We start from the raw sequence: 63,113 nt of genomic DNA on the forward strand, positions 1-63,113 counted from the left end.
TTTTACTTGTATACTGGACAGCTGGCTGTCTGATACAGTAGAGGCTTAAGTTAAACCTAAAATAAAAAGCCAAAGATTTCTTCACATTCTATAAATGCTTTATTAGTCATGAGATCAGATTTTTATGTCCAGTCTTTTAAACCAGAATCCCTTGTAGGGTTTATAAATCCTCCAAAATGTGAGTCTTCACTTAATATTTGTCCACATATATGAACTCTTACTCCTTCGGTGTAATAATGATGGATGAGGCTTTAAATGTGAAATAATTAACGTGACTGATGGTTTAAGCTAAAAAATAACATCAAAACAAAGAATGGCAAAGCTGCCATTATCTTCTTAATGTAAAAAGGCCTTGGGTGGCTTTGCTGTGAGAAAACACAACAATTCTTTCTAACCTAGAAGCACTTGTGAGAAAATGTGAGGTGATGTTAGTTAAACATCTGCGACACTCCTCCTCCCCTTATGTAATAAAATACAAATGAAGTCAACAAGGGTAAGGCCACTTTATCTATGCAGCCCATTTTATTACTGAGAAACTGCTTTACATTTAAACGAAAAATAAAAGAAGAAAGAGACATAGAAAATAAATCAAATAAACACCAGGCATATGAAACCCAGAGAAAGGAAATATATGAAAACAACATATTTATCACACACACTTTAACATTCTTCACAGGCCTGAGGACACAGTGAGGTGATACTTAGAGTTTTTGTAGATAGCAGCTCGTCAGGTGAAGCAATCCAGAGCTCACCAGTAACTAAAAGCACCTTTAACAGCAACAGTAAAGGCCTCCTCTAACATCTCTAATGCACTCAGCTATACTGCTAAGCTCCAGGCCGTCGGAAAGCAAACATGCGGTGAAAGGATGGGTGGTTTACCGACGTTAGAGTGCATCATTTTGAGGTATTAATTATTTCATTACATTACTTTTCAATAACCCAAACAGTCCTCTTTCACTATGAGGCTGCTAAAGTCATCCTTCTTGCTTGCTGGTGTAATTCTGTTTGACTACGCATCAATATATTATATTTTAATGGATCTAAAGCCTTTCAGAACCCCTCAGCTCTCCACAGCTGTTATCATAAAAGGCCCTATTAAAGCCACATTAGCACCTCTGTGAGCCTGCAATGCTCATTACACACCTGAAAAGAAATATTAGTTGGATAAATATCAAGAGATAATTTATCACGAGTTGCTTTTTGAAAAGGTTAGGGTTTGCTCATACAGGAAGTGGTGTAACTCTGCTCTGTAGGAGTGTTGAGGGAAATGGGGGTTTAAGTGAAAACAGCACAGAGAAGACAATGATATAAACTGGTGATGATTAACACTGATATTACAGCAATAGTTTGATTTATGTGTGTTCAGCATGTCATCATAAGCTAATAATACATTGATACTTTGTATGGTGTCAGTGTGCTCTGTGGTTGTTGCTACATGTGATGTTGAAATTGGCTGTAATCATTCCTAAGCTGCTGAGCGTCACAACTTTATTGACACAAGCGTCGACTTGTTTCTGAATCAGTTTACTACTGACAAAGTTAAACTTAAAATGAATAATTCTATATCAGTGGGATTGGGTCTAACCTCTGCAGACAACGCATCTCCATGTATCACAACCCATTACTTTGAACCTATTTCAAGGAATTGCATTCAGGTTCACTTTAACCACTAAACTTAAAATGTTTTGTGTTAAACTTGGATTTGAAACTTGAAAGTCGCCTGCTATTAATACTCTGACAAAGGTGCCTCAAAAATCAAACGTCTTGAACCTGAGCGTACAGATAAGGACATGTCAGACATGTAGCAACAGGTTCATAATGTATAATAATAGCCCATGATAACCTATTTTAGCTAAACATAACGCAAAAACACGCTATTGCTATTTATTTTGCTACTTCATGCTACTTCATGGTACCCGTACAAACAACGTGCCATTATGAAAGCTGAGTCTGGATCTCACTCTACAACCAAAACTCATAGAACCAGCATCCGAAGAAGAGAAAAAATTCAACTTCACTTAGCCATAAGCATAAGTGATGTCTTACCTTTGCTGTTTTGTGTTCAAAGTTGTGTTCAAGGGCATATCAACACTGCTGATAAGTTTTACATGTTACCTGAGAACATTTCAAATGGCACAGAAGAATGTCCTGATTATGTCCATTTTTACAAATATTACAACCAACACTGCTTGTATTTTGTACATGTTATGTTTCCCACAGGATTTGTAAAGGTTTGGACACATACCATGGACCAGTTTGATACAATCAAACAGTCTAGCAATTAATTGATTTGTTGGCAATATATTGAAATGCTATACAAAACTACAGCTTGAAAAAAGTTTGATGTTTTGTGGTAATGTTCAGTTTAAATATAAGTAATGGAACAGGATGCCTCTGTTTATTTGAACATTTTTGCTGTTTTTTTTAATTTATACAAAACCCTTTAAACTGCGGTGCTATACAAATAAATCTGAATTGAACTATTTCCCACCACTATGACTTGTATCACTGACAGACCCACTTTTTTTTGGATAGTTTTACTTCACTGTTACTCATCCTTTGTGTTGGCCCAGACTCTTTGACAGGAAATGGACAAATGTGTCTGGTTTGATTTCAGCAACATATTTAGACTGTGGTGGTGGTTAATTGCATCCTCAACAGTCTCGTCCTCCCAGTTTCAGGTGAGAGGAGGAACCCTGAGCAGCATTATAAAAGTCAGTGTCTGTCCTGTGTGCAGCAGTGTATCTGTCTACCTGAACATCACACACATTCAACAGGTGGGCTTTACTCCTTTTTACATCACATTCGAATTTGAAAATATCAATCTTGTCAACATTCTGAGATTGTTACAGATTTAGTCTGAAGCCTATTTGATCACTATGTGGCTGTTATTCTATAATAATCATGTATTTACCTCAAATCTAAATGGTGTTTCTTTACTTAAATAACTTTATGAAATCTGGGTATTTAATCATTTTCCCTCAGATTTTATTGTTGAATATATTCATAAAAAACAAAACTTTACAGAGCAAACTTTAACAGCACTTCTGATGTTAAATGTTAGTGAAACTAAGGGCGACACAACCACTGAACACTGCGGGTGAAGCAGCAGGGATACCTGGGAAAGCTCCACGATGGAGTCCCTGATGAAGCCAGCGGCTCTCCTCCTCGCCCTTTGGTGCTGCTGCAGTAAGTAACCGCTCACTAAGCTCCATATTTATGGAAGTTCATTTCTTTTTATGGATTCCGTTGTTTTAGAATGTAAAGTTAGCGCCTTTTTAATGTGGAAATTGTGCAAATGTCCTGACAAGTCACGGCTCGCCCACTGTACTGCTCAGGGGGCGAAATATGGTAAGTATTATACATTTATATAATTATATTTATTATGTGTACTTCAGGTGCTCAACGCGTTGACTACATAGTTCCACGTCGAGGCAGCTCGAACGGAGCAACGCGGGTTATGATTGAAGGAAGCGGTAAGAGACTGTATCAGACCACAGGATATGTTAATAATAACGTTTAATCCAAAGTGATGATGCTGAGAGCTTGCTACAAACCTCATCCATCTTTAAGATCAAGTGTGAACATGTTTTTTAAGTCGGCTATGAGTCTATAAACAGATGATATGATATGACACATAAAACAAATATATATGTTGCTTAAAAATGGTTAAAAACTCATCAAAGAATTGTGTATGTTACCATATTATGACGCTTGAGGAGATGCGCAGATGAGGTACCTGTAGTTGTGGGTTATTTGTGTCGGAACTGTGACAAAATAGTCAACACCTAATCTAAAATTTCCTGTTTTCATTATGATGTATGTTTTCTTTTAGTACGACAGTAGGATTAGGATCCCACCTGCTTGTTGACTTCTTTATCCACATTTTTTTTTTTTTTTTTTTTTTACATTAACCTGTATTCAGGTTTTGCCCAGGAGAAACAGTTCCAGCTGAATCCAAAGGACAACGATTTTGGTAACCGGGTGATCCTGGTGTCAGGCACCCTGTCGGTGCCCTGCGATGTGGAGAGAGACTCCACGCACAGCAGCCGGATCACGTGTGTCACCAGGTAGCGTCCAGGCCAAATGGGACTCTTAAGTGAATATATACCTCATGCATGTATATCTATCTAAAAAACCACTCATCCGTCCATCACAGAGCCATGCCGCGTGGTCAGTACTCGGTCCGTGTGAGCGTGGACGGTGTCCCCATTCCCGATAACAGTCTGTGCAGAGGCAACCCCAACGCAGCCCATTGCAGCATCTATGTGAGTTTGCAGCCGATGCAAACGTTCAAGTTGATTGACCTTGCAGTGACGTTTTTTTTTGGATCCTAACAGTCTTTTTGTTCAATTCTAACTTTTCCATCAGTCTGTCCCGTATCGCACGCCTTCTATCTACACTCTGAGTCCAGCCAGCGGGCCCCCAGGTACACAGTTCTTTACTTCTACAGTATAAGGCTGAGTCCATCCAACCGAGTCTGTATTAAAACCCACTTCCAAAACCCTTGCAGGCAGCTTGGTGACAGTACGAGGACGGATCTTCACCGATGTGTACGGGAGCAACACCGACAAGAGCTCCAACGGCCTTAACGTCAGGTTTCTGAGGTGTGAAAATAAAAGAATGCAGTACTTCCAAAATGTTCACTTTACTGAAAAGCATTTTCTCCCCCAAGCACTCATGTTTTAAAACGAGGGCCCTTTTTAGGACAGCTTTATGGTGATATCCTGTTAATAATGTGTAAAAGAATGCAGATCGACCCACCAGTAGATGCTAAAGACTCCAGTTTCACATTTAAGAGTTCAAATGTTCTCAGCCAAAACTCACTTGTTTTACGAAGATGTAAGACTGAGAGTTACAAAATAATTTTATCTGCCTGCTTGTTAAATACCAGTTTCATTTAAACACTAAGATATTTACTGTATATTTAATGTAAACTAAATACCCGTCTTGTGATCAATCAGGGACTAAGATATTGTTTGTTGCAGGGCCTACATGGGAGGAATGCCATGTGAGCTGCTTAAACCGGAGTCAGATGAACTGTAAGTATTTTGTCCGCCTATGGATGTAGACTGCATTTAGAAAAAAGCACTCATCTTTAGACAACAAACGTATAGATTCAAGTTAAGGTGTGTCTCACCGCCAAGAAGTCTTTTGTGTGACCAAGTTATGTTGAATATAAATGATCGAAGACATTATGTCATTACAGTATTAAAAGTTTTCTCTGAATGTTTTCTGAAGATATGACCTTCGACTGGACTCGGAGTCTTCTACCTGGGGATACATGAGCTGTAAAATGACGGGGACATACGTTGGTAAGCTGGTTTTCTTCTCCATTAATATTTATTTAAAGGGAGACACTACAGGTGAATAGGGTAAAACATTTTTATAATATATATCGCCACAAAACTTCCCCAGTTGGTTATTTACAGTGACAGAATTTCTTTGTCTGATATGTAATGTTTAAATAAGCAAATTATTAAATATGTGCTAATTTGCATACATTTGCAGGTTCAAAATTCTTGTTCCATTTTGTGGACATATTAGAGTCGACGGTTTTCTTTAGAGGGAATTTTGGAAATCACATTTCTTCACTCCATAAATTAGAAAACATGTAAACGAGACATTATCTAATGTTAACTTTTGGTAAATTTAGGAGAAATCAATAGACGCAAATAGACAAAGTAGTAAAATAAACACATGAATGTCAAAATCTCTAAATTGACCAATGTTTGAATGGTATCTCGCCTTAAAAATAAAAAAGGTCAATTTTGAGTGTGTATTAACTGTCCTTTAATAATTATGTTTTATTTCCAACAGGGCATCACAACTTGTCTTACATTCTTGATGATGAATTTGGAAGGTAAAGCATTGTTACAGAATGTCTTTTCTTTTGAAAGATTTGCATATTATGGTTTCAGAAAAAAATAAAATAATTCAACCTTTGAAGGAATACATGCATAGATATCGAGTTATAAACGACCCCTTAACAGAAATGATTGCGATGAATTGTTTCACTCAACACCAATGTTATTGCACGAACGACTGTAAGACTATTGATTAATTTCTTTCAAATCTTTAGGAGTTTACCAGACAAGAAGCTGTTCAGGGTTTCAGCTTCGGGCAAGCTCTCCATGTTTCAGACCTTTGCAGGTACGATACACAGAAAGATGTTCACAATAAAGTACTTCCTGTGTCGTGTTTATTCTTAGTACAGTGAAGTGTGTTTCATATCTCCTGTTCAGAGGTGACTGGAGTCTCGCCATCGGCGGGCAGTGTCATGGGCGGAACCCTGTTGACCATCCACGGCCGATTCTTCGACCAAACCGACCGGCCAGCGCGGGTTCTTGTTGGAGGTAATCAGCTGTGATCAGTTTCTGATGGCATGGTGACTTGTCTGATATCATTGTCACGCAGTTCAAAGTGTTGCACGGATGCATCTCCCCAAAACAAAACCCTACTCGTTGGTGAGGCCTCAAGTCGTGCGATGGTGATAATCCTTTTCATAGCAAACAAACTGTGCATGCTTTGAGACGCGGCAAACAAAAGAAAACAGCAGCGTTGTCACGCAGTAAAGAAAGGAATACACCTGAAAGCTCAGAGACACAACGGAGCGTGACAAACAAGTCTTTCACAACAATTTAATGTGTCATCGAACGTCTTACTGCTGAATCACAGCTCTTTGGCACAATCATCATCTAAATCACTTCTTCTTTCTTCCACATTTTCACACCATGTTGAACTTTGACAAATTCAAGGTTGCTAGAAATTAGTCTATTGTTATCATGTACATCATCAGGTTTTCAGACTACAATCAGATTAATTTATTACTGGTGAAACATGTGTTACTGTTACCAAACAGAGAAACAAAGTTTAACTCTGGTGTTTCCGCACAAAAAATAGAACTATAACTAGAATAAACATGATGAGCATCTTCAATAGTGGGTTTTTTTTTGCCTCTTAAAGCAAAGTCTACTTGTTGCATTCAAGTCAACTGGTCAACTGTCAACTGGTTGTGACCAAAGAGAGTTTTTTTCTTCTCCCCCTCAGACCGGGGCGATACAAATGATAAAGAAATTCAGTAGGAAAAGGGAATGATTAGTTTATGTGGCAAAAGAAAAATAGAGATCCTGGTTTACGTTCTGTCAATCATCTTCCAACCCCGTTTGGAAACCACCATTTGCAAAAAAAATTACGTTACACTAGAACAGTGGAAAACAAAGTCACTTGGAACTACAAAGTATATTATGAAACAAACATATAAAGTGAAATAAAATGTATTTATTTATTTAAAGTAATAAGTGAGGTTACTGGATCAATGCAACCAAGGTACATAAATGAGGTGATGGGATGGGATGTGATAGATAATAAGAACATTTTCACTCTGTGGTTAACTGTTCTGTTTTTTTTTTTCTTCAGGCCTGCCTTGTGAAATCCAGACTGTGTCCGACAACAGAATCACGTGCAGGTCGGCCAAGCACGAGATGGACGTCAACATGACGGTCCAACCAGGTGAGGACACGCCTCCTCTTCCTCTGTTTGTCTTTAGATGTGATGCTATCCAACGCTCGTCCCCACCGTTGTGCTGTCATTATTTGAACAAAGCATTAACACCAGTTGACATCTTGATCACTGGAGAAATCTGAAACATTCTGTCCTGCTTGACAACAAAAAGACAGCAATCTAGTCGTCACCATCTCTTGTCACAGTTGATCAAGAATCGAGGACTTTGATGTGCAGTGTGCTATGAACAGATATCCTGTTATGTGACTAGAGCACATATCTTTGATCATACATTATACGTAAAACGTTCCTTAGAGCTGATGTGAACAGCTGATACCTTCTGCTTTTCGATTTCTAAAACAAGACGTCATCTGAGCTGCTTGATATCAAACAGTGAAAGCTTATATTTATTGCTTTTTTATATCTTTAAAGAATAAAATGAGTTTCATAACAGCGCTGTTACTCAAAAAAAATATTTAAAGTATGCAGCTTGCAAAAGAGCGCTCAAATAAGCTTACCTTAACGTTGGATTCCGCAAAGAATTGAAAAGAAGCCAAAAAGGTACCTCATTCATTGCGTGGTCATTTCTACTGTCTGATGGTTACACAGTTTGACACGTCTGTTGAATAAGATATGCAACTAAGGGTAAATTTCACCTGCAAACGTCCTTCTGATTACTTCTTCGATTCATGGTTTAACTTCTTTGTCTTTAACATGTCAGAAAAAAAAAGAATGCCCACTACAAGAACCCCTTAAAAAAATTCTGAAAATGGATGATCCAACTATTCCCGTTTTCATTTTCTGTTGGTTGGCTCATTGATTAATCGGCTAAGCTGCTGAGCTCTTTGATGTACCAACATTTATTTCCTATTTCTTCAAATGCACCTCTTCCTAAATCCAGGTGGAAGAGGCTTGAAGATGGAGGTGTGGAACGACACAAGACCCAGATACCTGACTGACATTCGGAGCTACAATGAGAACACCACTGGATACTGGACGGAGTGGGTCGACTCCATGCCCCACGTCTTTGCGTTGGAACTCAATTATTTCAGCTCACGAACCAGAGGCTTCTTTGTCCCCCCTGTCAGCGCCAACTACACGATGTACCTGCACTGTGATGACCGGTGTGAGCTCTACCTCAGCAACTCCAGCCGCCCAGAAGACAAGGTGAAGCACACCTACTGTGTTATCATCAAAAGTATTGCTATTATTGTATTATTTTGTGATAAAAATCCTCAAATCTCTCCTTTTAACGTTAGGTTAAAGTTGCGTACCAGACAAGGTATGTCTCGGATTTCACGAAAATGGAATCGCAAAAGTCTGAAACAATGGCTCTAAAGAAAGGAAAATAGTAAGAACATGATTCTAATGGCTCTTATTACCTTTATAAACTACTAATCATTAATCCATAGCAGACTGTATTACATCATTTAAAAATACTTTTCCCCATAGCTACTACATGGAAATTCTGCATCAAGAATATGCCGGTGTTGCGAGTGTCAACATTGGCTTGTTCCAAGAGGAGAGTACCTTTACAGAAGACCAGACGGACGATGCAGTCAATGAGGTTCAGAATATCGTGGCTGAATACGACGTGTTCGACGAGCAACAGGTACGTAGGTGCTAACCCGTTGCTAATCTGTAGCTTCTGTTAAACACAACACATCCCAGATTATCTTTTCAGCTTCCCTTTAAAGGAATGGTTGGACATTTCTTTTGCTGCGTTAGATGAGCAAATCTCTCCTTTATATATTGATTAAACAAACAATATAAATAATGTGTTAAGTTTTTGAGCTTGTGGTAGACTTCTGTAGGTGGACTTCTTACCTTTGAACAGCTAGCTGTCTCAAGTCCTAATGCTAATGCAGTATTTATCCAAAATATCGTTGAACTATTCATTTTAACAGTAAAATAAAATATAAATCAACAGTTTCTTACAACTTCTCAGTTTCCTTTTGTTGTTATTAAGTAATAAACTGAAATAAACTGTATGTCCTTAAAAAACACCGTTAAACATTTCTGTTAACAGCAGCTAAGACAATTAAGCATGAACTGGTTTTTGTCAGTCCTCTTATAGGTAAGGTCTTTTTCTTTCGGGTTGTTTCTAGCTTTCCAATTATTTTGGAGGCAGAGATACCAATGTCTGTAGTCACAGAAGTACAGCCAGCTAGCATTACTGCTAACACTGTTTTCCTCGTCGCCTTCATGTTTAACTCACATCTTCTCTTCCGGACCTGTTTCTTTGTTAGTACCTTACATCCGTTCTCTCTTACTGTTACCCAGGTCGTGACCTTTGACTCCTGGCCCAGCAATGTCGCTGCAGTCAAAGAGGTCCAGAAGGTAACCGTCAGCAGTGGCTGTGCCAGCCATCTCTGTGGGAGCACCTTCTTCAGCCTGGGCTACGGAGACGCAAAGACAGGTAATGTGTTGTTCAAATTGATTTGTTTAAGGAGTGATAATTTGTTGCACGTTAAGAACATCAATTATCCCGACTGCAGCGTTATTACAAAACACAATGTGGCGAAAGGTGTGACCCGCCCTACTCTGCCTCTGATTAGCTTACCCTGACATTCTTACCAACCCTGAACAATCATACTCCTCATGCCAAAACCTCACCAACCCAACCAGTGATGGCTACGAGTACTAGCCAATCAGAGGTAGAGTAGGGCTGGTCATGCCATCGCATTCCACATGGCTGCATACATGTTTAGCATTAGTAGCCACAAAAGTAAACCCTCAACCTGTTGCTCCAATCTTATAAATCCACAGTACAGTATGTACCAGCCAATATGTTTGTTCACAAGCTTCGTTATTTTCTTATTTTTAGGACCGATTCCAGTCACGGCCTCAGCTGGTGTGGTGGAGGCATCCTTGAACAGTCTTTGGACCATCAAACCCGACACAGTCCAGGTCACCAAACAGGACGACGGCCAAGGATCCAACTACGTGGTCACATTCGATTCTGACAGAGGTATGATATGAGGAGACAGACAAGTAGTTAGTGGTTGTAACTCACTTCAAATTAATTTGTGTGGCCAACCTTAATACTATAAACTACTTTTGTGACTTTAGGGGATTTCAATCCTCTACACTGGGAAGTTTTTGGCTCCGACACTAACGTTACCGTTGCTGAGGTTACAAAGGGGATAAGCAACATGGAGACCTTCACTCTCCTCTGGGGGGGAATCCCCACAAAGCCCATCGCCTTCAATGCAACTGAGTCTGAGGTCTGTTGTGTGTCTCTCCGTCTCTTTCTCTTTGTGCTTGGATACAGCACCTACAAGCCTTTTGTCAATTTGTCAAAATAGATTCTCTTTTTGGACTGAAGTTGTTGCCTGTACTTTGTAGAAGTAATAATAACGTCCGGCTTGTGTGACCATGAACAGGTGCAGTCAGCTCTGGAGGACACGATGAAAGCCGAGTGTCCCGCCGAGGTCCTGACCTCCGAAGGGACTGATGTGAAGTACTTCAACGACTTTGAAGGTGACAACTCTCAGGTCAGTGGGGACACATTTTTAAAGTGAGAGAGAAAACAAACAATTTGGAGAAATGTGGCAAGCATTTGGATGTTGAGTTCACGCATTGACATTCCCCCAAAAATACTTTTTTTCCACCTATTTTTCGCGCTCCTTTTGCTTCTTTGAATTGGCTCAGGGAAGTTATATCTTTGGAGAGCATCTTATTTGGAGGTTTCTGTTTTCTTGCACCCACCAGTTCAACAGTGCTGTGGAAGGGACTCCCATGAAAAGCATAGCTTTCTGCGGCCTGTGGTCACTGAAGAACGCAGAGGTCCTCTTCAAGGACACTTACACCAAAGAGTCTGGTGGCAGCTACGGATCGGTCTCATTGGACAAGTATCCCACGGTAAAACAAACAGCTGAATCATTTATTGTTCAGATGGTTATAATTCATACTGTAAATGAATGATGGATGCAATCAAGAAAGTGGTTGAGAAATGTACTAAAGGTTATTGATCTCTAATATTTTTTTCCTATTCTACTCCTTGCAGCTTTGCTTTGCCTACAGGGGGATGTTGAAGGATGAGGTCGGAATGAAGTTCAGTTACCGCGACAGCCAAGGCAAAACCCAGACAGAGACCGCAAAGATCAGCACTCTCTTCAATAAGGGCAACCAGTCAGTTAACACAACTTTTAATTTCTCAGCTATGTGCAAACTTCTCAGCAAAGTCGCAGCTTCTAAACGTGCTCATCTCTTGACAGATGGAGCTACAAATGCATGGACCTGCAGAGCTCCCTGCAGACCGACTTCATCGGAAGCAGATACAATCTGCAGGAGTTTTACCTCTACAAAGACGGGGGAGATTTCTATGTGGACGCCATTCACATTGGGAAGCATCCTACCACTACTAATGAAAACGGTATGCAGCCTGATCATAGTTTTGATTTTGTTTTAGTTTTTATGTCAAAGCCAACTGTTGTTTAGAAGTGCAATCAGACTTTATACCGTAACGTTTTTTCCAAACGATTCAACATGTTGGGCGGTGTGAATACCTTTTTTTTTGCATTCAATTTATTCCTCTGCGTGGTTTTCTTACAGCCGTTCCCCACAGAAGGAGGCCTCGGCCCTTTGAGAGCTCTGGCCGTTCCTTCGAGGTGATCGATGTCGCCAAAGACATGTCGACCGCTTCACAGATCAGCTACGAGATCAAAGCCACACCAGTCGAATGTGCCTTTGGTTTCCCGCTGCTAGGAGTTGGCTTCCTGCAGGTAACAGATATGTTGAATTTATGTATCAATGCCATGTTAAAGACCCATTCTTCACCTGCGTATTCCATCTTTGGGCAGCAGTGTAGACTGCAGGAAAACACAGCACTGCTGTCCATATTTAGAGCCAGGAAACTTAAATTTGGGCAAAGGTTTGGAGCTTAGGGTGAAGCTAAAGTGAGGTAAGAAAGGGACAGCCACCTGACCGTTTGCCAGACACTCCCCAAAACATAAACCTCCTCAAGATTTTTCCCAAGCAGGACAATTTGTTTTTTCAAAATTGTCATCAAATTGTATCAAACACACATGTCAAACACACGTATGAAAAGAAGTGTTTTTGTTGCTGTTGAGATCCCAACATCTCAACGTTATGTGTTGAGATACTAGAGAAGATGTTGATTACCCATCTACTTCAGTGCAGTTGGAGTAACTGTAAAAGAAGGGCTTGGGTTATAGAAATCTGCTGCGATGCAAATATGCTGAACTCTGAGCCGATGTGCTGTCAAAACAGACAAAAAGGGGTTTGATTCGCTTCTCTGAAACAGCAAACACAAGGAAAACCAGGTCTCCAGCAGTGTGACTCATGAAAACAGCCATGTGATATAGCTTAAAGTACAGAGAGGCGCCACAGTGATCCTGTATTTGTCTCACGCCTCAGAATGCCGTGCAGTCATCATCAACAGATTAACTGTCAACTGTGTAAAAACACTGGAACAGAAAAGTGTGACTACAGGGCTGTAATGTCTGTTGTAACATTTGTTTCAATTATATCTGACGTTAAGCCGACGTTAAAACCTCATTTGGCAGCTTGCGTAACGATTTCAAAAACCTTTTTTGCCACTGGGGTAACATTTGGTCAGGTTTATTATTATCATAGTATAAGTAGTATATAGCAGGGCACAAAGCTACATACTGTACCACAGTACTTAGCTTGCTTGCTATGCCTGTCCTTAGATATACAAATACACAAAACTCAAGAAAAATACATGCAAAGCTCAAAACACCAACAATTACAATAGAAAAAAGATCCCTTTCATAAGTCATTATGAGTTCCAGATGTTGATCCCCGAACAGAGAAAGACAAATTACATCAAGGGTGTAATATTTGGACAAAAGTACCTGTTCCTGTCCAGACATACAGCATTTGATGTCAGAAGCAGCTTGTGCATTAGAAAAACAGTCTTTTTAATCCTCTTTTTCCCCTCACCACTTCCATAGATGTCCAACAGCAGCGAGGATGCAGCCGAGTTCAGGGATGGAGCAGCCTCCGTCAGCATCGCTCGCCCTCACAGAGCCAGCCCTCCTCTGAACGGCACCTTCGACGTGGAGATCTACGGAGGCCGAGCTGAAGGTATGAAAGAGCATGGAAGTAAAGTACAAGTACCTCAACATTGTACCCAAGTACAGTACTTGAGTAAAGGTACTTTGTTACATCCCACCACGGTCTGCTTCTATGACATATGTGATAGCTGCTTTACCAGGCTGGTGCTTGTTCTCAGGTCTGTCTGTGGACATCGGCGAGGAGGACCTGAAGTACGCTCTGCAGGGAATCGTGGGGATGGGCGAGGTCGGGGTCAGGAGGCAGGGAAGCTGCAGACACCCCAAGTGGAGGGTCGAGTGGCTCACCAGACCCGGAGACCAGCCTCTGATCCAGGTCACACTCTTGTTTGGTCATTATTTTTGGTAGATTTTGGTAGTCTTTTTTTAAAATCTTTGGACATTTATTGAAATGAAAGTTGTACGATGTTATTACTTTAATATCAGTGCATTACCCTAAAACAAGTTATCTTCATTACTCGAGATTGTATTTAAGGAGGTAGTAGCTGTGGCAGTCGTAGTAGTAATATAACACAAATATTTATGAGATATGTGTGTTGAATATATTTTCTTGACTACCAAACTTTTTTTTAATTAATTTTCATAATACGAGCCAAACATGATTCATTTTTCCACTGATACAATTTCTAAATGCTCTGATGTTGACGATGTTTATTAGCTGATGCATGGCTCTGTTTAATTTTTAAGTCTTTAATTCATTCATATCTAAGTACATGAATTTTGTCCAGTTGCTTAATGTTTTTTAAATGACTGTCCACTGTATAGGCCGGCAGCCTTTTGATCTCTGTTGTCACATCAATTTTACTTCTGTAGTCTGTTTTTATGATCTCTAAATAAAACTTAACAGCAGTAGTACTGTAGTAATGGTACTAGCAGTAATACAGTTACTATGGCGTTGGGGGTAGTTTTATCAGCAGTATTGACTTGTGCCGAATGTCTTCTGTTCCGGTATCAAAAGAATATCAATAGAAGAAAGCAGCAACTCGGTCTGAAAGGTGATTTTTTTTCTCAATGCAGGTTGTCCGCTCATCGGTCGTCGGCCAAAATGCGGTTGTTTGGGCGCAAGAGAAGAAGAAGGGAGGACTGTTGACACGAAGCCTGACAGGAGATTACTTCCGTGTCTGGGAACCCAAACCACAGGTACAACTATAATTCCAAAAGCCTCCGGTACATCTGGTTTCAGGTTTCATCATCTGTCTGTCAAATAAGTGTTTTGGCCACTGCTGGTTAAGTGTGTTTGCTAAACATAAATCCTGCAGAGCGAGTTCTGGTTCTGTTGTTAGCCTTGCACTATGCAGCTGCATCTGTATATTTGGTGCCTCCAGGCAGGATTAAATCATTTGATTGCATGCTACTGAATAATTTATTTGTACTGAAGTGAATGGCAGCTACGGACACTATTCTTCTATTGTATGGCTGTAGCAGTAATTTAACCTAAAAGTGCAAGGGCGTAGGTTTGCATGTGGTCGGTAGGGACATGTCCTAGGACAGAATGTCCCTCCCAATATCTGGGAAGGACGGAATTGTTCCTACCAATATTGGAGCGAACCCGTTCGCATTATCTTTGGAGTGAAGTCAAATTAGATAAGATACGATGTGCTCTCCAACAGGCTAAGTCTCCAAGACGACCTAGCATGCTAGCATTTTATTAGCTTGAATGGAGGGGGCTCTCTGAAGGCTCCCATCACTTGCAAATATCGTACTAACTGGCTGACACTCAGAAGTGAGAGCTGATCAGTGTGCTATTTTGAATTGTCACCGGGCGCCTGAGTTTTGAGGTTTCTGTAACATAAATAAATACTTTTCAACACAAACTGGTGCTTAAACATACAGCAGAATGCAGGAAATGAAAATGTTCTGGGGGAAACAAAACCTCATGACTCTTGTGTTAGTGGTTATCCAAACCTAGTGCGTCTTTCTTAGGCCGTGAAATTAAATTCCTAAACTCAACATTTTGTGCTTTTTGCTGTTGGCAGGTGGAGGTTTACATCAACGGCATTCCCTCAAAGTGTTCTGGCGACTGCGGGTATGACTGGTCTGAGGACAAGACTCCAGTCGTGACTGGAATCAGCCCATCTCAAGGTGTCCCTTTTGAAATATTAATGACTCATTCAACATGAAGCATTATTGCTTATGATTCATTTTTAAGGCTTAATAAAGTGGCGTTCTTCTATATCAAAACATATAGTGTAAATGTTGAGAGGCAATCAAAATGAAAGATTACAAAAAGACTATTGGTGTAGTCTTTGGTATTAATTATTTAATGTGTAAAATGTTCAATACCAGTTTATAATTACTCAGTCAGGACAAAAATCCTGTCAAGTTTTAGTAAATTGTTAGCTTTTGTTGTAAATGTTGCATCTATAATGACATTTTTCTGACTTTCTCAGGATCTAATGGTCTGGGAACTCTTCTGACAGTCACTGGGACTGGCTTCAGTAGTGAAAACGCCTCCATCCTTGTGGGAAAGACCCGGTGCCTTGTTGAACAGATCACCGGTGAGTGAAAGACGACTTTGTCCTGTTGTTGAAATGATTCTGCTGTGTATTATCTAGTGGTAAGAGTTTAACCACATTTTGACAATGGTATTTCAGCTACCACTCAGGTGTGCAGACTGGGCAGCGCCAGTGCAGGTACTTACCCCGTGTTGGTCAGCTTCCCCTCTCTGGGTGACTCACGCTGGGCAGGAGGCCACGTCTTCCACTTCACCTACCAGCTCATTGTTTCCTCCTTCTCCCCGCTCTCTGGAAGCGTGGCAGGTAAGACTTTACTCAAACAAACCTGTACAAAGTGTTATTATTCAGCAGAATCACTTTCTTTAAAATACAATGGTGTATGACCATTATCTTCTTTTATTTCTTTTTTCTCAGGAGGCACTCTGTTGACAGTGACAGGCTTCGGCTTCAGCCAGAACACCACAGTTACTGTCGGCGGCGACGAGTGTGCCGTGGTTCATGCCAGTGACACTGAGCTGAAATGCAGAACGCCAGCAGTAAGTGTGCAGACTACAAATGATGTTCATTAGGGATAGACGTTGTCCTGCATCAACTCAAAGAGCTGCAGCCAACTAAGCACTGACTATATATATATATATATGTCAGTGAAGTTGCTAAAACATCAGTCTGCAAAAAACCTTATTCATTATACTTGTAAATTAACTTAGAGATCACGCAAATTTCCCAGTTCCAAAAACGATTTACTCATTATTGTTGGACAGCAGTCACTGTGGCCAAAAGTGGTAACGACCGCAAAATGATACCCAATAAAACAAAGTGTTAAAGGGTCTAAATTCAATAATTAGTGCATTAATATAGCATCAAACAGCTATTTACTTCCAGAAAAGTATCGCTACCGGAGAAGAGAATTAGTGTCGCCCTCCCTCTTTGCCGGGCTAAGGCACATACGGCCGTATGTGCCTTTGAGTGCTTGGTGTGTATCCCGCGGGCTAGCTAATGGCCGCCGTTCTGCACTACAGTCATACGGCGGTTACTACCGATAATACCGTCCCACCGACGACATCGTCGCCAAAGCGTAGCGTCCACCCTCCGGTTCCCCCCTCAGTTAAACACCGTTTACTCTGTCAGCACTGCTGTTAGCACCGTTAGCTTTTAGCCGCCGCATTGATATATCTAACTATATATATAGATAGATAAATCTAACTATATATATATACATACATATATATATATATATATATACATTCATATATATGTGTATATATATGTATATATATGTGTATATATGTATATCCACACACAAAGTCAAAAAGCAGACTCTGATTTCCTTTAAGTTAGATAACATTAGCTAATATTAGATATTTTTGCGCTACCAGTCATACCAGACCAAGCACTGTGAGGCTGTAGCAACAAAACTCAGTTTTATTGATCATGAATTCAATTTTTCATTTGAAAGTGAGTCTTTTTTTAAAATGTATTATTATTTGGTTATAATAGTTTGCATAGAGCCTGATGTCTTAATAAGGCGCTTTTTTGACTTATTTCTTGACAAATAAATGGTTATGTTACTTATTTCAGGGCTCTGCAGGATCACAGTCCATCACCGTCATGGTGGGAAACATGAGTCAGATCGCCAGCAGCTCCTTCACCTACGATAACAACCTCACAGCCCAGATCTCCGGCCTGAGTCCACGCAGCACCACTGTGATTGGTGAGTTTGAGAGGCCGTTATGAACCGTATTCATGCATTTGATTACCATTCAGTGAGGTATGATTATTATAAAGAGTTACTGAGATAGGTAAAACCCAGACGAGAGATTTAATGGGGAGGATTTGCTTTGTCTTGAAAGGTCAATAGTAATACTAGCTTTCGTCTAGTGAAAACTAGACATGTAGTCTGCTTTCTCTTTGTTAAAGAAAAGAAAAAGATTCTATGTTTGTTGAATTGGGTTTCAATGCCACGCCTCATTTATCTTGTTTTTCTCTCGCCAAACAAAGGAGTTATCTATAGGCTCTGTACATTTGCCTTTAGTGAATTATAGCTATGAAAACAATATGTTTTGTATTCGTTTTAATTGCATAATGTTCCCAAACATTATGCTGTGCTATGCAACCAGATGATATATAATTTTACTAATAGTCAACATAAGAGCTTCCTATTGTTGAGGAACAAACATTAGGAACTATGAGTCAGATTATATTTGTGTCTGAAGGGAATAGTAACAGCACGATATCAGAGTTGGCATGCAACACCCCCGCCTTGTCTCGCAACCTTTTGTCATCACCCTCACCTCATTAGTTCTGTTCTTGTGTTGTGTAATGTTGACTTGCAGGTTTTCTCTGTTTTTACCCTTTGTACTCACTAAACCATGAGAATCTGAGCATGAGAGACGAGCACATTTATAATAAATACAAAAACATCCACGTAACCAGAATACTGGCTAAGGTGTTGGACAATCAGTGGTACTGACTTAACCAGGTGACAAGTGCTAATTATCTTGGCACTTGAGTGACAGAAGCTCCTCCTTGGAAAAGATCTGTTGACATTTTCTTTTCTTTTGTGCAGGACGTGAGGTTCTCACCATCCAGGGCTCAAACCTGGGAGGCCCAGACAACGACAGCGTCGTGTTCGTGGGTGGGGAGGTGTGTGCGACGGTGCAGTGGGCGGCGACAAGCATCACCTGTCATCTCCCTGTGCTGCCGCCCGGCACGCACAAGGTGGATGTACAACTGGGGAACAATGGCAACCCCAAGACAAGGTAGATCAAACGTGAAAGCAACAGTTCATCCGTTACGTACCGACTGAAAGAATGCCGCTCATATCGGCAGAATTCTTCCGAGAGCTTATTTCACACATTGCTTAAGGGTACACAGCAGATCTGAAGATAAGGATTGTTATCAAATGTAAATGTCGCAGTTTTTTTTTTCATGTGGGGAAATTTTATTAAAGGGGAACTGCGCCCATTTTCAAAATTCATACATGTTATTCCTATTGTCCAAGAAATGTATATATATGTGAATGTGAACAACTCTCTCCCAAATCCAAAAACTAGAATGCTAAAACTCTAACTTGTGATGTCATTGCCTATAAAGTGTGGATCTGGTCCATAGACAATGAATTGTGAAAGAGGTTCTAGATGACACTGACATTTCCCATGTTCTAATTATGTAGGTACATTTTCTTTATTACAACTGAGAACGCTACAATAGAATAAAACAAAAAGTAAACAAACATTCTGTAGGTTCACGAAATCAGTCTCACATTCATTGAGCGCTTTCAACCATGCATCACATGCACAATATGTGTACTATCGTTCAGCATACTTTATTGTAATTATTAAGATACTTCCTGAGAGTGCCGGTTCAAGATGCCTAACCATAGCAACCCGTTCCAGCTCATGCGATCTAACGATTTGTGAGAATCATTAAGCCTGAACTTCATGTTACGCCTAGCAAAGGGAATACTTATATCTTAACTTAAATTAAAGTGTTATTGGAGTAACAGAGTTGTACACTGTCATGTTGACGTATTGTATGTAGGATATTAATGCTGGCGTGGTGTCAGGTGTTTGCATACTGGTGATATATATAATGATACAAAGTTAAGATGCATGTGTGCTTAGTTGTAGATTAGAGATCGTCTGCTATGTTGTGATGTGTGACATGTGAAAACTCCTCCCTTCCAGCAAATCATCAGACAAATGCAAAATGTCCAAGAGTGCTGAAAGATTTGATGTCACATACATTACAGTATGAACTCTGTACCGCAGTGCATTGTAGGATATTAATGCTGGCACAGTGTCAAGTGTTTGCATACTGCAACATTTCACCAGAAACAGTAGGCAATATATGAACCATAGTTTTGTCATGGGAATTCTATCAAAACAATAGAAGAAAACACAAACTAAACCGCAGGCATAGATTTCTTTGTAGAGTATTGAGATTATTATTGATTAATAATAATAGGAGACAGATCACCTTCACAGTTTCATACTGAGGTTTTGGACATACTAACACACTGTTTAAACGTGCTAAATAGCATGTTAGTATGAAATTTTGGACGCAACCATTGCCTATGGAGCAGCTCCAACTTTGTACTTGATGACATTTCAGAGGTAGATGTAGGGATCGCTACGTTATCCATTGGTTAGTTGTCTGCCACGTTGGAAGCTTCGAGTTTTCACCTAATCTTGGTTTTTGATTGGCGCCATCTTGGTTTCCTGGAACCAGAAATGACAGGGTGGCGCTAAGTACAACTGAAAGGCTGAACAAGACATTTTTAGGCGACCAAAATGTAACAATTAACTTTCATGACCTAAAAACACATTGTGACAGAGTTAAAGTTTTAACCCTGTTAAGGTCTATTTCACTCTAAAAGGACCATCATTTACTAAATTAACATCATGCTGTATTGAAGAAGACTTGAAACTAGAGATTGAGACCATAAACTCATGTTTACAATGTTTACTGAGGGAATAAATCAAGAGAGAAGTAGAGTCATTTTCTCATAGACTTCAATACAACCAGAGGAGTCGCCCCCTGATGGACATTAGAGAGAATGCAAGTTTAAGACACTTTGGCATTGGCTTCACTCTTCAGACCCAGAGGTAGTCACATTAGAGAGAGTAGTTCATGAACTCTCTTACATTGTGGAAAAAACATGGAATTCTTAATTTAGGATGTGTTTCCCTTTAAAAACACAATAAATGATATGGCATTACACAGTATGTTTGATTAAAGGGAATGGTTTAGGCTGACCACATCTGACTGTCTTTAAAAATGTACACATAGTTAAAGGCCAATGATACAACTATGGCAGATAACTCCTACTTATCCCACTTATATTTTCACATTACAACTAATGACACACTTCAAAACAGATCATACTACGCAATCAATTTTGCTCACAAGTCAGAAGGCGTGGTCCATTTTGGGACTGAATTGAACTCCTTTCTGCTTCTTTTTTTTTTGTTTCATAGCAACGGTGTAAACGCCACCATTGAATACATCCTGGAAATCTACAGCATCTCCCCACAGCAAGGCTCCTTGATGGGAGGAACCATGCTGACTGTGTCTGGGTCTGGTTTCAGCAACAATGCCTCTGACAACCAAGTCTCCGTCGGTAAGCAAAATGAGACCCAGCTATTTCAAACAGACTTGTTACCACAGCAATAATCCCCACCAGCAACCATTCAAGATTGTCAGTGTTTAACGATTAGATTTCATCAGTGGAACTGGATATGAAATTAATGGTTGAGGGGGGAACTGGCTGGCAGTGGTGCAGCCATGTGCGGATATGGAAAAGCAGTGCCAGAATGCGACCTCTTCAGGTTTCGTAAGCGTTCTCACACGTTTTCTCTTGGTTTGTGGTCGGACAGGAGGACTTGAGTGTGAAGTGAAGGCCGCCTCAGAGAACGAACTGCATTGTGTGTTGCAGTCGGAGGACAAGACCCACATTGTCACCAACCAGGGATCCCACCGCAGTAGGTTAACGTCTTCAATCCTTTCTGTAGCTGTCAAATTTAATCTGAGTTGGCTCAAACAGAATACAACAGAGGATCACGTTTCCCAAAGCTGTCGAAGAATCAAAAGCTGTCGCCTGCAGATGAAATGTGACTGCACTTAGAGACTGTTTCAAAACCAGTTCCAACTCTATTTTTCCATAATCAGCCACATTTAGAATAGGACACGCAAGATATTTTAAAAACATGTTGCTTGACCTCAGACAATGAAATCTTTGATGTGTGTTATTCTGTCTGTCAGACTTTACATTTGTTTGCGTGTTGCAGCTTATGGACTGGGGTATGCATGGAATCCGGCCTCACTGACGGTGTTCGTGGGAGACACAGTAATGTGGCGCTGGGAGGCACCGGCCTTCCAGAGGCACACTTACGGGGTTTCTAGTGTTTCCAGCCCCAGTAACACCACCTACAATGGGGGACCACTCTACAGTGGAGACACCAAGACATCCAAAGGTAGAATACGGAGTCACCTGTCCTGTTTTCCACTGTTATATATCATTAATATGCCATGGAAGCTTTATTTTGTTATGCGACTTTGCAAGAGGGGAGCTCAAAAAGAACATTATGACTCTAAACAGTGATACAGTGCTTAGTTGTAGATTTTAAGCATGAATGTAAAGAAAAATAGAAACCGTAATGATAGCTGTAATTGCTGCTCATATTTCTTGCAGTACATTATGGTCCGTGTTCATCCTTTTCTTAGTGGAAACAAGAGAAAGGACATTGATGACGATCAGTTCGAGATCACTTCCATCAATTCTGCTGCATTTGCACTTAATTAAACATAAACCTGATGTCAGTTGAATAAAAACCTTTAGTTGTCTGAGATGTTGTGAAATGTGAGGAATGTAATGTGTCACACCTTTCAACAAGCGTGAGAGCCAAATGCACACCATGTCCAAGGATGCTTAATGATTCGATGTCACATACAGTAGAGTCCGTCTAAACTCTCTCGCCCCTCCCTCAGGGGTTTTCGCCTACCGCTTCACGGCGCCCGGCGTTTATTACTACAGCAGCGGCTACATAGACGACGCCATGTCCAGGAGCCTGCAGGGAGCCGTGAAAGTGGAGGCTCGGGCGGAGAGGAGCAGCGGGGTCTCCGTCAGCGTGGGAGGCATGGAGGCCAGACACGTGATGGGAGGTAAACGTATAGATGTGGATGAGACGCTCTCAGACGAGTCACGAACAGATTAAAAGTACCCAGTAAAATAATTTGGACATATAAACCCTGTGAAATCTAAGTACAGGTGTAATTGGTATTATTTGACATATTTAAGAGGAATTAAATCAAGTCAGATCATATCTTTTGATATTTAAAGACAGGAAACTCAACATCCAGCCAAATGAAGACAATTCAACTGATTAAACTTTTCTCCCTCTTCAGGTTCTCGTCGCGTCTCCAGAGCAACCTCAGAGTGCGTCGCCTCCCCACAGTGCCCGCAGAACAATGTGACCTCAGGCGGCCTTTCCTTCAGCACCTCCGCCTGCTCCACCCCCACAGTCAACTCCATATCTCCCAACCAGGGATCGTACCACCAGGTCATCCACATTGAGGGCACAGCCTTCAGTGACACCGCCTGTGCTAATGAGGTTAACATGGTTTCACAGCCTCATCTATTCAAATGGGTTTAAATCTAAAATGGATTGAAATGTTAAATCATCTTTGTGCTGCTGTACAGCCTTAAGTTCTGTCTCCTGTGACTGTCCATCTGACACTGGCGTCTCTGTGTCCTGTAGGTGACGGTGGGAGATCAGCCGTGCCAGGTGATCAACAGCTCCCACTCTGAGATCAACTGCCAGCTCAGCGGCGACAGCCAACTTCCTATCGGCGTCGCTCTCCCTGTCGCCGTCAGAGTCAATAACCTGGGCAGCGCCATTATCACCGTGCCCAACGAGCTCGGCCGCCGCTTTGTGGTTCTGCCAGTGGTCGACTCGGTCTCGCCTCCCGTCGGCAGCCCCACCGGACACACGAGACTCCTCGTCCGTGGATCTGGCTTCTCTGGAGAAGAGGTTACTGTAGCCGGTGAGCCGTGCTCCGTCGTGTCGGTCAATTACACTCACATCACCTGCGACACCGCTCCCTCTCAGCCGCAGGACGGTGATGTCGTCTTCCACGTGGGAAGGATCCAAAGCTCCTGTCATTCAGACTGCTCCTTCAAGTACTCCTCCTCCGTCACTCCCGCCGTCTCCAGTATTTCGCCCGACAGCATCAGCGACCCGACCACCGTCACCGTCTCCGGTTCAGGGTTTGGCAGCAGTGTGGATGACGTGGCGGTCTTTGCCGCCACTTTGGAGCTGGAGGTCAGCGCCGTGACTGATGGCAACATTACGCTGATGGTAAACGCCCTGCCTGCGGGCGAACACCCAGTCAGAGTGATTGTGAGAAGTAAAGGCCTTGCATCCGGCTCCGTCACGCTGAGCAGCCGTGCCCAAGCCACCCTTAGCCCTGACGTGGGCAGCCTGGCTGGAGGGACCCCTCTTGTCTTCATCGGAAACGGCTTCGCTCTGGGGAACACCAGCGTGACGGTCGGGGGCTCGGCGTGCGAGATTCAGGAGGCGACGCCGGGTCTGCTCCGTTGCCTGACCCCTCCTCACGGCGAGGGGCTGGTGTCTGCTGAAGTCCAGGTTTTCTCGGTGCAGTATCCTCCGATCAACTTCACGTACTCTGCAGCCCACACTCCAGTCATCAGCTCCATCAGCCCCAGCTCTGGTAACTAAAGTCTTCTGCATCCTGTAGCCACAGTAACGACTGATCAGAAGGAGAGTTTGTTTACTTATTTGTGATGGCATTTGTTCGCTTCCTTAATCACCCTTTGTGCAAAAAAGAGGATTCTTTTTTTCCAGATGGATGATGGCATGTTTCAAGTTGAAGGTTTAGAGAACTTTTAGAGCTTTCTTTAATCCTACAATTTCAGTAAAAATAATGACGCCATCATAATTAAATTAACAGTGGATCTGGCCACAAAAAGCATGCATATGTCTGTACGATGTCTACGTGTCAGCGCATTATGTTCATGTTACGTCTGTGTAACCTTCCCGTGGGTTTGTTTCCCACAGGGCCGAGCGGCGCGTCAGTCACGCTGACAGGCTCAGGATTTGGCAACGACTCCCAGCGGGTCTCCGTCACCATAAACCAAGTCCCCTGTGTCGTGTCCAACGTCTCCGACAGGCAGGTTCAGTGCACTGCAGGAGACAACCCGGGGGGGGCATACCCAGTCGCGCTGCACCACCAGGTCAAAGGTCACGCCCAGTCCGAGGTCATGTTCACACACGAGCTGACTCTGACCAGCGTGCAGCCCAACGAGGGTAAGCGGTCTAATAACAATCCATTTCTTGCTTGCGTGCTTGTGTGTACATTTGAATATTTTGTCCTTGTTTTCTTTTCTTCCTTGCAATTCAAGTTTGATATTAATAAATTCTTCCTCCCTCAAATGTGATCCAGGAAGTTATGGTGGGGGCGCTCTGCTGTCGGTGCAGGGTTCTGGGTTCGACCCGCACAACTCCACTGTGACGATCTGCGGAGAGGAGTGTGAAGTTCACCAAGAGATGTCCACATCGTCCCGTCTGTACTGCCAATCTCCGTCCATCAACGGTAAGTGCATTAACAATTAAGGGATGTACAAAGTATTTATTATTTATTAATTCATTGTTATACTGCCACTATAACGGGAAGCGCAGTGACCAATTTCACCTTGATTTCTGAAACCAAACTTTATACCGCTCCTATACACCCCAAAATGTATTTATTTATTTATATTACTTAGTAGTTTGCTTCTTTTCAGGAACAGCTTTCCAATCTTTCTAGTAAAGGTAAAGGGGTTAAATGGTTTTCATGTTTTCTTCTTTTGGAAAGAATGTGTCCCTGACGGTTCATGATATTTTTAGCTCTCGTCTCATTAAGCTGGACTTTAAATGGTGTAAGAGGAATGTTGACAGCCCTTCATTACAGGAGACAATCTTAAGCATGTCATGTAAAAGGAATTACTTGTCAAGGAGGATAAGACATCTTAAGGCAGCTTGTTATCTCTGAGCACGCATCTCAATTCTTCCTGTCCCTTTTGTTGCCGTCTGACTGCTACTTGTCACTGTCCCGTCTGCTCTCAGACACTCAGCCCGAGGTGAGATGCGTGGTCGCCGTCATCAACCAGCTGGACGGCGTCAACATATCTGACGGCTACTCCTACAAATCTCAGCTGACTCCGGTGATCGCTGAGGTCTCTCCGCGCAGAGGAGGCACCGCCGGAGGCACCAGGCTCACAATCAGCGGCTCTGGTTTCAGGTGTGGTGAAAGAACAGAACACAAAAGGAGAGACACACCCCTGGATACTGACCACTGGTTAACAATCAGGAGCTCCACTCACGTTACACTTTAGTCTCAGGGGACGTCTTTTCAGACCTTTACTTGCTTTTAGCCCGAAGTGATTTTAGAACCAGAACGTCACACAATAGAAATACTTTTAATATCATTATTTTGCTGAGTATGTTTTGCACACAAACGATTTTAGTATTTCCACAAATATTCATCATCAATAGTGCCAATAGTTTGACTTCCATGTACAGTTCTATGTGCACATACAGCCCATTTACAGCAAATTATAATTAACAGCAAAAAATATACATTTAAGATTATATCATATACTTTTAAAGATTGAGACACCAAAGAAACACAAATACAAATATTCCCTTGTATTCTATTTAGTTATATTATATGATATGATTGCAATAATATAATTAACTATTATAACATAAGTGTGTACTAGGGTATATTATTTAAAAATGTATTATGGTCTATAAACTATATATATTGTAGTATGATATGGTATGTTAAAGTCAGGTATATTATATTATAGTATATCAGTATCACAGCCGGTTCACCGTGTACTAGGGTATATTATTTAAAAATGTATTATGGTCTATAAACTATATATATTGTAGTATGATATGGTATGTTAAAGTCAGGTATATTATATTATAGTATATCATATAGTATACTATATTGTTATCTAGCATGCTATCGTATTATATTATCCTTTATAAAATAATATAAATTTTAGTTTTGGTAAATTATAGTACATAGGGTTTTCTTGTTAAAGTAAAGTATTTTATTATATATTTTATACATATATTATATATGTATGTCATAATGCAATTAATCCTATCAATTCATAAATTCATTGTTTGATCTATTGACCGCTCCTTTTCTCACCCCCAGCACCGACATTACTGAAGTCAACGTGACCATTGCGGGCTCCGTGTGTGATGTTCAGTCCACCAACAGCACACACGTCATCTGTGTGACCAACTCTCAGCCACAGTCTCAGGAAACCAAAGTCCGACTCAGCATCGGAGAGCGAGGCATCGCCAAGATGGTGAGAGAGAACGGTCATTTCCCCCCCGACGCAGGGGCCTTTCTGATGATGAAACTCATGTCTCTATAACACACTTTTGTTATTTTCCTCTTTCTTCAGGATAACGCAGACTTCTTCTACGTTGACGTGTGGTCGTCCAGGTTCACGTGGGGCGGTCTGTCTCCACCCGAGAAGGGCTCGTTTGCCGTCATCACTAAAGGACAGACCATCCTGCTGGACACAAGCACCCCTGTGCTGAAAATGCTCCTCATTCAAGGTACATAAAGGACTTTATCCTGGCTGTTTTGGAAATGTTGTACTTATGGACATTTTGTGTTTGTAATGACGTTAAGTTGTGCTTTTTCTTCAGGAGAAAAAGCACAACTTAACGGAAGAGGCCAATTACATTCCACTGCAACTGTTCCTCATATGATTTCAAGTTGAAATTCATTGAGAGACTGAAAACGATTTTAGATTTTGAATTTCCTTCTGTATTAACCTGTATGTTTTCAACTTCCATAAATATACTTTAAATACAATTTTGTGGTTGCAAAGTTTGTAGGATCACACAAACAAGCAAACTAGCATTTTTTAATTCAGTATTGGTTTGGTGTAACTGGTGCCAATAAGATGATATATTAAAATGTGGACCTCATATAGAATATAATAGCTCTTTTTACACCTCTAGTATTGAGTTTGTAGCTTACTGTTTCTTTGTCCTCAGGAGGCACGTTGGTGTTTGATGAAGCGGACATCGAGTTGCAGGCAGAAAACATCCTGATCACGGACGGTGGACTGCTCCAGATCGGCCAGGAGGGGGCGCCATTCCAGCACAAAGCCATCATCACACTCCACGGAAACCTGCGCTCACCTGAAATACCTGTTTATGGAACCAAGACGCTGGGTGTCAGAGAGGGAGTGCTGGACCTTCATGGTAGGAAACACACACATTCAAAAAGATGAGAGAATCAATATCCCTCTCTAGTTTGAATGCTTAATATGAAGCTACAGCCAGCAGACAGTAGCACAAACGCTGGAAACAGGGGGAAACAGCGAGCCTGGCTCTGTCCAAATGGTAGAATCTTCCTACAACACGTTTTAGAGTGAGATTAATTTTGACTTGTAACAGAGTATTTTTACTTTGCTGTATGTCTGTAAAGGATCAGAATACTTCCATCAACAGATGCAACAGAACTGAAATATTCCTTAGAACCCCTGATTACATGTCATTATGTCACATAATGGTAAGCTGACAGTCATTTGAGTCGTGTGTCCTGAAGGGTTGTCATTATTAGTGACACGTCACCTGCCCTCCTTTGGTGTAAGTCATTGTTGACAACCTGTTCCTCCAGGTATTCCAGTTCCTGTCCCCTGGACCCACCTGGCCGAGACGGCGGCCAGCGGCTCCGTCACGCTGACTCTGATGAAGGCGGTGACATGGAAAGTTGGAGATGAAATTGTCATCGCCTCCACTGGACACAGGTGCAGTCTCCAATTCATTCATGTCGAAGCGGAAACCAAAGTTATTGAAGAAAAAGCTTCCTTAAAAGTCTAAACGCAGTAACTACATTACAATTATATCAACATTGAGTTGAGACAAAATCAGACTCTTTTCTACATTTTACCTTGCCATACATAAACTATAACGCCTTAGAACTGTTTAATTGTTGTTAAAAAATAACAGCATTCAGTTGAGTTTATAAATAAGGCGGGAACAACATTGAAACATTGTGGAGGAAAATTAAAAGGAACCCCAGATATACTAGTCCTGCTAAAAAGTAACTAGCCTAGCTTAGCATAGGAGCTGCCCCTGTGGTTAAGAAACAAATATTTATATACTTATATATTTCTGAAGAAAGAAGAACACATTTTGTTTGTAGATATTGTGATTTTCCAAACACAGTGCAGTACTTTTGTAGGCCTTTATGTAAAGTTAATGGCAAATAATGAATCATCAACCTAAAAAATGTTTTTAATACTTAAATATGTCACAGAGCCTTCAATCTTCAAACCCTTTTGTCTCAACTTCACTGTTCCTTTAGTTTGTTGTGACTTTGAGTCATTAAACACAAAAACAACACACACACAACACAACACAAACACACACACACACACACACACACACACACACTTACTTGTAGGCGGATGTGTAACAGGTTGTTTCCGTGTGTGTAAAGTTGAAAATGCACCCCAAAAAGCAGGATTACCTATAAAGTAACCTTATCCTGGAAAGTTAAAGTAAATCCTAACAGGGCAGTACAAAAAAGCACTCCTGAATTAGCTATGTGATACATGTGCTTCCTTTAAGGTATACAAAAAATAAAACAATATTAATGATTTAAAATATGAAGATTATTCAGCGAAAATTTTTGTTCTCAGTCAAAATCTTAAAAAAAATAAAATATCACAAAACCCACAGGTGGGTGGCTTGACTCTGTTAATGCTAAGTCCCTTTTGTTTTGGTGAGGTCCAGTCATATTTACTCTATTACCATATATTCTATGGATTGTCATCGATGAAACAAACATAAAACAGTTATGGAGCCGTAAGTAGAAGTCATTTGTCCGTTTTCAGGCACAGCCAGAGAGAGAACGAGCAGATGAGGATCGCCGCCGTGTCCGCCGACGGCAGGACCATTACCCTGACCGAACCGCTCAAGTACGCCCACCTCGGGGTGAGCGTCACGCTGCCCGATGGTACGGTGTTTGAAGGCCGAGGCGAGGTGGGTCTCCTCACCAGGAACATCGTGGTGCGAGGCTCCGAACACCAAGAATGGGACGAAACGATCGAAGCCTGCCCCGACGGCTTCAACACAGGTACAACACAAAACACTGTGTAACAGTTAAGAAAAAGAGTTGCTGTGAAGACAAACATTAAAACTGACAACCTCTTCAGATTCACCAACATGTATGGCTGACAATCTTTCTGTCCCTGTGCTGCAGGTGAATTCAGCACCCAAACCTGTTTCCAGGGAAGGTTTGGAGAGGAGACTGGCAGCGACCAGTTTGGAGGCTGCATCATGTTCCACGCACCCACACCAAGTCAGAATCAAGCAATAGGCAGACTGGAATACGTTGAGGTGAGACTCTTAAAACTTTCTCTTCTTTAACTTATTTTATTCTTTGCATCTAATAATGTTGATCAGATTACTGAGTATGATAAATGGTTTTTTTAGGTCTACAATGCAGGACAGGCCTTCAGACTGGGACGTTATCCCATCCACTGGCATCTGATGGGAGACGTCGACCACAAGTCATACGTGCGGGGTTGTGGTATCCACCGGACCTTCAACAGGGCCGTGACCATCCATAACACCCACAATCTGGTGGTGGAGCACAACGTCATCTACGACATCATGGGTGGGGCCTTCTTCATCGAGGACGGCATCGAGACGGGGAACATCCTGCAGTACAACCTGGCCGTGTTTGTCAAACAGAGCACCAGCCTGCTGAACGACGACGTCACGCCCGCCGCCTACTGGGTCACCAATCCCAACAACATCATCCGCCACAATGTTGCCGCGGGGGGCACCCACTTCGGCTTCTGGTACCGAATGCACGATCACCCCGACGGCTCGTCCTACGACCGGAACATCTGCCAGAAGAAGGTTCCCCTCGGAGAGTTTTACAACAACACCGTGCACTCCCAGGGCTGGTTCGGCCTTTGGATCTTCAAGGACTACTTCCCCATGAAGGACGGAGGCTGCAACTCCAAAATACCCGAGCCTGCCGTCTTCCGCTCCCTCACCGCCTGGAACTGTGAGAAAGGCGCCGAGTGGGTCAACGTGGGCGCTGTGCAGTTAAACGGCTGCATCATGGTCAACAACGAGAAAGCCGGTATCGAAGCGAAGCGCATCCTGCCGTCGTTTGTGAGCAACTACGGAGAGGCAGGGGGGGCGACCATGTCCAACAGCACCATCGTGGGCCACTTGGATGAGCTCGGACTGGGAGATAGCTACTGCACGCGACGGGGTGTCATTGCGCCGTTGGACGACGGCCTGAGTGTCCTCAACACCAAGTTCATCAACTTCGACCGTAGCTCTTGCGCAGCCATCGGGGTGGCCTCAATCGATGGGACGTGTAAGGACCTCTGTGGTGGCTGGGCTGTCAGGTTTAGTGGGAACCAGTACTTCAACTCCCCCAACAAGGCCGGCTTCAGGTGGGAGCATGAGGCGCAGCTGGTGGACACTGATGGTTCCCTCACAGGTACTCAGTCTTTAGTCTTTCAATGTTGTATAACCTTTCCAAACTACTACTTTAGTCAGTCCCAAAAAACATTGTTATTCAAGTATTTTGCTTATTGTCAACAATAAGCAAAATACAGTGGCTATTGGATGGGAGCCCCCCAGCTGATAGCATGAATGACACTTCTGACTTTGACAGCTGGAATCGGGTGTGCAGTTAGAGTGGAAAAGCAGTATTATAGAGAGCGTGCCAAGGTAGTCTTCCTGTCTGAACTTGCGCTAGAGCTTTAGTGCATTAGTTCCCACTGAAGACAATGGTTTAAATTCATATCCTTAATTAAGTCAGTAAGTAAGACAGTAAGACCTATAACAGCCCATTTAACCAACATGGGCCGCAATTATCAGGTTTTAGAAGTCATGTACATGCAGCTCAGGTGGGCTGATCCTCCGTCCCTCCTTGTTTTCAGGAAACATCAACCACAAAGTGGTGCCTATGAGCCCCCTGCTGGACCCCGCTCACTGTTCTCAGAGTGACGAGTGGAGCGTGGGCTTCCCGGGCGCCGTGTGCGACCACACCGTCAACTTCCACCGTTTGTCGTTCAACAACCCGTCGCCGGCCTCTCTGAAGGCCAAGGACGTCATCTTAACCAACTCCCATGGTATTAGAACACACAGACGTATATAACTTTTTCATGTCAGTTTGTGGATGAGGAAGCAGCGACTCATCTGGTGGTCTGTACGACCTCTACTGGTGATTAGTGGGAAGTGCAGCAGATCTCTGTTATGAAATCTTTGTTACTGCAGTAACAAAAAAGATAATAAAACAAATTATAAATAGCATTTATCACAAACAATGTTATATATGTATATTCTTATTTATAAGTGTGATGTATAAACAGATAATGAATGAATATAAAATATGTCCTCATAGAAGAAGTTATCATTTTTGACAAATACTGTACAAGAATAACACCTAAAATGCGCTTTCATTTATGTAAAACAACATTTACGTGTGCTAAAAAACAGGTATTAAATGTTTGTATACAGCTTATAAATGCTGAATAAGGGGTTTAAATATATAAAGGCATCTGCTATAATATAGTATGAGAGTATACATAAGTTTATTTTATTTACAGGCAGCAGTGTGATTCCCTATCTGAAGAAGAGAATGACTCATAAGTTCGGCTGGATGGCCATGTTGCCTTCTGGACAAACGTACAACTGGTACTTCAAAGATATGGATCACATCACTAACATCTCTTATGCTGCAAAATTCTACGGCTTCGGTGTACGTGAGAAACCCTGCACATGCTGTGATATAACAGGACAATACTGTGAATGTACATGAAATCATATTTATGGTACACTGATGTGTTTTTTTGCCTGTACTTTCCCCTCTCACAGTCGGATCAATATGTGATCATCAACCACAACTTCACCCAGAGTCCAGACAGATTCCGTATCATCGATGAGAGGAACGGCTCGGCGACGCCGCTGAGCTTCAGTGACAACCAGAACGGGGACTGGTACTTTGACAACAGCTCCAACAACCTCTACTACATCGGTTAGACACACTTTAACAAGGATGGAACAATGTTGATGATCGTATAAGTTGCTTATTACGCAAAAAAAAAAAAAGAAGCCCAACATTGACAGGTTGTAGTTTCTTAAATATTGACCTTAAATATATATATCACTGTAAATTGAATATCTTTGGGTTTGGGACTGTTGGTCAAACTAAACAAGATGTCACCTGGGCTGTCTGAACTGATTTGATTTAACATTTAAGAGACTTAAATAGAGCGTTTTAGAAAGAGGTTGAATACAGGTATATTCAGAAAGTATGAGAAAAATAATGGGTAATTAGAACATTAAACCATGTAAACATGCTCGAGAAGCAACCCAAAATACATGTAAGAACCTGTAAAAGGAGCATGATACGTCCCCTTTAAAAGTTGCATTCAGCAAAACATCCTGTGATGTAAGTCATTTGTGGGCCTTCATCCATTCGCCATCGTGTTGTGTCTGCAGTATCTGGGAAGATGAACCAGCGCAGGCGTCGTGCCAGCGTGGACCGCTCCATGATGGACTCCCGGGTGAACTTCAGGGTCTATCGCTGCTTCTACCTCAACTGCATCCAACCAACACCACCTCCTCCAGCCACACTTGCCCCCTTACCCAGCCACCGGCCTGACAACTTCATGTACGTTAAATCCCTGACTGCACCATGTCATTCCTGACCAGGAAGAAACTAAGTCAAACTCACGAGCTATAGTCAGACAGTAGTAAGTATTAATAGCAAAAGTACTTAAAGTATTAAAAGGTAGGAGTACTCATTTTGTTGTAACAATGTTTTATATATTTTAGGGTTCTTATCACATTTGAGTGATATTTTTGTTGTGCTTGGTCGAAGTGATTTTTGAATACTTATTAGGTGTTGGGTAGTTTAATCCGGAAAAAAACCTCCAAACGTATAAAGATATCAAATTCAATATGAAGGGATTGTTTCTTACTAAACCGTCAATAAAGATTTTACGGAGCCACGGAGGGGAAAAGAAAAAGACTACTTTCGTTATTTTTGTGAGACCTTCCAGAATACCTTTTTTTTTAACCTTTGATTTCTTCGGCCTCCATGTCCCCTCCAAGTTTTAAAAGCAGCATATATTCAAAATATATGCGATTTCTAAAACTGAAAATAGTTCTTATGTTAACTCTGGTTTCCTAACGCTAAAATGCTCTTTTTTTGTGCTCGTTTATCTCTAGCCGGTGGTCTGATGCCTCTTTCTGGACAAGCTCACCTGAAAACAACTTCGCTGTACCTGCAGAGGGCGCTGATGTGGTCATCCCGTCAGGTATCGTCTGGAAGAAAACTAAATAAAAACTGTTATTATCGTCACAGTGTTTAAATACACAATACAATCCAAAAACGCAGTTTGACTGGATTTTGTGATTGTACACTGTTTTATAAGTATTATAATACCTCTGTATCCCCACAGGGAAGTGGGTCGTGTTGGACAGTGACACTCCTCCCCTCAACAAGCTGACAGTCATTGGAGTTCTGGAGATCCCGGACAACATGAACAGCTCGTCCTCCAGACAGGCCCGGGCCGCACCAGAATACAGCACTTTGGTGATAGATGCTGTCTACATCTCCATCCAGGTACGTGTGATCAATTATCTCACTGATCCTCAGGAGGATGTCTTCTGCTTTTTGTGTTGCTGGATGTGAGTTTATGTCTGAATATCATCAGCACCATGACTGAACAGACTCAGTTTGATTGGTACGTTTATTGAGGGAATGTTGGCGTCTCCTGCTGTTTCAGGGCGGCAGGCTGATTGCAGGGTGGGACGACGAGCCGTTCCGAGGTCAGCTGCACATCAAACTGAGAGGGAACCACGGCACGCCGGACTGGCCTCTGCCCAACGGGCCCAACCAGGGGTCCAAAGTCCTGGGTAAGAAAACGGTCTCAGATTATACGTCACCTAACCGAACAGATCAGATATTCTACTGCTACAGAATTTTTTATGCAATGTTGTAGTGTATTTTTGGGGCAAATATTTTCCACATATTACAAATATGTTTGTGCCATATTGTGCAATAAATGTAATAATATATTTGCAATATTTTGTGTTATATTCTACTGTACTGTGTATGTTGTAAATATAACTACACACTGTATATGTGGACACTTCCAAATGTTTTTTTTCAAGTAGTACAGGTTTACATGAAATATTTCTACTCACACACAGACACAGATATGTGCATGTTTGTAAAAAATTAGATGAAGAAATTATAATTGAGGCAAATGAGAGAGATGGGTAAGAAGAAGTAGTTAGAGATCAAATAAATAGATACATTTAAGCGGGCGGTCTAATAAAACAACTAATAACACTAGAGCAGTTATGGAACCACGGGAGTTGGTGTACTACTACTACTGTATTACCTCAATTAGCCTATCTAAACATTTTGACATTGAACTTTATATTACACTATATAATTCATGCTAGGTTAGCATGTATTTATTTTTCTAATGATTATCCAAATGAACTAAGATTTTTAATAATAACCTTTTCAGGTTTTGTGATAATTGGGTAAAATGTTTTGACTGTGTTCTATGAAAAAGATGACTGAACTGTTGATGCTCAGTTGTGAATCATGTAAATCATGTGAATCATGTGTGTTGTTGTACCACAGGTGTGTTCGGTACACTGGAGCTCTATGGACAACCTCACAACGTTTACCATACCAAACTGGCCGCCACCGCTGACGCTGGATCCAACACTCTGAACCTGGCGCAGTCTGTCGACTGGCAGGTCAGAGTGCTTTCTTTTTACATTCAACTCAGTGTTTGTGTACTGAAATGTAAAGATCGAATGATATGTGTTTATGTGTTTAGAGGGATGGTATGAGGTACTTATCCAAAGTGAGTGTATTACCTACAGTAGATGGAGTTTGGAGAATCAGACAGCCCTTTCTGACGGGGAACTGAAGTCGTTATCTATGAGCTCTCTTTAAAGCCACTAGACTCCATTGACAAAACTACTAATTTTACCTCACAGAACACACGAGTTACTGGTCTATCGCTGCCTTGATCGATAAGTTGTGTTTTTGTTTGTGTGACTTTGGTAAATCTAAACTTGTCCCGTGCTGGTACTCCTGTCTGTTTCACCTAACTAACTATGGCTATGTACACCCCATGTCAAAAATCAAAACTACCCCTTTAAAAATATGTACTAAATGAAAGTATATTCTACAACTTTTGGAAAAAAAATAGTATTTAGTCACATGTTTTTATGTCTGCTTTGTGTGCGCAGGTCGGAGACGAGGTCGTCATCTCCACCACCAGCTACAATGCGTGGGAGACAGAAAAACACCAGATCACCGCCGTGTCAGCAGACGGCCACCTCCTGACCCTGGACCAGCCTTTGACCCACACTCACATCGGTCAGTTCAGTGTGTCTGTAGACACAGAAAATGTCTCTAGAGCTGCAAAATGATGTTAAACCTACTGCAAAAACATGTAAAATTGATATTTGATTTAATATCCATGTTGATACCTTTCAGCTAATGTGTCTCACTAGATATTAAGCTTATTGTCACCTGATAAAGGTTTTTACATTTGCCATTGAATAAAAGATAATGTGACAGATCTAATTTGAACCCGTGTTTCCAGATACTATATGTTTAATATATTGTGGTGTGCATTTTTATTGTATAACTTAAATCTGGTTCAATCTTTTTCATAGCGCTTTCAGGAGTGTCTCAGATGAACTATACTGACCTCAAATTCTCTCTTTGTCCTCAGGTGAGACTCACTCCGTCTCAGGTACGTCGTTCTCCTACACTCTGGCGGCTGATGTCGGCCTCGTGACCAGAAACATTAAGATCATCGGTCAGGAGTATCCAGAGATGATGGCCGAGTCGTTCGGAGCCAGACTTTTGGTTGGCAGCTACTCCTGGGACGGAATCGACTACAAAGGTTAGTAGAGTATGACATGGGATTTATATTCTGACAGACTGTAGGTTTTGGAGTAATCAGCCATAACATCCCAGGACGATTTAAAGCTGTTTATTTCAAGATATATTAGACCCAGGAACTTCTGCAGTTAGATTTTGAGCTGTACACTTTCGGAGTGAAAAGTCGTTTCTTTATTAGAAGTAACACTAATTGGGCTTAATGTCTTTTGCCATTTCCAATTTTGAAATCTTGAAACCACTTTGCACCTGTAACTCAGCACAAACTGTTTTATCTGCCAATACTCATTTATTGTTTTATATAAGACACATCTAGGAGCCAAAAAATGATTAGCCATGTTTTTATCGATTCTATTTCAGCTATTTATTATTTGATAGTGTTAATATTCCTTGTTTCAGCAACATGAAGTGCATGGATGAATAAAGAGGTAGACAGTAGAAATGTTTCGGTCTCATTTTGGACCGAAGCATCTGCAGATTAATGCTATACCTGATATGTTATAATGCATTGCGTGCACCTTTCTTGTTTATATTCAAACACATTAAGCACCTCATTGTCTGATGTTTTTTAGGCAAGGCTCAGATCAGGAACGTGGAGTTCTTCCGCTCTGGTCAGGAAGGCTGGACCGACTACACTGACCCTCGTTACTCTGTGGCCTTCCTCAACCTTGGACAGGTACAGCAACACACGCGCACACGCACGCACACACACACACACACTAACATTAAAGCCTTACGACTACAGGACTAAATGCAAAATAAATCAAACATCAATCTGGAGGCCACATACACTTAAAAAAGTATTGGCTCAAGGTTCTTTGAAGAGTCCTCTTAATTGTATTTATGTTCAAATCTAAAAATAAATTCCCACTAATGCCCACCTAAAAATGAACTCATTAAAAATCAAGATTTTCGATATGTCCGTCACACATTTGTATTTAAATACGTTTAGATTTGATCACAGATTGAGCAGTAAATCACAGCATATATGAGAAATAAATTAATATGTGAATTATGGCTCTGGATTGTAGTCTTTCTTCTACATCGTCTCATCACAGAGCTGAACTTTTATCCCCTGTAACATTCAGCAGGGGTTCACATGACCAATTGATGCTTCTTACCATTTTTGTAGTTTACTACTACAGTATAAAAATGTCTATTAAATTTGAAAAATGCTAAATGAATATTGTTTTTTCTGTGTTGAAAGGTTTCAGAAGAAGACTCATACATTCAGGGTTGCGCTTTCCATGATGGCTTCTCCCCTGCCATCGGAGTGTTTGGGACAGAGGGACTGAACGTTGACGACAACATTGTCCACCGCACTGTGGGAGAAGGTGAACAAGTTACTGCAAAGCAAAATGATTGACAAATTCTTTAAATTGTTCACATGAGGCCAGAATATCCAAACCGATTAAATCCAGATTAACAGTGAAACGGTTTTCCCCAGCACATAAATCTTAAAATGCGTCCCTGTGGACAGGTATAAGAATTTGGGGCGACAAGATAAAAGTGAGGGGGAACCTGGTGATGATGACACTGTGGCCTGGCTCGTATCAGGACAGAGAGGAACACTTCAACTACGCCTGGAACGCTGCCATCGAGGTCCGAACTCTAAGAGTGTAACATTAACACTTTATACAGTTTATAATACGGCTTAGTTGAATTTATGATCTGGACTTTTTGTTTTTTTCAGGTTAATGAGGGGACAAATGTGGTGCTGCAGCATAACATTGTGGCAGGTTACGAGAGAGTTGCTTATCGCATCGATGGCGAACCGTGTCCAGGTAACGGAAATTATCTAAATAAAAGCTGGCATGAGATTTAGTTTGACGCTTGACTGCTCAGACTGGGGAGATAGATCCAGAACAAATATCCTTAAAGCTTTTTTTTTTTTTTTTTTTCTCCGTGATTTCTATAGGTTACTTGAATGAGAATGAGAATTGGATCCACAACGAGGCTCACGGCGGTCTGTTTGGAGTCTATCTGAACAAAGATGGTCTGCCCGGCTGCAGCCTCATCCAGGGCTTCTTTGTCTGGAGGAGCTTTGACTATGGCGTCTACTTCCAGGTTCCAATACTTTAGAACTTCTTTTAATTCTGACACCTTCATGTATGTGCTTAATTCATCCACGAAGCAACGGTCTGACTTAGTGCGACTGCATCAAGAGGCAACAGTGTGGAGTTTGGCCTCTTAACCTTGAAGGTCAAGTGCTGTTAAGGGACAGGAAAAGTAAAAATAATCTGGGTTCACACTCGTACAAATAGGTTTGGAGGAAGTAACTGAAGTTTACTCTGTTTCTGCCCTCTTTTTAAGATACATAATGCGTATGTACGTGTAAAAAACTTTGTGTTTACTGGAGTAATATTTCTGGCAAATATGAATAAAAGCTGAGTGAAGTGATCCTGAGGAAACAGGAGCCACATGATTAAAAGGTCAATCTAGATAGGTTATTGACAAGAAATGACAACAGATCACGTCCTCATCTCCCCCTGACAGACCAGCGTGAGTGTTATCGTTTCCAACGTGACCCTGGTGGACAACGGGATGGGCGTCATGCCTCTCATCTACGCTCCTCCTTCTCTCTCCCACACGTACGCCGATAAAACCGTTCACGTTCAGGTGAGTCACTCATTCTTAGTTTTCCCTTTCCTCTCATGTTTATCACATATCGTTTAGTTGGCAGATCTCATATTCCTCATCTTTTCTCCAGAATGCCTTGATTGTTGGCAGCAGCCCGAGCTTTAACTGTTCAGCCACTCTGCCCAGCAGTGACTTCAACATGGCCAACAGCGCCGGCCACCGAGCCCCAAGACCTCTCACAGGTACAGCGCAGACTGATGCTGCCAAAACGCCACGGGTCGCTGCTGCAAAGTAGTAGTGTGTTTCCATTCAGGGATACAGTGACATGCGGCCTGAGAAAACTGGTACTGTAACTGGTAACTGGAACAGGGGTTGCAACAGACTTTACAAAGGCCCTAAATATTTTTGGATTTGCCTTGATAGGAAAATGGCTTTTTTTAAATCACTCAAGTTAAATTACTTAACTTGACTTAACTCACATTTCGCTGATAACTCTGAGATTTAGTCTTGTGTTGATGCGGAAACCGTTTTTAGAAAGAAAAATGGAAACCTCGACTAATCAAAGATCTTGAATGAATAAAAAAGAAAAAGAAACAGGTTCTAATTGTGTTGTTTTGACCAACTAAGAATTTAAACGTCATTAAAAATGTGTTCACTTTTTTCCATATCAACGCAAGCTGGTTTAACAGAATATTTTTACTCTGTACAGGTGGCAGATCTGGAATCTGTTGGCCAACTTTTGCATCTGGACACAACTCTGCTCCAACTAAGGCCCATCATCTGAACATGAACTACAACGCTATCAAAGGACTGATGAAAGTCACGGGTGAGTTCAGGCTCTAGCAGTGATGTTTGCCGATTTAAAGAAGAGCATATTCCTCATTTATCTTCCTGCCTTCCCAGACACGACGTTCATCAGTTTCGGTGAGGTCTGCTCCACCGAGAAGAACTTCATGTTCATTACCAACCCGATCAACGAGGACCTGCAGCACCCTGTGCAGGTTTCAGGAATAACGATGGTGGATAGCGTAGAGGAGGCCAAAGTCTTCATCCACAGGCCTGACGTGAGGCAAGTCATTGCACATCAACAGACACCAGGCCTAAAGAATAATCCAGCAATGTCTTCAAAGTTGTAAAAATGATATGTTGGTATTCGCATGTGTTTATTTTCCTGCTTCCTGACTCTTCTGTCACTTGGCAGATCGTCTAAGCCAAATTTATTAAGTGCTGCTACTTAAATTGAGGATTCAAACTGACAAAAACAATGTTTTTGAACTTGAAAACTTTCTGCTGTTTTGCGCATGATCAAATAAAATGGATACCTTGATGTTTTTGTGCCTCAGTAAAGCGAACCCAGCTGACTGCGTGGACATGGACTGCGATGCGAAGAAGAAGAGCCTGCTAAAGGACTTGGACGGTTCGTTCCTGGGCGCAGTGGGAGCTGTGGTGCCTCAGTCCGAGTTTGAGTGGGGAGGTGATCCCAGGAGAGGGCTGGGCGACTACCGCATCCCCAAGGTCATGCTCACTTTCCCCAACGGCAGCCGCATCCCTGTGAACCAGATCGCTCCACACAAAGGTAACTCCATTAATGGAGGGAAAAGAGTTCAATACCAATGACAATCTAAATTGAAAGACTAAACATTAGCTGGTTAGACGGAGTATTAGGACCATTGTGAGTGGAAAAAAAAACCTGGAAAAAAAGTCGGAAATTTGTGATCAAAGACTTGATTATTCTTTCAGAATAAAGGGACAAATTTAGCTGCAGTCGGAATTTTGTTGTGCCTAAAGGTGGCATCTGTGGTGGAATGAAGTCGATCCAACCAACAAAGAATAACAATTTTGCATGTTTTATCTAGTAAATGTGTGACCTCAAAGTTAGAGAACTACTGTGTTTTTTCTTGCAAATTTATGACTTTATAATCTCAGAGAATATAATTTTTCCCTTAAAATATTACCGGCTCCATAAAAAAAAAAGTTTTGCCTTAAATGGCCCTTATATGCCAACGTAGCTGGTAAAGAAGTCTCACGATGAAATACAAGTTTCAGCTAACAAGGTTAAACAGGCATGATCGATCCATGTATTTCTTCGCATCTTGAAGTACATCTTTGCTTTTTCACTATTCTAATTCCCGACTTTTGAATAAAACTGAACTGGGAACTATAGGAAAAAAATTCAGTCGTCATCCATTCGAAAATCCATATTCAAGTTACTGCATTCAGTCTCATAATGTGCCTCATGATTTTGGCAAATAAATGTTTCTATATTTATCACATTAGCAAATTTTCTTTAAGGTTCAGCATAAGAACTACAGATTCCAATGTATACATTAGCCTATTGGTTTCAAGGTCGGTGTTTGAACACTTTAAAGAGATACAAGTTTTATTGTATAAGATGAGAGAAAGTAAAAGAAAACTCATGTGTGACGCTTCTGCTGACAGGTGCATTAGAAAAAAAAAACTTTTCCTCCTTCCTCAGGTGTGATCAGGGAAGGCTGCACGTACATGAGTTCCTGGCAGAGCTACAAGTGTTTCGGGCTGAACTACAGGATGCTGGCGATTGAGAGTCTGGACTCTGACACAGAGACCAGGCGTCTGTCCCCCGTCGCTGTGCTCGGAGACGGATATTTGGATCTGATCAACGGTGGGTTGAGTCCTATAGTTCTGAAATCACTCAAACCCAAAAGAATCTAAATGGTCTCTCTAAAATCAGTTGGAAAAAAAAGGAGAAAAAGTATCAATTTGCTTGTGTGTCTTTGCGTCCAGGTCCTCAGGATCACGGTTGGTGCTCGGGCTACACCTGCCAGAAGAGAGTGTCTCTCTTCCACAGCATCGTGGCCACCGGTCACTCCTTCGACGTCTTCTTCACCAGCGTCAGCCCTCAGAAACTTCGACTCATGATGCTCAACTCAGATCCATCTGAGGTCAGAATACTAAATATTTGTCAACAGCTTCATTTTCCATCATAGAATTCTTTAAATATGACTCCTTAGCTCTTGTATAGAAAAAAATGTAAAGATCAAACCCGTTAATGACTTCTGGTCCTTTATTCATTTTTCACTGAGACACATGTTGCTTTTTGATTTGTGCAGAGCATCGTAGTGTCAGTCTTCTACTCCAAGCCGCAGCGGTTGGACGTGTACGTAGACAACAATCTGGTTGCTCCGACTAACGTCCTGTGGAACTCTGACAACTCTGACTACACCCTGAAGAAGCCCAGCTATCCAGGTAATCCTGCTTTACACAAGCAGGGTGCCGCCTTCTGTATCTGTTAAACACTGTAGTCTAATTTCATCCTGTGAGTTTTTGCTGTTAGCATAATCACATATGTGGAGGAGGCATAGAACATGGGCCTTTGTACTTGACTTTGACAAAATATTATTTATTCAGCAATCTGTTCATCTTTATTTTATCCCTCCAGGTCAATACGACCCCCAGCTGAACGCCACTCTGGGCACCAACTACTTCGACCAGGAGTACAAGATGCTGAGTGTCGTGGTGAGAGGCTCCCAACCGGTCGAGATCCGAACCGCTCCGGTTCTCATCATCTCCTTCGAGCTGCCCGCCATGACCGAGGACGAGTTCTTCGGAGAGGGCCTGATTCAGAACCTTGCTACGTTCCTCAAAGTTCCCCCAAACATGATCCGAATCACCAAAATAATCCGGGAGGATGGAGGCGCGCGGCGTAGGAAGCGATCCACAGGCCTGAAGGTGGAGATGGAGATCAAGAAACCTCCAGTCCAGCAAACAACCAACACCACCAACGGTTGGTGGGAGAGGAAGTCTCATTTCCGTGTTGATATTTGTTTTTATAGACTGTTTTAATGTCTAATATGTGAACATTGGCATAGAAATCCTGGATTTGTGTCACATCTCTCTGTTCCCTTCGTCTTCACAGATGAGGAGGACTTTGTGCTGTTGCAGAACATCGCTGATGATCTCGGTCAGGCATCCGTTTCAGGAAGCCTTAGTCAGTCCATCGGCTTCAACGTCTCTTCCATGGGCATCATCCCTCCTCCTCCTCCGTCATCTGACCCTAGCTGGAATGAGGTGCACGTCAAGACTTCATGACAACATCTGCGTCGTAAAAACGGCACAAAAAAAAAAAAAAAAAAACAACAGCTTTACGCGAGCGCTCATTGGTTCGGTGGTTTTTCTGCTTTGAAATCTCAGGAGGCCACAGAAGAAGTGACGAGGGAGGAGCCGACGGTGAGCTTCGTGTCCAGCGTGAGCGACCTGCTGCTGATAGAGGAGCCGATAGCCGGGGAGTTTGTGGGTCATCTGCACCAGCAGCCCAGTCTGATGGCTGTGGATGAGCAGGTGAGGCACACAGATTGTTCTCATAGCAAAGCTGCTGCTGAACCAGAGAAATGACAAAGAGTGAATTATAGCAGGTGAGGATAGGATGTTACTGTTCTGACTGCAGTTTGAATCCAGCTTTGTTGCATCTCTCCACTATTTGCTATCTAATAAAATACCCCCAAAAACACTTTTTGTTTGGAGGTTGTTTATCCACTTTTGGGATAATTCGACTAAAAATGAGTAGAGCTAGTCAGCTTGTTGCCTTGTTTCTGTTCTTCTACCAGTCCATCCTCCCCATCTTGATTGTTCAACTTTTTGATGCTTCGGCATCAACATAGAACTCAGTTTACATTTTAGAATTAAAGTTATTGTTTGAGCTGACATTGTAATAAATAACACATTGTAGGATGGTAGATAATAAACTCTGGATAAGTGAAGCGGGCACACACCAGAAGAGTCAACACCTTGTTGGAGTAGACGCTGACCTGTGCTGTTGTCTGCAGGGTAACTGTGTCTCTGTTGGAGTGACGACTCTCGCTGTCACAGCCAGCCTTAAGGACGCCAGCGGGAGCAGCGTAGGCGGACTGGAAGGAAACACCACTATCCGGTTCACCAACTGCTGGGCAAACTTCACCGACCTGTCCATTCAAAACAGCGGTACGTCTGCGTCATGCTTTTTAAAAATCAATCCTACAAAAATCGCTAGATTCTTGTCGTCTTTTGTTCCTGATTGCAGTTTCCCAAACATGAGGATTTGAAGCTTTTATCCGTTTTATATAATTGTATGACGACACATCATTAATATTCACATATAAAAATAACACGCAACCCAAATAACCACAATAATGACTCGTCCTCTCCCTGCAGGTGAGAACGTGACCATGGTCTTCACTCTGAAGGAGTGGGGCGCAGAGTCTCGCTCCTTCTCCGTCAAAGACACTCCGACCACCCAGACGCCGACCACCACCGACGAGAGCATCTTTGGCTCCGGCACCGCCGTGTCTGCCGGCAGTCTGTGTCTGGTCAGCGTCATCTACGCTGTGGCCTGCTGCTCGGATGACATCCCCATTTGCTAGACGGTTCTGTGAGGTTGAGAGGGTTTTTATGAAGGATACCTCAACACCTTAAAAATATTGTATCTTGCAGATGGCTCTCATTTTTCTGGGGATAAATTTCACTTAGAATTAAACAAAAGAATATGGATGGGGGCTGTGATTTCTTAATACTCATTGTTATCCTAGGTAAAAATCCAAAGCACCCACCCCTCTGTAAAGAGAAAGAGTGTGATTTCTGTTTCTCTCCTTTGTTGTATTATGTGTAAATGTCCGTTTGATATGATTACTCTCAGGGTTTAAGATCGAGTTATAGATTTTCTATCGTAAAACAGGTGCAATAAGGTGCTTAACTCCACTCTGTAAGGAAGATATGAAGTTTGTATTTTTTGGATGATTTTTAAAAAATCCTCTCTCTTTTCAATAAATTCTATTTGCCATGAATAGTGTTTTTCTTCATTAATCCGGCGGTTTTTCTAATGTTGAGTGAAGACTCTGTCCATGGTGCTGAAGGGAGCTGATTGGCTGAGTGTTTCCTCTTTAGCAGCCGCAGCAGGGCTATATGTCTGCGCCTCACTAGAGGGCGGAAGACCCCGTGGTATATCCTAAATTCAATTCTTAGGCACAGTCGCGGTGGTATCACAAAATTCCTGCTTGAACAGAGAAAAAGTTCTAAAACTGAGACAAAAAAAAGCCATTTTGTTTGTGTAAAAAACCGGTTTTGTGAGCGTCCGCGAATGCACCAGAAGTTGAAGAGCGTCCTTTCAGCGCACATCTGCCTCCCCGGGGAGGGAGGTGACGGCTCGACGGAGGAACAATTAGTTTTTACAACCTTAATTTGCGCCCTCCATTTAACGATAACAGAGCAAAGTGGGCGGGTTCACCCCCTCCTTTTTCTTTCTTTTTCTTTTTTTTTTTTTTTTTTTACTTTTGCACGCCTGTCCTCCGGAGCTGTGCGCACTTTTGCGGAGCAGCCACTTGCTGCGGCGGAGTGGATGCAGAGTTCAGCTCAGGCTTTGCCCGCGGCCCCCCGCACCCCTCCCCGGCCACAGCACCAGGCTCCGGCTCTGATTCGGGACGCAAGCAGAGGATGGATCTCTATCACGTCGCTTCCCTCTGCGGGGCTCTGCTGTTTGTTTGGGGAGTCCCCCGCGCTCACGCTCTCGCCATTTCCCCTCCAGCCGCCCCGAAGAGCAGCAAGGTGTCGAGGATCTTTGATGGACAGGAAGCCTCTAAATACTTCAAGGAGTTCCACGCGCCGCCGTCCGTCGACAGGAACACTAAAGCGACTTCTAAGGACTCCGTGGAGCCGCATGACTACATGCTGTCTATTTACAAGACCTTCTCCACGGCGGAGAGACTGGGGCTCAACGCCAGCTTCTTCCGCTCTTCCAAAGCTGCGAACACCATTGCGAGTTTTGTGGACAGTGGACACGGTATGTGGAGTCTGTACAGTACGCGCGTGTGTTTGTATTACTCATGTTATGAGATATATATATATATATATATATATATATATATATATGAACAACTTCTGGGAATCACTTTCCTTTTGGATACAAGTTGCAAGACCCCATTACGTATATCATTACATTTTAGGGTAAAGATTTGGTTTAAAGTTAGGATTAGGGTTAGGATTAGGCAAGTGATGGCTATGGTAAAGTCTCCAGGAAATGAATGAAAGTCACTGTAATGTACTCTAAAGTGTTGGAAACACAACTGTGCGTGTGATTGTGTGCAGGTAGGACTGATTGAACACCCATGACTCATACTCTGTCTAACACATTAATTCAGTGCAGACAATAGTGGGATTTTTTCCTGTCAGATTCCACATCTCTGTGGTATGCACATCGTCCCGTGAGAATGCGTCTGACCCTGCTTGCTTTAATGCTTTCCACAGATGACCTCCCACTCCTCCCTCTGAGGAGACAGCAGTATCTGTTCGACGTCTCGACGCTCTCCAGAAAGGCGGAGGTGCTGGGAGCAGAGCTCAGGATATACACCAAAGTGTCTGGGAATTTCAGGATATCGGAAACAGAGCCCGTCGACGTCCAGCTCCTCTCCTGCCACGACCGGCAGCTGCTCGACTCCAAGACGCTGGACTTGCAGGACTCCCTGAGGCCAAAGTGGGAGGTTTTGGACGTGTGGGAAATATTCAAAGAGCAGCAGCACCTGAGCCAGGGGAAGCACTTCTGCCTGGAGCTCAGGGCCATGCTGGACAACCCGGAGAGGGAGCTGGACCTGCACCATCTGGGCTTGCACAGGCACGGCCGGCCCCAGCAGAAAAAGGCCATCTTGGTGGTGTTCACCAGGTCTAAGAAGAGGCAGACCCTCTTCAGTGAGAGGAGAGAGGGGAGAGCGTTGCTGGGTCTGGAGAGGAAGGCCAAAGAGAGGGGCCCTGCCGCCAAAGCCAGCAGGAGAAGGAGGACGGCCGCGTCCAAGACCCGCCACGGGAAGAGACACGGCAAGAAGTCCAAATCCCGGTGCAGCAAGAAGCCGCTGCACGTCAACTTCAGAGACCTGGGCTGGGACGACTGGATCATCGCCCCGCTGGATTATGAAGCGTACCACTGCGAGGGGGTGTGCGACTTCCCGCTGCGCTCCCACCTGGAGCCCACCAACCACGCCATCATCCAGACTCTGATGAATTCGATGAACCCCAGCAACATGCCGCCAAGCTGCTGTGCCCCGTCCAAGCTCAGCCCCATCAGCATCCTCTACATCGACTCAGGAAACAATGTGGTCTACAAACAGTACGAGGACATGGTGGTTGAGTCTTGTGGCTGTAGGTAGTGGTGTAGTAGTGCTTCACCTTGACTGCTTCTTTGTCCGTCAGGCTCTCCGGTTACTGAGAATCGACCAGCATTACAATCGGTGTGGTGACGAGGCTGCACCTGAAATATGGAAAATGGCTTCATTTGTTTGGCAAGAAAAAACGTAGCGATGCTTCTACTAACCGTGCACAAGGTCAAGTTTAATACCTCAAACATCTGTTTTCTTATTTTTTTCTGTATGTTCTGGCCACGTTTACACTACAGTGACTGCATATTCATGAATATATGATAAGATAAAACTTGATGGAAACTATATCTTTTCTATCTAAATCAAGAAAAGTTTAAAACAAAAAGGTCAACATTTTGGCAAATTCACTTATTCACATTCTTGCAGAGAGTTAGATGAGAAGAATAAAACCTTATATCTCTGTCAGTTTTAAACTTCTGTTTAACCCATTAAACAAACAAGATGTTCCTTAATGGGATTTCGAGGTGCTGATAGGTGGATTGTGTTACCTTTGGACAGAGCCAGGCTAGCTGTTTCCCCCTTTTTCCAGTCTTTATGCTAAGCTAACCACCTCCAGACTGCAGCTTTGTATTCACAGCACAGGAAAAAAAAAAAGAAAAAAAGAGTAATATCAATCTTCTCATCACTCACAGCAAGAAAGCAAATTATTTGCCTAAAGTGTTGAACCATTCATTCAAAAATAGACACATTATATATCCCTCATTTAAGGAAGTTTCATCTTTTACTAAAAATGACTAAAATGAAAAAAGAATTTAGGATAAATTGGTGTCACTTTTTAAATAATTTTACCACCTACTGTTTGGCCCTTGGGACACAAACACCATGTTAAACCTTTATGGAGTGTTAGGACTATGAAGAGTTGCATTAATAGGAACATTTAATATATATGTGATGTTAAATTCAGACTGTAGTTCATTTTCAAAAGAACACCCTGTAGTAAAAGATATTCCGGGTACAATGTAAGTACACAACTGAAACCTTCAAAATATGACGTCCCCCTACAGTCAAAGCAGTCCAACAATGTATTTGTCCTTGATAACTTTGTCATTCTGTTTTAATTTAAGACAACACTTTTGGGGCCTGTCTCTTCTTCTGCTACTTAAGAAACCGAACAACAAAGTTCAGGTACATATTTTTCCCAAAATGGACATATTGAATGACATCTCTGCCGAAATTAAAGCAGATTTTCAGCACTTGACATGGCCTACGACTCAGGGAACGTCCTCGAGTGCTTGAGATAATGTAAAGTCCTTTTTTCTTTCTTTATTTTTTTTTTTTTAAATCGCATTGAACCACCGACACTACATTTCCACTGGCAAAAAACAGTGCAGGGTTTCTCACCAGTTTACTTTTTTTTTGTTGAGGAGATACATAATTTTGTCTGTGATGCACTGATGTTCAGAGGTACCATGTGTAAATATTTGGAAATAATAATTTATGTTCTATGAATAAGTTATTTCATTTCTTTTTTTTTATTGTCCACTTTGTTCTGTTACAACTTCCAGACGGCATGAGTCACACATCTGGATGTTCAGCTTCAAATAAACACATATGGGTCATGTTTTGGTAATGAAACGTGACAGCCATGTTCTGGTCACAGACCGTGAAATACTGTGGTATTATCAGTGTTTTTGTTGAATATATACATAAAAATAATTAACCAAAAAACAACCTTGTATTTGTTTGGTGAACGATCTTGTTTAGGCTATACTGTTGTTTAAAACATAAGTAGCACATTTTAGCCTCTTATATTTTGTTTTGTGTTATTTACTGGAATCTAAAAATAATATATTATACTGATTGATACTGACTGTCGGTAAGATGAATGGATAATTCAGTGTCATCTCTTTGCTCTCCTGCATCCAACCCTATTAAAGCAGAAAATGAATTGATAATGTATTTTTACACAGTAAAATGATCAGTAACATTGTTTAACCAAATGAATCTATTCTTATAAACTGTGTGAACTGTAAGATGTGTAGAGAAACCAGCTAATTAAAATGTCTTGAACTTAAAGTCCTGTTGTGGAATTTACTTATACTTTTGGGTAATGTTAAGCAATTTATCACTGCTAATACTAACATAAGTCATGGTGCTTGTTCTTGATTTTACTGTCACAAAGTCATACTCTTTATTTCACTCTTTTTAGCTGATGAATCATTTTATAATGTCAAATAAATTTGGAATATTCTGTGGACTGTACCTTTAAATTATCTAAATTTATCATAATCTTAATTGTTCCGGCTAAGTACATGTTTTATAAATCTTGTTTGGTTCATACAAGAAGTGTAGAAACTTCCAAGTGTCCTTACCAGAGAAAGTTCATGCTCTGGGTTTTAAAAAAAGCTGTCCAGCATGTATTGCTGTTTTTATTCTTTCTGGAAAGATATCTTGTGTTAAACTTTAGAGGTGATGGGAGGTGTTTTTGTTATCACTGGAGAGAGCTAGGTTAAGCGGTTTCCTTGTTTCCAGTGCTAAGCAAATCTAACTAAGCAACTGCTCTCTCAGCAAGAACATGACTTGGCATATTTCCCAAACTATCCCTTTAAGCGGTGGAAAGTATCTGTTATCCGTGCCTTTTGCCAGACATCTTAAAATGCTCAAAGTGTGGACTGCTGTTGTTGACCTTTTGTTGTTAAAAAGGTACAGTGCACCTACATCGGCTACTGATCGATACAAACCAGTGGTAAGGAGCTCGTAGACTCATGAGCTGTCCTCTCTGGTGTTAAAGTGAATAGCGGGGTGAGTGACAGTTTGCAGGGTGAAAACAGGGTCAGCAGACAAGAGCGCCATCTTCCCTGGGTGGGCTATGGTTCCGTGTGTGTTGGAGGTCGGGGGAGGGAGGGGGGGCAATATGTGACAAACAAATTGGTGTGCAGATGTAGTGACTGACCCCCCCCCCTTTTAGTCTTGAGCCACACTGGGTCCCCTGCCCAACAGACAATGGCAGTGGAGGATCTAAACATCAGATTAAGCTTGCCTTTTCCTCACTGGGGTCAAAGGTCAAGTGGGGCATTGTCTCCGCGGGCTGTGGACATTAAACAACGTACGCATCCCCTTAGAAAAAGGGCGGCAATCAAGAGGGGAGGGAGGAGGCCGAGGGGGAAGGAATGCGCGTGATGCTCTCTAAGGGCCGCGCTGTCATTCCCCCACAAACAACAAGGTGAGATATAAAAAAGGGGCGGCCGTTTTGAAGCAGCTGCTCTGAACAGCCAGCGGAGGACAAAAGACTGGAATGTTCCGTCTCTATGGCGGCGCACGGAGGCGTTTCTGCACTGCGTCTCGCTGTGGCAGATTTGCTGCGAGATGGAGAATAAAATATTTGCAGGGGAAACAAAGCAGGGTGTAAATCGAGTGCAGGATTCGACAGTTGTTATCAGGGGTGGGGGGGCGGGTGGGTGCTAGCTGGGAGCTCATGTTTTTCTGTTTTCTTGCAGAGTTTTTCTGTGATGTTAAATGTTTCACACATGTCCAGAGCACAGTCAAGAGGAAAAGAAGGGGATAAGGAGCGAGCTCGGAGGCCGAGATCTGGAACAAGATAGTTTACAACATGTGATGTGTGTCCAAGAAATATCAAGACAGCCTCAGCAGACAGAGAGAAAACGTTCCCCTGAAGTATTTACTCCATGTTATTCCAACACGTGTCTCCTTTGTTTGCTTGTAGTCGCCGGCAAAAGTGATGTCTTGTCATCTTGACCTTTGTGTTTGCTCTGGTAAAAGTGGAAATCCTCTCTGTGGCAGCGAGCTCAAAGCCGTCTGACTGACATAAGAGGGAAGTGGCTGGTTAACTCCTCCTGTTTGTTGAGCAAATGTCTTATTGTGACTATTCTGATTTATTATTTGAAGTCTTTGCTGCAGGGTTTTGCCTTTTTCAAGTTTTTGCTTTCTTGTGATTTTCAGTAGGCTTTGATTTTTTTGGGATGTCTAGTTTAATATTAGGTTAAATGGGATTTAAAAAGTATAAAGCTTTTGAGACATTTATCAATGTTTGGATGGCATTAAAATGACAAAATCTCAATATAAAGCAGGTCCTTCATAAATGTTGAAATATAGTCGCTAAAAAACTGCAGAACATTATTTGACTATTCATCAGCTTAGCTGGTTTAGGTGACACTTATATATTACTTTACTGTCTTTGTAGAGATCCTTTTTAGATTTGTACACTGGACAAAAAAAACTAATGCTGTCTAATTCAACAGTCCTGTAATAAATCTAACATTTATTAAGGAGGCAGCTTCATGATTATTTGGAGGATGTAGTTTGCCTCCATCCCTCATTGATATGAACAGGCTGGACAAAATAATAGAAACACTTGTGTAAAATGTAAATGTAACCTGGGATTTAGAGGAAAGTGTAAATATAATCATACTTTGTCCAAATTTGGGCAAAAACAAATTCACAACTAAACATACAAAATAACATATTATTCATTAAATACTGGAAAATATAAATTGGGCTATATTCATTGAGCTACTCTTTTCTTTAGTGCCTTAATTACCTGGACATTTCACTCAGATGTGATTGAAATTTAAGAGACATTTTGAGATCTCTCTGCCTGTGTGCTGACTGTTGCAGACTCAGAAAGGAGAGGGATTACACAGTTGAGTGAGAGCAAAGTGCTGGAGGAGGAGGAGGAGGAGGAGGAGGAGGAGGAGGAGGAGGAGGAGGTCAGATAGGTGAGTCCGCTCTGTGGGTCACTGCTGCTGACAAACAGCGTCTTCTTGGATGTCACTTGGAACAACAGAAACCCTCTCAGGGTTTGGATTTGTGTCTTTGTTGTGTTGACATTCTATAAGCACACATCACAGGTAAGTGACACATACATATATGTCACTCTGCCCCTCACATTATGTACATATACTTTACACACAATGTACCAAATCGACATAAAATAAACTGTGCTGCTAGAAATCCACTGCCATTTAAAAAAGAATTGTAAACTTGACAAGTGTTTTCCTTCCATGTTTCCATGTGTAAGTGTATTTGATCTAGTCATTACAAACTGCAAACACAGCTAGTTTACAGTGTGCCATTAGCACATGTGCCATTTGACACTTCTCCACTCCTATCAGTAGGCACTAAAACCCACCTTCCACCACAACCACCTCCACCAGCAGGATGACGGACACCTGTGCTGCTCCCCATCAACATAAACAGGAGTCTTTAGGTTGCTTCCTTTGTGTCTGGTTCAGTTTGATTTAGAGATTTTGTTGTTTATTACAACATAACACAATATTCCCCCTAATCCATGCATTTAACCCTAATGAACATTTTGTTAATTTTCCATGGTTTTCAATTAATCTTCAGTTAAAAGCCACGTGGGTTGTCCCACAGCTTGCCCTTTCCTTGACCCGGTATGTGGATTATCTGAATCCCTTGAATAACTTAACATTCATAGTGTTGTTTTAGAACATATTTTTTAAGTGTTCACCACCATATTACTATATGCACTGCAACCAACATGAAGGTTCAGCTGTGAGGCGTGAAAAACAGTATGAACACTTTTAATGCTGTAAATCTAAAGTTTAAATGTGTTGGCCCACAAGACCCAACAGTGAACAAGTATAATCGACCATTAAAACAAACTAGCATTTTATCTTTCTTTTCATTTAAAAAAAAAAAAAAAAAAAGCACTGTGGGCACAACTTAACTACAAATGCACATTTACAAAGAAAAAGAATGGCCCTTTGTATGTCAAAGAGCTAATAAATTACAAGACAGTACTGCAAAACCCAGGCAAATCACGCAGGCCCAATGTTACCAATGGATAAAATGTGATGTTGATTTACTGCAGTTAAAGCAGTAGCAGCAAAGTCCACTTTCAGTTTCCTCCTGGAACAATGTGACCAAAAAGCAAAGGAATGTTTCTAACTGGACAAAGATTCTTAATAGAATTGAGCCCATATTATTGCCACTACAGTCCAAGCTAATCCCTGTAGTACGAATTTTGCACGGCAAGTATGTGAGTTGAAAGACGTCAAAAGCAAGAATTCTAGATAACAGTTTAGGTTTTGGCAAAAAAATTCTGAGAAAGACTCCAACAGTGACTCCATCTCATAGTAAGCCACCCCTTCAAGGATTTTGTGCATTCTGTGTAAAGAAAATTTGTGGCAAGCATGAAAGAACTGCAGGCTGTTAAGAGTTAAATTCTTCTTTTATTGCAAAAGATATATCTTTCGGTTTTTGATAGACAAGGTTCCCCAAAGCAGCTCAAATATATCAGATTTGCGGCATTTGCATTTGTTCAAACAATTGGAATGTAAACAAGTATCTTTCAGTGGGACATGATCATAAGTACTGCTTTGTTTATTTTGCCTTGTGTCAAATTGAACTTAGAACATTACTTCCACTCACTCCACAACCACCCATTTCTAGTTGAAGTCATTTATTCTTTTAGTTCCACTATTTAAGTTAACAAATGGGTTTTAAAAATATATATAGATATTCTGCTGATGTAGATCATCTTAAGGATCATCGTTAGGCACAGAAGACAGTATTTCCTGCATACTTAGAAGTCCAGTAGCAAGTTTTTCCAAATCCATAACAACTGTAGAAGCAACACTATTTGCCTACCAATTCCTTGGAGTTTAGCTATATTTGAACCGCGAACACTCATCTCATTAACACTAATTAAATCTAAATATGTTGAGAACTGACGCCTTCAACAATCTTGTGCACAAACCAAATTAAACCTGATGCTAGAAGATAACCTGATCAATTCTTAAATGGCTTACCGAGGCCTGGCAGGCAGCATGAACATTCTTTAAACCTAGTTGAAGACTTTTGCTTGTAACTCACGGATTCTTGGAGATTCCTCTGTTGGTGTAACATCGATGTTTTGTTGCACAAAAGTGTGCTTATATTATTATTACACACAGAGTGGTATTTACTGCTCCATGCGAGCATAATAGATCCTCTAGTTTGGCCAGTCAACGGCCCCTATGTACCGTGAATGTGTCCTTTCATTGGGAGTATGTTCCTCCCAAATGAATGGTGAGACACTACTGACCTGTATCTCCCCATTCGTTTGGAAGGAACACACTCCTGGTGTAAGAATCAAATGTACAGAGAACAGCTGTGTGGCTGCCATGACAGGCTGTTGCCTTTTATTCCTGGACATGGTCTCAAGGGGCCATGCTAAATGTCCTGTGCCTTTTAGCCATCATAGAAGTCAAACAATACAAATATATAACTACAAAAGGTCACATATTAGTGCAGTAAAAGTATTTTCAAGTCATAAAAACAAAGCTATTATAATATCAATTCTGGCGGGTATATGTTTGTATTAGCATAGTTTCATGTAATAAGTATCTTGAAACGTTAGTTAATACACCTCCAGTTAGCACACCCATGTAACATAGGGCATCTTAATTACATTGAAACATACTATACTTAATGAAGCTAGCTATACATTTAACTGCTCAATAGCTAGCATGTTAAGCTAAACCAGCATTAGCGAATATCCATAAGCTTTAGTAACACATATATCACGTCACACCCCACTTGACATTAACACATCATCTTATATGTCGCTAAATGGCCTGTATAAGTACATTTATTATGTTCTTACCTTCTTAAATTGTGTTTTCCACACACTAGGTTTGGTCCACAGTCACTCTGAGTTCAAAAGAACCGCGCAAAAACCGGATGTGTAATTAACTCAGGTGTATCAGGGATGCATGTGACCAGAGCTCCGCCCCCAGAGCTGATACACCGCTGCACGTGCTGAAAAAAAATGACACATATTCAGATTCAGATTCTGCAGAATTGTCATGCTATGCTTAAGCATAGTTATATTTAGCATGCATTTTGTTTTTGATTCCACTGCCTTTTTACAATATTTCTATTTTTAAAATGGAGGGGCATATTGGAAGTCTTGATATATATTTGACTATGAGATCAATAGTATGTCTTTTTTTCATTGATAAAATTAAATAAAAAAGACAATATATCATTTATGCAATTCATAGCAAGTAAACCAAACAAGCATGTAAACATAACCTCCGTAATAATATTTTTTAAAGCAAAATGAGAATGATGAAAATGAATTGCTTTGTCTTGTTGCCTACTTGAAAACGTTGCCCTTTTCAGGATTTTCAAGATCTTTAATTGGATGCTGTTCTTTTCCATCAGAGAAAGTTGAAAGCCATTTTTTTTTCACTCTTTGGATACTAAGACATGTTCAGCAGTGTCATTTTCAGCACTTTGATCAGAAGGACTTATATATCTTTCTGAGTTCCCCTGATGTTTGTTTCATGTTGGCATATCTCACTCAGCAGAGCTACCTTTGTTGCTCAGGCTCATTTGCATACATTATTAACCCTGCAAGAACATGGCAAAGGATCTCAAGACTCTTATACTTTCTAGTTGTAGGACAAAAAATATAAATGATCAACAGGTGGTGTTTTGTGTTACTACAGATATCTTTGTCACATAGAGTTTGCATTATTTTGCTTAGAGTGTTGTTGCATCAACAAAAATGTATCAGCAACTTCATCAGCCTCCCCAGCATGTTGATTAAGTGTATCAAGCGTTTGGCCAGTAATACCTCCACTTTTTTCCCATCTAAAGTTCAAAGACAGGAATTTAGATTTCTCTTGTTAAAACTCAAGTGAACCCATGTGAAGCCTCATATCTGTAATCTCTCTATCTCTATCTGAACACATGTTCTCTGTAACACATGTTACGTCTCTGCGCTTTGAACAAGATCCTCTGGTTTCGTTCCCATGCTTGATCTCTCGCTGGTCTCTTACAGATTTTGGCCTCGGGTGAAGGTTTCATGAGAGGGCAGCCGGGGCAGATCCACATATTTTTGACATCTTAAAGATGCACGTTATCCACAACACCTCATAATGGTAAAGTTTTATTGAGATTGGAAAAGTCCTGATACCACTCCTTCTCTCCTATGCACTAAAGGGGAAGAGGACAAGGGCAAGCAAAGGGTTTTTGTTTGCGTGTGTATGTGCGTGTGTGTGTGCGCACGTGTGTGTGTTTGTGTTCATGACCGAGAGTCAAACAGGGGGAGCGAATATACAGAAAGACAGGTACAGCGAAGGAGGTGAAAGAGAAAGAAAATTTGAAAATAAAGAGCAAGTACTTTGACCTAAATGCTAACGCCTGCATGTTACTATCTTCACAATGGCAATGCTAACATTATTTAGCACTTGACACAAAGTAAAGTTTCACTATAGTAAAGTGTCACTATAGTGTGCAGCTATTTGATCATAAACTAAAGTTTTGGACGAAATGAAATGATCTGATGATGGCGCTAAAGGAAAAACATGAACGGATTACCATAGTTGTTACAACTCATCCTGAATATTTGTAGCACAATACATTACAATCCGACCAATAGTTGTTTGTTGCCAATGATCGCAGCGCTACAGAGAAAAAAGTCAGAGATTCAGCAAAAGGCACAAGGATTCAACCTCTGGGGACCAAGAATGTCAACTGTCCAGTAATTGTTGAGATATTTTCAGTTTAGACCAAAGGGATGGACCGACCGTTGGACGGACATTGCCATCCATAGAGCTAAAAAAAATTGTCATCACCAAAGCTGCAAGGTCCAAGACATCCTGACTCTTAGTCCCTTGTATATGTGAGGTTATAACAACACTGGACCCTACATTTCCCATAATTCAACCAGTAGCCCCCCTCTAACGTTGTAGGTGGAGCCGCTCTAACCCTGGTAGCGGTGGGCTGTTGCTGCTGTCTGAGGGTCGGGGGGAAGAAAAAAAAAAAGTGCCCAAACTGCATGTAGGGAGGCAAGTTTTCTAGCATTTAGGGCAGCCTATATGGCATCTTGTCTTATCCACTAGATGGATCATATTTTATCTAACATTGGAGAATCCGAGAAGGCACTTTTTCCTTTTTTTAATATAGGGGCATCCACATATAAGGTTAATAATATCTCTTGAATGAAGGTGATACCAATGCGGACAATTTAAGAAAAAGGAAGTAAGAGGAAGGCCATGAAATTACACTGGCACCTTCCTTTTTTTGGACAAAATGCAATTCCCCATAAAATAAATAGTTACATTTCAGCGTGAAGACTGGGTTTAAGGTTAAGGTAATTGTTAGGATTAGTAGCAGTTATGGATAGGTAAGTCTCCAGGAAATGAATGTAAGTCAATGAAATGTCCTCTAAAGTGATGGAAACACGACCGTGTGTGTGTGTGTGTGTGTGTGTGTGTGTGTGTGTGTGTGTGTGTGTGTGTGTGTGTGTGTGTGTGTGTGTGTGTGTGTGTGTGTGTGCGTGTGCCCCATCAGTCAGGCCTTTTGGCAGCGGAACAAACCGAGCAGACTAACTTTCTAGCGGGTGTTCCCCTCTTCTCCTCTCCGCAGTCTTTTTTACTGTCACACAGGGATCTAAATGATGAGGACACGCAGAACATGCAGATGTTTGCAATATCTCTCTAATATGAACTCTCCCGTACGGACACACCTGGCTCTGATTTGTCTGAGATAGAGCATGTAGCGTGTGCACTTGACATCAGCCTTTTTTTTTTTATGTGAGCAGAAAGATACTTAAAGGAAAGAAGGAAGAGGAGGAGGAAGGGGAACAAGGGAGGGAGGGAGGGGGTTGTAAGTAAAAACAGAGCAACTGTCGCTCACATGCCCGATACAGAATGATAATCAGGGCCCCGGCCGCTTTTGTACATGAGCAGCTTTGGTTTTGGGTGACAGCGCTGGTAGTGTTGTTTTACAGTCAGTCTGCAGTTGGAAATAAAAACCAGACGAGGTGGGCTCAGCAGCCAAAATCAGTCCCCCCGGCAATTAAAAGTGCCTGCTGAGAGCTCTTTACTACACGCAGCCAGATCACTGATCATCACTGGCCGATCACATCAAAAGGAAATGACACAGGACACAGGGCGAGCCATTAGTGAGTCGATTTCCCCAAAAAGATCACAGGCAGCCAGTGGCCGGTTGATTACCTACAGATTGTATGTTCTTTCTCCACCTTTACACCCACAGGGAGACACCCTGACCCTTATTTTTCAAAATCCTTCTAAAACTCCACAGACGTTGTGCCACAATGATGTGATTTGATGCATCACCAAATCTCCCATATTTAGATTTTTGTTTGCGTGCCAATTCTAGCCAGAGTTCATAACTTTAGTCAAATAGCGGCATCTGTGGCCACTGATGGTAATTGCACGGTAAAGGCACAATCAATTAATTTCCCAAGATTCTCTTTAAGCAAAAGTTGAACATTGTTTGAAATACGCTCATTTGTTTTCTGCTGAGGGCAACCAAAACCGTTTTCATGCCTGTCCAGTCAATATGAAGCTGTACAGCCAGCAGCCAGTTAGCTTAGCTTAGCATTGAGTCCGGGAAAAGAGAGAAACAGCTAGGCTCTATCTAAATCTCACTCAAAGGACATGATACATTTTGTTTATTTATAACCATTAGATATGTCAGTTTGCTCTTTTATGAGAGATGATGTGTCAGATTATTTATTGGCTTTGAGTTTCTTCGATCCATTTATTTGTTGCTTATATTTACAATTGAAATATATAGAATGTCAACTCACACAGTGATAGAAAATAGCGATTTTCTACCGGTCGTTGCATACAAAGATAGAAGCTCAACTGATTTAAAAAACAACAATCAAACACTACTACATGGGCAGTGGTTCAAGGAATGAAATTTATTCCAATTTATCCAAACCTTCATACATGAGAAGTTTATTGAGTCTAGATTTTTCACGACTAACGACAAGTAAATGTATACTTAATCTGTTCTTGCTCGTGTTGGCACTAAAACACTCTTAAAGTGAAGAAAAGCGAAGTTTCAGCAGAATAGGTATGGCGAGAAGGGAGGGAGGAATGAGAGAAAGAAGGACAGAAAGATAGAGTTTTGTACAGACTGACTAGATCCTCTAAAACCTTCAGAAAAAGTCTAAAAGTCAGGGTGTCATCAAACCAAAACTTTTACAGAGTTCCTGAAAAGGTGACCTTTTTGATACGAAAAACTTTTACAAGAGAAAAGCGGTATTTTATGAGCCCTTCTTATGCTGAGTGTAAAATCTTAATCTGCAAAGTGACATCAGATTAATGTAGTAAAAAGAACAATATTTCATACACAGGTCATGTGGTATGAGTATGAACGAAACCGTCTCTATGACAACTGAGCAAACTGAAAAAACAGGTAAGTGGATTATGTGATAAATATAATTTCTTCCTGCTGCAAACTGCTATTTCAACGTCAAGCATGAACCTTTAATCTTTACCATATTTCCCACCAAAATGTAGTGTAGAAGAGGAAACCTCAAGTTAATGTCCTAATAACTTAGTTTAAAAGTTTAAGACTTTTTAAATCAATTTTAACATCTCAATAAACTAAAAGCCACATAGTTTTAGATGAGGCCTTCGCCACCTCAGTCTTGCTCTTCTTAAGACATTCAGCGATGCTCTAAGGTCCTGAAGACTGGACATTTTTTCTGAACACCTTATTAAATGAGTTGCAGGTGCAATCAGCAAGACAACACCTCTCCCAAACCTCGGCACAATCGGCCTCCTTACTGTAATTTATTCCCCTTTAAAGAAATGTGGGGGCGAGTGGCGTTCGGGACAGACAGAGAAGGGGGGAGCCGAGTCTTTGGGTCAATAAAAATCAAAAAAGCAGTTATTGACTTTGAAGCCCTTTGCCGTTTGAGGGAAACCTGAACCGGGGCCGATTGTGGCGAGTCGCTCCGGTTGAGGCCGGAGAGGAAATGCAGTGTGACACTAACAGGCCGAAGGAGGAAGTGTTGATGGACTGAATTAAACAAGGGAGGGGGTGGGCGGCAGGTTTGTGGGGGCACGACACTAATGTTTTCCATTGACAAGGCGGAAAAGCCCCGCTGCTATGCCACACACACACACACACACACACACACACACACACACACACACACACACACACACACACACACACACACACACACACACACACACACACACACACACACACACACACACACACACACACACAGGGAGTCATAAATTCATGCATTTATTCACAGGGAGCGTTCAGTCTGAGCCGGCAGCGGGGGCACTTTCCCATGCATACTTTAAGGACAACATACACAAACATTTGGTTTAAACTGAAGCTTGAAGCGTGATTGAGAGGTGAAAGATCTATCCAATCAACTTTTAGCAAACTGCTCCGGTGCAACGTTTCCCAGAGCAGTTTGATTAAAGACTAACAACGACCGTCAGTCCCTGGAATGAAAGAAAGTAATAAAGATTTAAACATATTTCAGGCTACTGTGACTCAGAGGTACACAAGCTGTCTGTTTCCAATTATGGCTCTTAAGCAGTTTGAGGAAATGTGTGGTAACTTCAAGAGGAAATATTTTACATGTCATGGACGTGATAGAGGAGCATTGTACTCTCAGTAAAGTGCCGGCTCTGGGTTTTATCTGCGCACAGAAAAGAAAAATGGAGCAGTGAAAACAAAGACGGGGTGAATGTGGAGGTGCAGAACTGAAGTACAAAGGTGTTCAAATTAGGAATTTCCCTTTTAAAGTTCATGTATTTTAACAAAAATGTCCTGAAGTGACGTAGAATAACTTAAACCGTAAGAAGGCAATGCAAAGGTCAAAGGTCAAAGCTACAAAAAAAGATGTAAAAACTAAAATAAATCTGCAATATTAAGGAAATACACTGATTTATATAATGTATTAGATGATGAATAATACATATCTACAAAATGTATTATTATTATTAATACAAATTACAGAGAAACCATTTATTGAAGTTAGTTTAAGAAGATGTCTATCTTGTCTGATCGACTATTCCATTGTGATGAAGCAGAATACAGAAATTAAACTATAATTTTTGGGATTATCTGTTGATTTTACTGAACAGTAGTATTTTCCGTCCTTTCTCCCTCTCGGCGCTGATGAAAGCCTGTTTTGATCCGTAAGCCACTTTTCATATCTGGATTTGGGAAGCACATGGCATGGGAGAGATCAGCGTTTATGGGCATAAACAACAAGTCAGACGGACCTCCCACCACGCATGCATTCTTCTAATAAAAGCAGGTTCAGTCCCGCTCCTTCACTCTTCAGGCCGTGATAAGGTTGTCAATCACACATTTCTGGAGTCTGGAAGCAGCAGCAGTAATTTCTAAAGGCAGAATTCACAAACCAAAAGCATTAATGGAGAATTTCAAGATCAAAATCTCCCATCAGGCCTTTCATCCAGCCTCTCTTTTAAGTCGTGGATTTGCTCAGTGTTATTCTTTACTTTAATTAACAGGATTAAAGTGAACTTTGATCAATATCATTCAAAACAATGTTTTGTAGTCAAAACCTCCGGTAATTCCCCCCAAACTGTCAGACTGTATCACGTCCAGCGGGTAAAAACTTGACCAAAGTGGATTTTAGGAGCGGCCCAGAGTCACACGCTGAGGCTCTGCGGCCAAAAATGCAACGTGGCGAGGTGTCCTGAAATATTCCCGTTACCGTGCCACCGCAAAGAATGAAACGTTGTCCTTTTATAGGCAAAAGCAGTTGGTTTTGTGGGGGATTAGAAAATAAGATTAAAGGTCCAACTGTTATTTTTTCACGACATACATTTGAGTACAGAGTACGCCTCATAGATTTACCTTAACATCCAGAGAGTGGTCTGCTTTGACACAGCAAGTTGCAAACACATTTGTTACTGTAAATGGGCCTGATCAAGAATTAAAATCTCACACTTTGAGTTTAAAAGACTGTTTGGTGTCTTATTTTGTATCTTAAAGGTGAAATAAAGGGATCACCTCACTGCAAAACATTTGACTTAGTTGTTGTGTGATGTTAGTATTAAAATACCTGTAAACAAATTTGGGAATGATACAGGGACTTCTTGTTTTGTTCCCTTTTCATTGAAAAAAAGAGGAAAAAGTTAATCTTACTCTAAAAACTCTTGTAAAATGTAAGTAAATGTAACAAGTTATGTTTACTTTAACATCTACTTATGAAGATTACTTCAAATGTAGCAGCATTAACTTATATTATTTTATTTTACTTTTTATTTTGTCAAATTGTTACAACTTATAACTGCCTACTGGACTTGTTATACTTAAGTGTAAGTTTAAAACTTCTTAAATTGGAGTACACTATGGTAGTTTTAATCACAAAGTGTTCAACTTCGTGATTAACACTTACAGTAGTGAATATCAAAATATGAATCATTGATATTTTAAACATGCATGCTGCATTATGACTTGTTTCTCTGATAAAGTGTGTTTGTGTGCGGCTCAGTGAGTCAGAACAGAATGACCGTCATCGCCCCCCCGACTGGATCAGAGCGGTCTGCTGGCAGTGACCCCGGCTCCCCTCTTTCACCTTTAGGTGTTGATTGCTTTTAGAGCCCTAAGTCTCGATTGAGGGCTTTTCCCATGGAGATTAGACGATCTGGTTTAAAGCTGTTTCAACAGGTCGCTTGTGAGGGGTCAAAGGTCAATTACATAGTAGTGCCTAATGGTAGCAAATAACGTCAATCACCTTAAATGGACCAGCGGCGAGACTTGTGCCTGACTTTGGGCTGGAATGTTGGGAATCCAGGGGTTAAGCTGGTGGCATGGAGCGGCTGACCGGAGACACACACACACACACACACACACACACACACACACACACACACACACACACACACACACACACACACACACACACACACACACACACACACACACAGTTCCTCGACTCTAAACCGGCAGGGCTCACTCACCATCACCTACTATGCTATCAATCTTGCAGTGACCTCATTCAATCTGAAAAACAACACGAGTCCTCAAACAGTGATCATGTGATCAAGAATAAACTGATCACCTCCATGGAAGCACACAAACGCCTT

General features: G+C 41.6%; 2 protein-coding genes across 2 annotated transcripts; both read left to right on the forward strand.

The window, feature by feature from the left end:
• The first annotated feature begins 3,134 nt into the window (after positions 1–3,134).
• pkhd1l1.1 (PKHD1 like 1, tandem duplicate 1) lies at positions 3,135–44,751 on the forward strand. The gene is made up of 76 exons (XM_054605996.1): positions 3,135–3,189; positions 3,399–3,476; positions 3,926–4,070; positions 4,160–4,268; positions 4,372–4,429; positions 4,514–4,607; positions 4,989–5,042; positions 5,242–5,315; positions 5,821–5,863; positions 6,083–6,153; positions 6,246–6,356; positions 7,420–7,512; positions 8,405–8,670; positions 8,763–8,854; positions 8,956–9,115; positions 9,787–9,922; positions 10,331–10,474; positions 10,576–10,730; positions 10,890–11,000; positions 11,218–11,367; positions 11,513–11,637; positions 11,724–11,881; positions 12,061–12,230; positions 13,446–13,578; positions 13,727–13,881; positions 14,583–14,705; positions 15,542–15,647; positions 15,956–16,063; positions 16,160–16,324; positions 16,436–16,557; positions 17,600–17,732; positions 18,588–18,780; positions 21,001–21,143; positions 21,400–21,504; positions 21,811–21,996; positions 22,511–22,684; positions 22,928–23,133; positions 23,281–24,253; positions 24,601–24,849; positions 24,986–25,135; positions 25,648–25,822; positions 26,756–26,912; positions 27,012–27,168; positions 27,616–27,825; positions 28,244–28,373; positions 29,466–29,707; positions 29,834–29,970; positions 30,067–31,096; positions 31,542–31,733; positions 32,211–32,362; positions 32,479–32,638; positions 33,106–33,277; positions 33,838–33,926; positions 34,071–34,234; positions 34,398–34,527; positions 35,270–35,388; positions 35,890–36,019; positions 36,381–36,554; positions 37,123–37,226; positions 37,758–37,884; positions 38,031–38,152; positions 38,244–38,334; positions 38,469–38,617; positions 39,047–39,169; positions 39,261–39,372; positions 39,840–39,956; positions 40,034–40,199; positions 40,474–40,706; positions 41,607–41,771; positions 41,894–42,051; positions 42,220–42,355; positions 42,549–42,893; positions 43,026–43,177; positions 43,301–43,447; positions 43,933–44,086; positions 44,297–44,751. The coding sequence occupies exons 1-76, from the start codon at positions 3,135–3,137 to the stop codon at positions 44,503–44,505; spliced, it is 12,606 nt and encodes a 4,201-aa protein (XP_054461971.1). The 3' UTR covers positions 44,506–44,751.
• An 820-nt stretch (positions 44,752–45,571) lies between these two features.
• On the forward strand, positions 45,572–47,274 carry gdf6b (growth differentiation factor 6b). The gene is made up of 2 exons (XM_054606571.1): positions 45,572–45,917; positions 46,382–47,274. Exons 1-2 carry the CDS (start codon positions 45,572–45,574, stop codon positions 47,272–47,274), a joined length of 1,239 nt encoding a protein of 412 aa, XP_054462546.1.
• The last annotated feature ends 15,839 nt before the right edge of the window (positions 47,275–63,113 follow it).

Source organism: Anoplopoma fimbria, chromosome 10 (assembly GCF_027596085.1).
Source record: "Anoplopoma fimbria isolate UVic2021 breed Golden Eagle Sablefish chromosome 10, Afim_UVic_2022, whole genome shotgun sequence".
Taxonomy (NCBI): domain Eukaryota; kingdom Metazoa; phylum Chordata; class Actinopteri; order Perciformes; family Anoplopomatidae; genus Anoplopoma; species Anoplopoma fimbria.

Coding starts and splice junctions, on each gene's coding strand:
- gdf6b (XM_054606571.1), top strand. CDS start 45,572: ATGGATCTCTATCACGTCGCTTCCCTCTGCGGGGCTCTGCTGTTTGTT. Junction 45,918..46,381: donor TTTTGTGGACAGTGGACACG/GTATGTGGAGTC, acceptor TGCTTTCCACAG/ATGACCTCCCACTCCTCCCT.
- pkhd1l1.1 (XM_054605996.1), top strand. CDS start 3,135: ATGGAGTCCCTGATGAAGCCAGCGGCTCTCCTCCTCGCCCTTTGGTGC. Junction 27,169..27,615: donor GAAAATGCTCCTCATTCAAG/GTACATAAAGGA, acceptor CTTTGTCCTCAG/GAGGCACGTTGGTGTTTGAT. Junction 41,772..41,893: donor ATATTTGGATCTGATCAACG/GTGGGTTGAGTC, acceptor CTTTGCGTCCAG/GTCCTCAGGATCACGGTTGG.